This window comes from Urocampus carinirostris, chromosome 17, assembly GCF_059441175.1.
Source record: "Urocampus carinirostris isolate Australia breed hairy pipefish chromosome 17, RoL_Ucar_1.0, whole genome shotgun sequence".
Classification (NCBI taxonomy): Eukaryota; Metazoa; Chordata; class Actinopteri; order Syngnathiformes; family Syngnathidae; genus Urocampus; species Urocampus carinirostris.
This window is the reverse complement of record NC_142365.1, coordinates 24,813,873-24,885,961: the sequence shown is the minus strand read 5'-3', so window position 1 is coordinate 24,885,961 and position 72,089 is coordinate 24,813,873. Positions and strand designations below refer to the sequence as shown.

Below are 72,089 nucleotides of genomic sequence, written 5' to 3'. Positions count from 1 at the left end.
AGTTTTAGGGGATCAGCTTCTACACAAGTACAGAATATATGGTAATTTGTAACCAGACAGTTACTTTCAGAGATATGCGCTACTTTTTGCTGTCGGTTTCCTGAGGAAAAGGGGGACGCTTGGGGAGGAATTGCAACACTTTTCAAATGAAGTAACTAATAAATGTAATTGATTACTTTTTTTAAGTAACATGCCCAACACTGCTAATTTCCTCTTTCAGCTCTTTCTGCTTAGCTCAGGTCTACAGTCCATAATAGAGAGAAAGAGTGGTGTGGACTAACCTTTTTTTCTATTTTAATTTCATTGCCGACAAAAACCAGCAGACCCTTCCTCACCCGCCCAGAGCTGTGCCTCATTGTCATTCTTCATTGCGCTTCATCATCAGAGAGCATGCAATGCTTTGTTTAATCTTTATTTATTTATAGTCCGCTTTCCCTTTCCCGGGCACTTCCTGGGCACCCTTTGCCGGGCATTAAAGTGCTTTTGGGCTGAAACTTCAACTGGAATCTGAGACTTATTTGGCTCCGGGATAGAGCGGGAATGTGTTCGGAATTGAAAGGCTACAAGCTTGGCATGAAAGCCGTCGGCCATCAGATGCTGAATAGCAAATAAGCAAATACAAGCACTTTGTAGATGTAATTTGGAAGGTCTGATTCAAACACTTTGGTTGTACCAGTGTTGAGCATGTTAATGTTAAAATAATAATTAGTTATAGTTATTCACTACTTAAATTGGTAGCTTAATGACTCTATCGTAAAAGTAACTAGCTACCAGGTAAGGTAACTATTTTCGTTACTTTAAAAAGAAGTTGTATGTCAAAGAATTTGAAATTTTCTGAGCAAATACCAAACACTGTGTTGACGTCTTTGATCGGAGTTCACTTAAAGAGAAGGGAAATTAGAAATATTAGAGAACTGTCTTTTTTTTCGGATTGGCTGACCCAAAAAAATGGTCTCTATTGGGTCCCAAACAGCTCTTTTGATTTATTTATTTTTTGCTTTAATCTATGCAATACCAATTATTATGTGCATGGAATGACTTAAAAAGGGGGGGGGGGGTCATTGAAAAAAGACAACAAAAGAAAAAACATGACAACGAAAGGAAAAATTGTCAGAACCAGAACAGGAAAAGGACCCAGATGCGTAACGTTTACTCACAAGTTTATTGAGATATAGAGGAAAAACAAATACCAGCGATCCGGTGCTCGCTGTACGAGGAAAGCAAGCTACTCACAGGATCGGAGCTTGTTCGGAATGCGGGTTCGAGATCGTGGTCAAACAGGAAAAAACGTGTCGATAGCCGGAGCGGGGGATCAGAGCGTGGTCGGTAGTCAAAAACAGGTCGTTAGTCGGGACAGGAGATCAGAACGTGGTCGGTGGTCAAAAACGGGAGATAAACGGGGGAAAAAATGACTAAAAGAAGAAAAATGAATAAACTTTACATTTTAATATAAACACATTGCCACTGAAAAACACAGGAAATATAATTCAAATATGTATTATTCTACAAAAAAAGTAAAATAAAATAAATAACAATTTTAACCTTTTTTATGCTCAACATATTGAGAGTCAACAAAAAAAGAATACCCCAAAAAAGCATATTAATCAATCATTAGAGAAAAAAAGGCGTCTCAGAGGGAACCAGCTGTTGATTGGTGGGGAGCAGGTCCCTTCATTCACTTCTAGGAGCCAGCTCAAAGAGACATTAGGGTCTGGCATACCTCCCTCCATCAGATGGCCCCAACTAGTGTTTTAAACTGAGCACAGTTGTGTCCAATCATCACTCACCTGTGCCCACTCAGCCTGAACCCTTTAAAAGGACTGTTTTGTTCAGCCAACTCTGTCAGGTCATCTTGCGTTCTCCTGTCATCCTCCTTGTGTCATTTTCACATCCGCACCAGTTCCTGCCTCTACCACATGGGTTCATCCACTACCATCAAATCATAACAAAATGAACCGACCATCAAAGGACCCATGGGGAGGCTCCCACGTTCATGTCCCGGCGGTGAGGAGAAATCCCTTTGGCTGTGCTCTGTTACCTGTCCTGGCGGCGTGAAGAAATCTTGGCGGCAAGAAGACTACTTGGCTGTGCCTGGTGTGAGCCTGCAGCTTTAAATCCGGTGTGGCTCGTAAAAAGTGAAAATTGAAATGTAATCATACATTAGCGCCTGCGATTTTTATTCAGGTGCACTCAGTAGTCCAGAATTTACGGTACTCAATAATACTTGGACACTATATTTAATGATCTGTTTTAATAAAGTATATAGCGTAGTAATTAGCACAGTAGTAACAACATTAGAATGACAACATGTTACAATACTCGTTTCAGAGAAAAGTAAATGCATTCCTTTGTAACGTGTTAGTCCCAACCCTGGCAATTTTTAACATTAAAATTGCTTATATTTCAATGACAGTTGACAAATGAGATCCAAGGTAGATTGCCCCTATTACATGCAAAGTGCAAAAAGTCTGTAGATGGGTTAAGTCGCTGCACCAGAACCAATGCGAGAACTGAATTGCCAATTGGGCAAGCCATCCAGATTGTGCCTCTAATGGCATTTTGTGTATTTGAGACCATAACTTTTTTTACTTTAACCAGGGTTTTGGGAACTAATGGCTTGTGAGCCAGATATGACTCTTATGAATAAATATGGCTCGGAGATAAAAATTATTTTGGGGAAAATGTGTTATGCAGCATTATAATTTAGATAACTGCAATGCTGTGTTTGGTGCGTGCATAGCTAAGGCGGCAGCTTTAGTAATATGGTTCTGTCAAGTATATAAAGGGCACCATTTTAGGGTGTCACACCAACAGACCACGTTTTCTGTACATCGGTAAGGAATCCTTCATATGTAAGCTCATTCAAATGCGTTTCGGCCCATGATTCAGTCTCAGACCAGAAAAGATGCCCTTGCAGGCCCTGACAGCCCACCACTGTATTTAGCTGGATACTCTTGATCTGCTGCACCATTTTTATTGTTTTGTTCTCTTGCCCTGGCAGTGCTGGACAAGACCGATGCTTTTTTCCTGCACTTTTCATTTGCCAAGGAGCAGGCACAGGAATAATTATCTGTCTCTATGATCAATTACCTGATTACTCACTGTAGACACACAAGACGTCTGAAGAGGGCAGCATCTTGTGCCATGCACACACACTAACGCAAACACGTTTTCCCCACACCCTACGACCAGAGATGGGTGTGTTACTAAAAAACAAATCGTCGTTACAGAGACTAGTTACTTATTCGAAGAGTAATTCCGTTATCCCCCAGAGAACTGACGCCGAAAAGTAACTATCGATTTACGATTTACCATATCTACTCCCAAAAAGCGAACCCCCTTAAACTGCTTTAAAAATGGCCATAGAATAGAAGAAATAGAATAACCGGACACCAAGTAGGACCATTAATGAACAATGAAGACTGGACTTTGAATAATGACTTGAGCATGGAAGATACTACCCAACACTGCATTGTGCCCTCCCCCCTTCTCTTTGTTTTTTCTAAATTTGTTTTATATGCAAGAAAAAATAAAGAAAAAGACAAGAGTAATTAGGTTACAAAAAAAAGTAATAGAATAAAAAGTGAACATAGTGTCAGGGTTGCCCATTGCCCTCAATTGGCCCGACCTGTTTGGCGCCAGCTGCGCTTCGTTGCCTGATTGGCTTCCCTCCTACTTAAGCTCTGTGCTCTCACTCACCCTTTGTCAGTCTGTCAACGAACCTCTGCACCCGCAAGACGTGCATTTTGACTCTGTCCGGTATCCTGCGCAATGCAATAAAACTTTCTGTTGTAAAATATGCTCAGAATACAAAATAATATATATTTGAAGAGTGGATTAAGAGAGTAACAGAGTGAATCATAAATTGTTCTGTGTGACTTTGTGCTTATGCAACAAGTAAAATAGTGAAAAAAAGCAGGTAAAATAAATTGCTTACTAGTTTTTTGGACAAAGGTGGTTTAATTTTTGCAGAGAATTTCACCTGCATCTGAAAAAAGCTCACATGGTACAGATGAACCAGGGGTGCATAGGTGTGTGATAACAATCTTGTAAAGAATTGGAAGTCCGTATTTCTGTGATGCCCTGAATAAATTACATGGTACAACCGCTTCGCGGGCTTTTAAATGTCACCAACTCACGCCCCAGGAGCACATCACTATGTGTACACCAACCAGAGGAAGCAGTGAAGCATTCATATTTCACAGTTTGAGGTTCTTGGCAACTGATTGACTGATTGGGCAAGCTTGGTGCTTATTAAAACTCTAGTGTGTGTGTGTTTATATATAAGGACATCCTTGGCTGACTTTCTTTGTGGGATCGTCCGGTGTCCATGCCCGTCCACACCGGCTTCCAAAAGCCCTTTACGCTACGCTGCTTAAGTAAGACTTTTGTATTTATTCCAGCCTTGCCTTTTATTGGGTTGTGTTTTTTTTAACTAGTTTTTCTATTCCCTTTTTCTTCTGAGCGCCTTTTGTTACATCCTTAATCCTTATTAAAGACTGATGGATGTGTCTGCACTTGAATCCTTTTGACCTAGACCCAACTCTCAGCTTCTTGAGAACTTGCAAACCACCACTAAGCTCCATTGAAATCAAAGCACTCCAAAGATCTTCTTCTCCATACCTGGCTATTGTCCAAGGCGTTTTATTTTTTTCCTCTTTTGTATACCAAAACTAATTTCACAAAAAAAGACAAATTCAGAACTCTTTTACTGTAAACTCTCTGCCCAGGTTCGCCCCATTGCTTTTCCGTTAGTTAGTAGGAGTCACGCCCCCCCTGATATTTGGGTGGCATATCTTTTTGGAGCAGAGGCAATCACCTTGTCACGGTTGCCAGGGCGTCCAATTGGCCCCGCCCACGGAAACCAGCTGAAAGTTGTTGACCGATTGCTCCCTGTCACTACTTAAACTCTGTCCTGTGAGTCGCCTTTGGTCGTAGCGTCTGGGAAACTCTGTTTTGACACGTCAAGCCCTGAGAATTTCATTTTTTCCTGTGTTTTTGCTCTTGTTTTGCCAAGCCCTGTGAATCTCAGTTTTTCCTGTGTTTTTGCTCCTGTTTTGCTCTCGCCACGATCTGTTTGATTTTGACCACTTACGCGTTCCGAGAAATCTACTCCCGCTACAAAAAGATCTCCGGATCGAGTTTGCGCTCCTTTCTCTTCTCCCCAATAAACTGAGTAACGTTACGCGAGTGGGTTCAGCTTCCTGTCCTGGTCCTGACACACCTGTAGAGTGATCTATCTGATTGCTTGCAAAAGATTGTGAACCTGTTCTGGCCTGGGAGAGTCGAAGGTCTTTGTGGGAAAGCTACGGAGTCAACAAAACCAAAAAGTGCTAAGTCAGCTTTTTGGGACATTTTTCACATCTAGGGTAACCTACTTGACAGCCTGTAAAAAGTGGTGTGATCATCACTTTGCTTGCTTGGTGATAATCTGCATTTAAAGTAGTAACGACTGTAGAGTTATGAAATTGTATTAATAATGCGTTATAGTACTTGTTACAAAAGAAAGGAATCACGTCTCTTTGTAACCTGTTAGTCTCAATCCTGCCTGAGGTCATAAGGAGACAAACATGTATACATATATAAATATACCCGGCCGGCACTCTGTGTCTTGCAAATCAATGCAGACAAAATCGAAAGCGCGAGAGCAAAGTCAAGGACACGCTGACTGGTGAGCCGCTGAAAAACACAAAGATCATTAAGAACAATCCCTGACCTACATGGCTGCAACAAAGTCTCCCTGTACCGGGTAAAAGCATTTCAATTGCCCTGCTAAGATGATAAATGTCATCCTGAGGAGAATGCGTGAGGAGCAAATAAGCTTTGAACAAGAAGAACATGCTGTGATATCCACATATTGTCCCTGAATGAACGTCTCAAATACTCGTCTGAGGCTGAATCTTCAACTAACTCGGACTGCAGAGATTTTGATAAAACATATACAAACGTAAGGTATTAAAAATCATTATTACATTTTTAATTGAGATTTTTTTTTTTAATGTAAATAAAGGTGGGCAATACCAATAATTTTAATATTGACCCAATCCAAGTAAATACAGAGACGTTACCAGGGGTGGCAGTGGTGGGCAGGACCCACCCAAGGACACGCTTTGCCCACCCTATAGAAAGCAGATGTAGTAATGACAGCGTCTGGGAAGCGCATGTGCTATCTCATTCATATCGTGTATGTCAGCGGACACTGGTGTGGACTCTGCTGACCCCTGCAGTGCCCACAGAGTAGCCCCTCCCAGCATATCCCTTAGTCGTAATGATGGGAATTCTGTCTATTTTTCCAGAAGTTACTTTTTTGACTCGGCTGCCCTAAAGACGAACGGCTTTTTCAGCTCCCAAATGGCTCTTCAGATTGTTTTTTGTTGCTTTCATCCACATATTACCAATATTAAATAACATTATGCATAAAATTACTTCAAAAAGGAGGGGAAATAAAACAAAACAGAAAAAATCAAACAATTAAAAGATAAGAAAATAATAAAATGAATAATGAAAAAAAGACAAAAAAGAAGTAAAACATAATAAATCAAGAAAAAAATGAAAAAAGCTAGGGGAAAAAAACAAAAGCTGGACATGGATATGAAATAAAAACTAAGTAAAAAGCTAGAAAAAATAAGCAAAAGACGAAAAAAAGAAAGGAAAAGGAGAAAATAAAGAACAGAATTTCAAGTCAAGTCAAGTCATGTTTATTTGTATAGCCCTTAATCACAAAGAGTCTCAAAGGGCTGCACAGATTAAAGACTATTGTAAACTATTATTACAGACTATTATGACACCATCCCCTCATCTAAAACCTATGTGAGGGCAAATGATACACATAAAATATAGGTTATTCATATACTATAGAGTAGAAGTGTCTTTTAAGCCTAGATTTAAACATTTCCACTAAGGTTGCAGATCGTATCTCAGGGGGAAGAGCATTCCACAGCACCGGGCCCCGGAGGGAGAACGCTCTCGAACCTGCGGATCTCTTCTTGGCTCTTGGGATCACTAGTAGACCAGCATTTTCAGAGCGAAGGCTCCGGACTGGAACATAGGGGGAAATTAAATCTGAAAGATATGAGGGAGCAAGTCCATGCATGATTTTGTATACTACCAACTGTATTTGCTCATTTTTATTTATTCATTTTTCAAGATATTTATCAAATTTCCTGCAAAACATCAGGGCTGGCCCTTTATTTTTTCATTTAGTTATTCATTGCATATTATCTCATTTTGTCATGATTGCCGAAGTGAAGACACCTGTGGCAATCGTTTGGCGCGCTGGAGCGCGCTCTCTGATTGGCTGACGTTTTCTTCTTAAGCGGTCAGCGTCCAGAGAAGGACGTCCGACCGTATATCTGTGTTCCTGTGTGTTTCGCCAGATTACCAAGTACCAAAGACTGCTCTCCTGTTTTGATTTCTGCCTTCGGTTCCGACCTGTTTCTGCCCCGCGTTTACGATCTACTCTCCTGCCCTGGCCATCGACCTGCCCTCTAAGACGTATTGATTCTGCCTACCTGTCACGGAACTGCAATTCCGTCCAAAACCAGCTCTGTCAGCTCAATCCAATAAAGATTCCTTTAAAACGAACGCAATTGAGTCCGAGATTCCATTCTGGGTCGTGACACATTTAATGCTTAAATACATGACTTTTCTTGAATTCTAAGTGCTTCAAAACTAGATTAAATGGTCTAATTATATGAAAATATATAAAATGTCGATGTCTGCATGTTTTTATTTTTAAATTAATACGAATGCGGATATTTTAGATAGACTTATCTCCATTTTTGTCATCTATTTTATGCATGAATATAATGTTTACGCTGAAAGAATTCAAATAGGAAATACCCCCAAAAATGGAGATGTGTCTTTTTGAAAAAGCAGCGACGATATGAGAAAAATTGGATCGGCCAACATGATGTTTATTTTTCATGTACTGCCGAAGTATCAGATCAATATTATGTGTCAGCAGATTTAAAAAAAATCTAATTAATCTTTGTTTCCTCCTGGGCCACACCCTCTGCCAAAAATTTTAAACCCAATGTTGGCCCATGACTAAAAAGGTTTGCACAGCCCTGCTTGTAATGTATGAAGATGTTGGGAAAAACATGGACCAATTCCTCTGGAAGGGCATCATAAATGTTTGTAGGCGTCACCGCGGTGTTATGTATTTAAAGCGCATGGATTGTACAAAAGAGCAACTCGCCGTTTTAACCGCACTGTATTTGAAGCCGCAGTGTTTAAAATTAAGCAAAAAAGTATTAGCAATGACACAGAATATATATATATATATATATATATATATATATATATATATATATATATATATATATATATATATATATATATATATATATATATATATCATATAGGGTTGGGCTGTTTGATCAGATATCAATACTATTAATACTGCACAAGTAATTAACCCCTCCAACAATTTAATCAAAGCTTTTATATATAGATAGTACAGTCCTTTTCTCTCTCACCCAGCACCTTGGCCACTCCTTAGGTTTATGCCTGTTTGCGTGACTGACAGGCTCACTTTTAGCATATCTCCCTACCTGGCCTGCTGCTCCATCTTGCCTGCCAGGCAGAAGAGAGGGCCATTCTACTCTCTTCTTATCTGACGTGCAACAAAAAAAACCATCACCCTACAGAGAGCTACAAACTCCAACCAAAAATGTATACATGTTACTGTTCCTGAACAACAACCTGTGAATTTGTTTTATACTATGGAAACAGAGCCAAATGGCCTTGTTTGTTCTACTGCTGAATTTTTCTTTTCATTCTCTTGATTTTTGCTCTGTAACAGTTGTTGTAGTAGTATTATTTAATTTGATATACTGTTAAAAGTTTTTAAATTGTATTGTTTACACTATTTGCACTTTCTGATTATAAAATATTGTGCAATTGGAGGTGCAGTTGACGTGTTGACATTGTCATATTCTTATTTTCATTGCAACAATGCTCTTTTATTTGACTCTTGGCTTTGGTTCTAAAAGAGTTGTAATAGAAATATTTCTATTTATATTGTCAGAGTGTGAATTTTACCTATTTAATTAAAACCTTTTTACTACATAGTATTTTGTGCTATGTTTATTTTAAGTATAAACTACTCAAGTGGGTGGGTTCAATTATTCAATGATCGTGACATTTCCAAGCAAAAAGTATCGGTATCGAATTGGTTACTATCAAAAATAGCATGTGTTTACTTGGATCGGATCGGATCGATACAGAAATTTTCTGTATTGCCCGTATAGCTTTCATGGACCCCTGTCAATTCTTTGCATTTTAAATCCATACCCTGTACACTCATAGACATAAGCTTTTGGTGCCGGCGACTATTAGATAAAGACTTATTGGCAGAAAAACAACAGTATTACTACATAGTCATTTGGTACCTGAAACATGCATTACCATAATACTGCCAACTCTCTATGTAATTTTAAATCCCCAATTTGGACACAGCCTCAATGTGAATCCATAAATGCACTAAAGCGAGTTAGCGTTGCACTACTAGGCTCTATTTCAAATACACAGAGGTAATGATCTGGAACAGGAGCGGGCAAACTACGGTCCGTGGGCTACTTGTGGCCCTTTTCTTTTGGCCTGCCAAACGAATATGGTCAAAATATCCGTCCATCCATCCATCCATTATCTGCACCGCTTATCCTCAGTAGGGTCGCGGGGGTGCTGGAGCCCATCCCAGCTGTCTTTGGGCAGTGGGCAGGGGACACCCCGAACTGGCTGCCAGCCAGTCGCAGGGCACACAGAGACAGACAACCATTAACTTGCTCATTCACACCTAGGGACAATTTAAACCGGCCAATTAACCTAACCTGCATGTTTTTGGAATGAGGGAGAAAACCGGCGTGCCCGGAGAAAACCCACGCAGGCACAGGGAGAACATGCAAACTCCACACGTGGAGGCTGCGGTAGCTGGACTCAAACCATGAACCTCTGCACCGCGATAACTACCCATCTGATGTGCTGCCCCTGGTCAAAATAAATATATAATAGTAAACAAAGTGCAAGTAATATAAAAGGGTTCCTTTTTTGTCCCTATTATCCCTTTGTGTGAAATGCTACAACTTTAGTACACAATTACTAGAAAATTACTACAAAACTAAATATCAAATTTAGTGCTCTTAACAGGGACAGGAAAAGAAAAGAAAAAACTAAAGAAATACTACAAAAATACGATGAAGAGACTTTTTAAAAATGAATACAAAAATACTATTTCAGTAGTACTATAGTAGAAAAAGCCAGAAATATTAAAACAAATGCTTCAGAAATACTAAATAAATACTTCAAAAATACTACTGTATTATGGAAATACTACTGAAACAATACAAAAATACTACGTAAAGACAAAAATAAATACTACTGTGTAAATACTCAAAACATACATATTCAATAAAAAATACTACCGATGTCAAAAAATACTATGGTAATACTACAAAAATACTTAAATACTACTAGGAAAATACTACAAAAATACTAATGCAGATTACTACAAAATACCACTACAGTACAAAATTACTACTACATAAATATAACGACAGAAATACTACAGAAATATTACTAGAGAAATATTAAGACATCCATCCATCCATTATCTGCAACCCTCCTCCTCAGTAGGGTCGCGGGGGTGCTAGAGGCCATCCCCAGCTATCTTTGGGCAGTGGGCAGGGGACACCCTGAACTGGTTTCCAGCCAGTCGCAAGGCACACAGATACAGACAACTCTCTCGCTCATTCACACCAAGGGACAATTTGGGCCAGCCAATATTAAGACATAAATACAGAAAACTACAGATATATTAGTACAAAAATATCACAGAAAAAATACTACAGATTCAGATTCAGATATACTTTATTGTCATTCTTGTACACGTGTATACAGAACAAAATGTCGATACATCTGACCCGCACAGTTTCCTTTAATGTACAGATGTAAACAAAATGTTGTATTGAGTTGGAGTATTGAAGTACTAATAATATACTTAATAATTATAGCTATGTATAGTATTAGACAGAAATATTACTTTAAAAAATGACAGGAACACTGAAAAAATATTACAAAAACCAGACTGAAGAAATACTACGGAAATACTAAAAAAACATCTTCAGTAATACTACAAAACAAAATATCATATTTAGTGCTTAAAACAGGGACATAAGATATGGATTGGCTTTAAGTGTGAGCATTTCAGAACCAAATTGATGAAACGATCTAAAAAGAAATATAAAGAAATATACCATTTAGATGTCTGCATGTATATTTCATACCTGTCGGTTTTGCCGTACAAAATAGTTTTTTTATGCATTTTAAGACGAGTACGACGTACAAGGAAATCTGTACGGTAAAACGCAAATTTGTCAATGATGGGTACCGTCCGGTATACACCGACTATCACGAAACGGCAAATCAATCAAGTCAAACGAGTTCGCTGTGGTAGCCTCTATCTCGGTATCGTTTTTTGGTTGCAAACTAAGCGAGTGGTCCGATGCTACTGTGCGCATGCGTCTGCCGCCTGGGGATTTCCCATCATGCATCATTCCGGAAAAAAAAATGGTGTACGATTATTTTGTATTTTGTACGGGAAAATACGACAGTTTGTACGGGCATGGAGCCGTGGAGGTTCACAGGAATGATATTTATTCATGGATGAGAAAAATAGTATAGGTCTGTAGGATCGGCCCCTGGTCCAAATTTTGGAACCCAAATGTGGCCTGTTACTCCAAATAGTTGTCCACCCCCGATCTAGGAGTTCTCCTGCTATTGACCTTTTCCAATCCTCACAGGCGTCACTGCAAATAACCACAAAGTGGCGACTCTGCAGGCGGCGTGACAGTCCACTGCGGGCGAGGGAAGGAAGTCCAACTCCCTTGATAAATACAAGCGTGTTTGCTCTATCGAAATCCTATTTTTAAGTATTGTTTTGTGCATAACGTACTGTCAATATTGCATAGCGCATTTTTGACATTCTTTGTGGGGTGACATTTACAGGACACGTATTACAATATAATATGGTCTGTAAATGTCACTCAAGCATTTTCAAAGACAGGGTGTCATGATTGCCGACTGAGCGCAGCTGCGGCGGCTTGATTGGCGCCAACAGCCCGGACAGCTGATTGGCTGTCACTCTCTTTTTAAACCCCGGCCTCCAAGATCCGTCAGATCGTTACGCGAACTGTTGCTTTCAGCTCAGTAAGCCTTTTCGTCCGACTCTTTCTACCTGATCTTTGTTGCCAACCGGTTTCCGGGCCTGGCTATGCCCCGTTCTGCCCGCCTGTTACCTGACCTGTTTTGCCCTGTTACCTGCCTGCCTTCTGCTACCGACCTCGCTTACGAACTTGATACCGCCTTTGATCTCCAGCCCCGGCCAACGACTTGCTATTCCTGCCTGTCTCTGATCCTCCTTGCTCGACACGGAAGTGCCACAACCGCGTTCCCGCCACCTGCTAACCGTGCTCGTTGATCCGCGGATCGTGGATGCAAGCCTTTCTCTCCCTCTTTTATCAATAAAAACTGAGAAAACGAGCGGTATTGGGTCTCGTATCCGTTCATGGTCTGTGACACAGGGATGTCAAACGGAGTTTGACTCTGGGTACCGTATCCAGACTCTCCGTTTCTCAGGTGGGCTAGACCAGTAAAAGAATTTCAATTTAGAATTTTAGTATTGTTTTCCAGTATTATGCTTCATCATTTTGCCTTCTTTAGAAGCCTATCCTACATGATAGTGTGTGTTTTGAGCTTAGATTCAAACATGTCCACTGAGGTTGCAGATCGAATCTCAGGGGCAAGAGCATTCCACAGCACCGGGGCCCGGATGGAGAACGCTTTCGAACCTGCGGATCTCTTCTTGGCTCTTGGGATCACTAGTAGACCAGCATTTTCAGAGCGAATCTTCCTATTAAAGAAGACCATAAAGTAAAGTAAGTAAAGTCAGTAAAGTCAGTAAAGTCAGTAAAGTCAGTAAAGTCAGTAGTCAGTAAAGTCAGTAAAGTCAGTAAAGTCAGTAAAGTCAGTAAAGTCAGTAAAGTAATAAATAATAAATAATAAATAATAAAAAATAAATAATAAATAATAAATAATAAATAATAAATAATAAATAATAAATAATAAATAATAAATAATAAATAATAAATAATAAATAATAAATAATAAATAATAAATAATAAATAATAAATAATAAATAATAAATAATAAATAAGGGCAGCACGGCGACGCAGTGGTTAGCGCGTGTGCGGCACAGTTGTAAGGTCTTGGGAACCTCCTGTGTGGGTTCAAATCCAGCTACCGGACTTCCTGTGCGAGTTTGTATGTTCTCCCCGTGCTTGCGTGGGTTTCCTCCGGGTACTCCGGTTTCCTCCCACATTCCAAAGACATGCATTTCAGGTGGATTGGCCGGTCCAAATTGTCCCTAGGTGTGAATGAGCGAGTGAGTTGTCTGTCCCTGTGTGCCCTGCGATTGGCTGGCAACCAGTTCAGTGTGTCCCCTGCCCACTGCCTGATGATTGCTGGGATGGGCTCTAGCACCCCCTCCACCCTAGTGAGGATAAGCGGTGCAGCTAATGAGATGAGAGGAGATGAGAAATAATAAATAGGTAAAGTAATTCCTTTGCATCAGTCCCAACACTCGTTGCGATGCATCTTAACTAGCAACTTTCTCCCATCACAGTCCACATCCTATCCAATAACCAAGCCCACCCTAAATGGTGGAGCATGTGTGTTACTGTGGCTCATATAATCGTCAGAGTAAGGGCATTATACTAATGGATGCTCTGCACGCCGGCAACGTGAGTCATAGCATTCCCACTGTGGAGGAGGTGATACCTGATTAAACAGAGATCCATGCAGAGGGAAGAGGTGAGGCCATATGTCTTTTCTGGGAGCTTTCAACTCCCTTTGATTACTGACAATGCAAAATGAGTTGAGAAGCAGCCACGGGGATGCGCACGGCAAGGAGGAAAACCAGGAAGCTAAAAGAGGAAAATGTGTAAACGCTCTGACAAATGACCAGGAACGTCAAAGTGAGGTGAGGCGAGGAGAATAGAGAGGAACAGAGAGCAAAACAGTAATGGTCAGGTTGATTGAGGCAGTACAGGGCAGGATAGGACTAGTCGTTAAGTGGAATAGTGAGTGTGGGAGGAAATTACATGTCACAAGGTGCCATAATATACATGAGATTGGAGCAAATTATATGAAAGAGGAAGAGAAAAATTTGAAGAGAAGAGAAGAGAAGAGAAGAGAAGAGAAGAGAAGAGAAGAGAAGAGAAGAGAAGAGAAGAGAAGAGAAGAGAAGAGAAGAGAAGAGGAGAGGAGAGGAGAGGAGAGGAGAGGAGAGGAGAGGATAGGAGATGATTCCAATAAAGCTGGCAACTCACATGTCTGTGTTTGGATTTTCCCAGGAAAACCCTAACCGTGTCACGGTTGCCCATTGCCCTCACTTGGGCCCACCCGTTTGGCGCCAGCTGCTGCTCGTTGCCTGATTGGCTTCCCTCCTATTTAAACTCAGTGCTCTCATTCACTCCTTGTCAGTCCATCAACGAACCTCCGCACTTGCAAGACTTGTATTTTGACTCTGTCCGGTATCCTGCTTGTGTATCCAGTATCCGGTATCGATCCCAACTTTCTCTTCCTGTCCCGGTATCTTGCTCAAGTCTCCACTATCCGGTATCGATCCCACTTGTCTCATCCTGTCCGGTATCTTGATCGCTTATCCGGTATCGATCCTGTCCGTCCCGTCTTTTTCGGTATCTTGCTCGTGTATCTAGTATCTGGTATCGATCCCGTCTGTCCCGTCCTGTCTGACATCTTGCTCCAGTTTCCAGTATCCAGTATCCAGTATTGATCCCGTCTGTCCTGTCCCGTTTCGATCTCTTCTGCCCAGCGATCGCCGAATCGCTGGCATTAGTGTTCCCACGCACGACTGCCCTGTTCCCGTAAAATAAAGCTTGTGTGAAAGTGTTACGCGTCGGGGTCCACCGTCTGTTCGGGTTCTGACAAACAGGTGAGTTGATGACAGGAAAGGATATAATATGGTATGATAGGATAAGATAGAAGAGGATGAGAGAGAAGAAAATCACGGAGAAAAGCATCGACATAAAATACGGTGTCAAGAAAACAAAGGGAAGGAAAGCCGTTTGAAAAGAGAGCAGCTCAGGGAAAGGTGAGGTTAAATGATGCGGGCACAGCATTGGAGAAGAGAACAAGATAAAGGCACGAAAGAAAAGCAAAAAGAGAAAACCGACAAGGACCGGTGTTGCCGAGTGAGCCGAGGACAAGGGAGGATAAAGGAAACGGCACTAGAGACGCAAATGAAGCGAGCTCCCACCTCGTCGGTGGCGAAACGCTAGCTCACAGGGGTGTAATTAATGAAAATCATTTTTTATAAAGATAAACAACTGCAGACGCTGCTTCCTAATTAATGGCGCTTCCAAGACTCGACAACCGAGCTGGCGTTGATCTATCCGGGATGCCGTGACCCGCGTGCCTCCCCTGAGTCCATTTTAAATCAGTGCAATGGCAGACTTGGCAGGGGGCAATTATTGCAACTGGGCCATCGATGTGCCCAAGCGAGCAGCAGACAGTTGATGTGTGATTCTGCATTTGGTTAGGGGCATAGCAGGTCGGCTAAACCATTGCACGAGCCTTGGATACAAACCAGGGGTCTCCAACCGTGCCCCCTAAGGACAGTTAAGGTGCCTGCTGACCTGTTCTGAAAATAGCTCACCGGTGCTGGGTCTATTTAACCCTATTTTTAATCATCAACCTGGTAGTAAAAGTAATAGCATGATCAATTGTTATTTTAGAAATTCAAATAAATAAATTCCAGTTCATGGGCTTCATGTGTCACGGTTGCCATGGCGCCCAATTTAAGCTTCTATCTAAGCTCAGTACTCTCACTCACCTTTTGTCAGTCTGTCAACGAACCTTTGCATCGCAAGACGTGGGTTTTGACCCTGTCTGGTATCCCGTTTGTGTATCCTGTCCGGTATCAATCCCATCTGTTTCGTCCTGTTTTGATTTCGGTCTCCGGTCTCCAGTGTCTAGTAACGTGCCCGTCATTCACGTCCTGTCTGATATCTGTCTCCTGTCTCCTAAATGTGTTATCATCCTTTCAATCCCGTTCTGTCTGATATCTAAATCATCTGTCCAGTATCGGCTCGTGTATCTGGTATCGATCTCGTTGGCCTTTCGCTTCCACGGCAGACTCCTCTCTTTCTTCTTCCGCCCAGCGATCGCAGAATCACTGGCATTTGTGTTAACGTGCATGACTGCCCCATTTCCCGTAAAATAAGAGAAACGTCACGCATTTGGGTTCTCTTACTGTTACGGTTCATGACATCATCGACAAAAACAAAACTATTCAACTATTGTTAATTATCTCCAGCAATATTTAGGAAAATCGAATGAGAATCTATTCATGTATTAAACAAATTGATTTGTTCATCTTTTTACTAATTCATTTTACAGGAAATACAACAAACTTAATTCCAAATTAAGCGTTTTATAGAGCGTATGAGCAAAAAATAAGCAGTTTTTTTATGCTAGCTATTTAGCTTCGTAGCATGCTATCTTCTGTAACATTATTACTTTGTTCATCACAATATTCATGTGGTTGTTATAAATACACTTATGTTCATCCACATATTTACTCGCTGTATTCGTATGATGTTTGAATGCATCATTTCATATCAGTACTTTCCCAGTAATGGTCTTCCGATGCGTCAGCCTTTATCTAATCACACAATCTTCAAAACCCAGCTGCATTCAGTTTTAACAAAAGGCTCTTGAAGAAGATGTGAGTTCCTTTCCTTGAGAGTTTTAGTTTGATGTTCCATTTTGCAAATCCACACACCTTTCCTATAAAACGGTGGTCAGCCATTTTTCCTTACCCTTTTGTGGGAGAACACACTCCTGCTCAAACAGCCCAGAGTATGCTTTGTTTTGTTTTATTTTGTAACTTTATAATAAAAGTCCTCAACTGAAATGCTCTCTTCAACTCATTTTTTCCCATCAAGATACTCTGTCTGGTTCCTGGGAGTTGAACATGCGGTGAGACGCCATTTAGCAAGCTATCTAACTAGCTTTTTACATTTTTTGCATGCCATCGAGCTAACATTTTATCTTTTTGCTAGTTATCAAGCTAAATTTTGGCATCCTTTCTAAATATGAACCTAGTTTTTTTTTTTAGCTTTCCATCTGGTGATTAATGTCATTATTACCGATGTGAATCACCTGTGTCCGCTCTATTGGCGCCAACCCCTGCGGGCTTTGATTGGCTCCCTGTCCCTATTCAAAACCGGTCCTGTCAATCCCCTGTTGTCAGTCCGTCTGCGAGCCTCTGTGTATACAAGGCAAGCCTTTTTCGACCCTGACTCCCGCCTGTCCCGTATATGCTCCCGTTTGTCTCCGGCTACGACCTGTTTTATCCCGACCGCGTCTGCTCTCCCGTCCCGGCTTACCACCCATTTTTGATCCCGACTACGTCTACTCTCCCGTCCTGACTTACGACTCGTTTCCGCCCCCGACTAGGCTTTGCTCTCCCAGCCCCGGCTACCGACCAGTTTTTCAGTCCCTGACACTGCCATTGCTCGCTACGGAAGATCCACTTCCGTGTTGGGATCACAGTCCAAGTCCGAGAACGACTTGTTCCCCAAATCCAGCGAAAACCTTCCTCTTTTTTTCAATAAAAACGTGTAGTTACGTTACACAATTGGGTCCTGTTTCCGTTCTGGTCCTGACAGATTAATTTGGCTTTTTACCCTTTTAGCTAGCTGTCTAACCCCCTTTTAGTTTTCTACCTGTTTACTTTTCTAGCTAACTATCAAGCTACTTTTTAGCGATTTAGCAAGTCATGTCGCTATTTTAGAAATTGATAAAAAACTGTGTGCCCTTCGCGCTAATTTGTAACAGAAAGTAGCTCTACGCTTGAAAAACGTTGGGGACGCCTGATATAAAATATAGCGCGGTTGCTACTGCCTGATTATTTAACATGTACTTGACATGCTTTTAAGCTTTATGTGCAGTGTGAACTTTTCAATTATGGATGGGAAAAATGACAACTGTGACTCTTGTCGGTTTGAAAGGGGTGAAGGAGATAAAGCTAGGGAGTCTCTACTTTTGAGGGGGGACACAAGACAGTTTCCGACACAACTGCTACACACAGCGAAGAAAAAAAACAACCACACGCGCCCTCTCTCTCTTGTTAAATTAAATATGCTCTGAAAATGACAAGAGGGTGGGGGTAATGAGAAAATTATTCAGAATTCTTGACATGCTTTAAATCAGATTATCTTCCTCCCCTGCTTCGCCGGGCCCGGTTTAAAAGACGCAGACTGATTCGCTGCTTGCTTCAGGCGCTGTCTCCTACTCAACTCGCTTACAGAACCAGACAAGGTTTAAAGTGATAGCTACAGGAAGAAAAAAAACATAAGACTTAGGAGACCAAGGAGACTTAAGAGAGGGCCAGAACCAGTTGCCATCTTGGAGAATGCTCATGACAACGCTGGAGGTGTGACTGGAGACCATGAGTCAAAAGAGCCTGTGCCAGATTCACTCCCCAATCAATATCTGTACGGTGGCGGGCAGATATCTGCGAGAGTGATGCATATGATTTAATCCACGGGTCTGGAACATAAGACGCGCAAGCCAAATGTGGCCCTTTTCATGAGTACATTTGGCTCGGAGTCTGTATCATTCCAGTGTATATGAAGCCGAAGAAACACTGTAAATGCATGGCTCAGTCCGGAAAATAAAAGGCAGAGTCCCAATTAGAGTTAGCACAGTGTCCCACCAAGGACCCAATTTTGGCTGTATGTTTTCATGGAATCATGTAGATGGGAGCTAATGAAGCAGTGTATTTTCGCTGTTGAGACACTTTATTATGAAAACCCACAGAACCAACTGTAAACACCTGAATAACACCAGCCAAACACCTAGAGAAATTTGAACGGGTGAGCTGTAGGGGTGGGCAATCAGATAGTTATCACATAGCTTAAGGGAAACTGCAGTATTTTGTGACACTTTTACCAAAGAACTCTGCTCGCACCTAGTGTCAAAATGAGCCTCAACAATCTTAAGTAACTGCAGGAGGGGGACCAATTTTTAAGTGGGATATTTCTTTATACGGGTCGCAGGCTCTGGCATGAATATTATTTTATCATCCCCAAACATCACACATTAAAATAAAAGCTTTTGTCGGGAGAGCTGGTTTGGCAGTTTTGTGGAATTTGTCTTATAATACAGTATCTATTATCCGAATAAACCTAATCTAACTTGGTCTCACAATTTACTAGAGCTTTGTCCTACTGACAATAGTTTCGTGATTCTTGGTGAAATCTTGCTCAAGCCGCTCAACCTTTTCCTGAGGAAATCAATTGTATTTTGTTAACAGGAATGATAACTGATGACATGTCTTCAAGAGCTGAAAGTGATATATCCTGTCCCTCATTTTGTATTCCAAGGTGATAGACCTAACAATGGCATTTAAGGCATTTCCTGGCTACAAAATAAAACACAACTGAAATTACATAATTACGACGAAATAAACGCAGAAGTGTGCAGTGACATATAAGAAATGGTGATTTGGCTGATTATTTTTTTTTATGAATTCAATAAAAAACATTGACAATAATTATTTGAAATAATCTGTGAATATAATCATTTGGATGATTATTTCAATAACACTTAATTATTTGTTAACGCACCTACATTATTTAATAGTTGAAGTCCGAGTGTTTCAAGTACCGTATTTTGCACACTGTACAGCGCACAATAGGATTTGGTGATATTTTGTTCATATATAAGGTGCACCGGAGTATAAGGCGTACCAAAATCAAACAATTGTAAGAGCTAGGGTTGCACAAAAAAAATTAAAGTTTGCACACAATTAGGCAACAGTTTAGAGTCAAGGTGTCACACCAAGAGACCCTGTTGTGGCTGTAAATTACTAATTAATCCTCTTTATGGAATCTCATTAAACCATCTATATTTATAGTTGAGACATTTTCTGATGAAAAGCCACAGGACAAACCTGAACCCCAAACATAATTTTACCCCGAAGCTCTAGCAAAGAATGTAGAGCAATTTGATTGGGTGAGCGGTAGGAATAGGCACAGCTATACACAGGACTCTTTCTCCTATGCCGACTGCCTTCTGCACTGCAGATCAATATGTTTTGTAGGAACTTTGCTTGCACCATGTTTTGAAACTATTATTGAGGACAAAAAAGAGACAGAATGAGCTATAACACTCTTTAGTAACTGCGGGAGGGAGACAAATTTAAAGTGGTATATTTGTTCATATGGGACACTGGCTCTGGCATTATTATCTTTTCATAGATTTCATGAAACCATCAAACGTCACACAGTGAAATTAAATGCGCTGAAGAATTCGCTTTTGTCTGGAGAATGGTTTTGGCGTTTTTGTTGTATTTTGTCTTAAAATACATGGTGTGGCTCTCTAAAAAAACATCTAAATAGTTTTGCTTTTATGGCTCTTTGGGTCAAAAAGGTTCAAAAACTGTAGTCACGACTGTGCCCTTAATATACTGGACCGAACAGTCTGTATGTCAGCCTCGCTTTGACTAAACATTCAGAAAATTCAACTTTGGGCTTGTCAGATTTGGAACACAGTAGAGGAAATTTGCACACGTGGAATTTTATCTCCGAGCCATATGTTCACATAAAAAGAGCCATATCTGGCTCGCGAGCCATAGGTTCCCGACCCCTGTTTTAGCAGGTGATTAAAATGGTTTAGATCATTTGTCGTGCTGCCTGTTTTTGTTGGGACAAGTTGTCGGCAATGTTTGCAATACACGCTGCCGCTGTCTTTTATTGGGCTCTAGGTAGCCAAATTACCTCTAAACAATTGAGACTGTGCGAGCCACTCTATGGATATTCCTGTGAAATGATTGGCTGGTCCCTGTCGTCCCCATTTTCTCCGGTGTAATAACAGTTTAAATATATCTACTTTTATCAAACGTTTTCATTGTTTATGTTGGCAGATAATTATCTGATGATAATTACCATTATCATTTTACCGCTGAGGGCTAGTTCCTTTCATGTGATGTTATCAGACGGCTTTGTCTCCTTTTGTCTATTTCATGCAGCCGCAGGTGTAGCTGGAGGTCGTTCATCATATTAACATTTTTGTGATCCTGCAAGAACGGGCTGGAGGAGCAAGGGCACAGACGTATTTTTTATGTCTCGGCTCCACGTGAGGCGTAAAGGGGCTTTTGGCGAAGAACCGACGGCTTTGCAAGGTTATCGCCTCAACCTTTAGAATACAACAGAACAAGTACGCTCTTGTTATTGCGTTTACAGGCAATGAAAAGGAAGTAACAGAGATATCATACGACAAAAATGCTGTTATACATGAGACATGATTAATGGGGTAGATGTCAGTTTTACTGGCAAAAAGGGGAGAGGAGGATACGGGCCTCAAAAGCCGACTACTTTAACTGTATGGAGGACCAACCGTGCCATATGTAGAAATGAATAAAGAAACGGATTCCTACTAAATATATGCCGTACAAATAAAGGAAAGCATAAATAGATCACTTGATACCAAAAGTTATGACACAAATTCAATGTATTCATTTATTCATGCATTTTGTCATTTATTTGTTTCGGTATGTATTTTGTCATGTATCTTTTAGTGTATTGTCAAATGTTTATGACGCATATTTATAATGTTCTTATTTGGGATCTAAGTATGTATATCTGTTTACCCTAGATGTGAAAAATACCCAAAAGCGGACTCAGCACTTTTGGTTTTGTTAACTCAGCAACCTTTCCCTGAAAGACATTTAACTCTGCCAGGCTCAAACAATATTTAATATCAACGCCAATTTTACAAGCAGTCAAGTAGGTTATCCTGGTTGTGAAAAATGCACCAAAAAAGCTGACTCAGCACTTTTAGTTTTATTGACTCCGTGATTTTCCGATAAAAACATTCCACTCTCCCAGGCCTGAAAGTTATTGAATATCCACACTATCTTTTACAGGCTGTCAGGTAGGTTCCCCTAGATATGAAAAATGCAACAACAACAAAAAGCTGACTCTACAATGTTGGTTTTGTTTTCCCCAAAAATATTCCATTCTCCCAGGCCAGAACAACATTGAATATCAACACTCTCTATCATAAGTTGTCAGGCAGGTTACCCCGGATGTGGAACTTACCCATTCTTTTAAATTCTCGCCTTCTAGGAACACCACTTACGTTATTTTAGATAATTGTATCGTGAAAACAAATAAAAAACCTGAAAAATGAGTTGGGATCTTGGCTGGCACTATTAGGATACAAAAACACTGTGGGTCCTAACTGAAAGAACAATATCCTGGACACAAGTGGCTGAAATTAGTTTCCTTGGCAGGGTGGCTGGCCTCTCCCTTAGATATAGGATGAGAATCTCTGTCATCCAGGAGGGACACAGAGTAGAGTCATTGCTGCTCCGCATTGAGAGGAGCCGGTTAAGGTGGCTCGGGCATCTGATAAGGATGCCTTCTGGACGCCTCCCTCTTTGTTCAAGGCATGTCCCACCAGCAAGAGGCCCCAGGGACGACCCAGGACACAGAATCCCCTTGGATGAGCTGGATGAAGTGGCTGGGAATAGGAAGGTCTGGCCTACCCTGCTGAGACTACTGCCTCTGCAACCTGACCCTGAATAAGCAGAAGAAAATGGATGAATAGATGGATGGATGGATAAATGGATGGATGAATGGATGGATTGAGGTATTTTCAAAATATTTTTAGTTGAAGGTATAGTTTCCATGGTGTCATAGTTATATTTGCTTCTCATTGCATTACTCCTTTTTTGGTGTGAATCCCTTGACTTTGGTTCTGAAACGGTTGTAATAGAAATATCTAAAATCATTTTTTTGTACTGTTAAAGTTATTATTGTAGTTATTATAAAAAACATTTGCGATGTTTATTGTAAATATAAACTGACTCAAGTACAAACTCAAGGTTTGGTTCAATTATTCAATGATCATTCAATTTCTGAGCAAGATATTTATGTATCGTATCGGTATCGATCGATACGGTCCCATTATTACTTGGATCAGACCGATACCAATATTGCCAGTGTTGCCCACTGCTATCAGCAAATTTAAGGAAAAAATTTTATTTTGGAAAAGAATAAATCTTTGTCCTTGTGGTATCAAACACCTCATCTAAAAAGAAGCATAAATCTTTTGATCCTTGGACGTAATGAAGTTGGGCTCTATTGAATGGAAATGATTCACGGAATATGTATTATCACAAATAATGAAACACAAATTTTCTCTCACATTTGGAGCATGAATGATCCCCAAGTCATACGTATGTGGTAATAAAGCCGCTGGCTTGCCGCACCGCTTGACAGTTGGGTGCTAAATGTGCCTTGTTACCATGATTTAAGGCTAAGGTGCAGGATGGCGTGCGCCCATCAGGACGCTGCTATAAGATGGGACAGCGAAGGAGAGAGGACACGCACATAAACACAGCAAACGCACTCGTGATACAGAAAGTGTATATCAGACAAGAGCTTGCAGGCTCATTTCCATTCCCCACAGACTGAAAGCAGCAACCGCATCAATCGCGGCCGCCATGATCGTCGCTGCCATGGTGCCTCCAGGGATACTGCTCTTGCCCTCCAAGAAGAGACACCAAAGCTGCTCTGCTGCTAAGTGTTAGATCATTAAAAGGTGTCACTGAGTATGTTGTCACTATCACATGAGTTTTCAGCTATATTAGCTTTATTATTTAATCAGCACATCATTACTTTGATAATCACATGATCAATTTAGTTGTTGTAAATACACCTTATGCTTATCCACATATTTAAATGAAGTATTTACCTTCTGTCAGTACTTTCCCAGTAATGTTTCCAAGTAGTAGTAGTAGTAAGTGAGTCTTCCATACTCTTATCATGCAACCTTGAATATCCAGATGTGTTGTCTTAACAAACATGTTTGTGAAGATGTGACTTCCTCACTTTGACTGGGAAATTATAGCAAGCTAAGTTTCATTTTCCATTTTTAAAATCAATGCTCCTTTCCTATACGACAGGGGGAGAGCCATTTGTCGATGCCTTTTTTGGGAGAACATTCTCCTAATCAACTGGCCTGGAGTGTACTCTGTTTTGTTTTATTTTGTAACTTTGTAATAAAAGTTCTCAACTGAAATGCTCTCTTCAGCTCTTTATACTTCATCCAAGTACTCGGTCTGGTCTTAGGAGTTGAACATGCATCGAGACACAGAATGTCTACGCCAACATGAGCAAGAACAATGGGACTCAATGTAAACACAAAAAGAAGCAAAATAAGGACATTTGTCTCAAAGTCGAGAAAATACCGGTGATTCCGGCGACAGTGAACACATGATTAAAAATTGCATGTTCAATTCTAAGAACGGAACTCAATGTCTTATTTATAAGCTGAATTGGATTTAAAGCCCCGGCTTAAACAGCCATAAAAATAGACTTATTATGCATCCATTTCTTACATTTTAAGCCTGGTGCACATTTGGCACCAACCGCCTGGGTAACATTTAGTGTAGAAACCTTTTGCTACAATAAGCCAAAGGCGGCGTGCCTCCTGAAGCGCCATTTTCAGTTCTCAAAGATGCTTGTTTTATGTGTTTTTGGATCATGTGGCTATTTAAGATGGTGATTACAAAGACAAGTACAAATTTTCTCCTGTGCTGAAAGAAAACACGAATGATGGCTGCGTTGTGTAAAATTAAACCCTTTACTTCAAGACGACAGCACCTGAGCAACTATACTGTGGAGAATAGTGCCAGATTACAACCCAGACGTGAAAGTCTTCTTTGTGTTGTCACTGGTGGTTGCCGCAGCAATGTACCAAATCGCAATCGCTTGTTATTGTTCCTCGAGGATTAGAGGGCACTCCAGTGACCTGACGTTGAGATGAATGATACGGAAAGAGAACTGTAGCGTTTTAGATAGATAATTTCAAGTGCTCTTAGATTTGGATGCACTGTAGTTGATTTGTTGGTGAAAAAGTTAAATAACCATGAGTACATTATAAATATTCAATAATGTACGGTTAAACCTCTTGTTTTGCTCCTGTTATGAATACTGCTGGCAAGATGACATTGGAATTGGCATTTCATTTTGTCTCTTGAACATACTATTTTTACCCACAGTACCATGTTGCGCAATGTTGTTTTGGCTGAACTCTTTCCCATAATGCTCTATTTCAATGTTATACAATGTTGCAACGTTGAATAAAAATAGTGTGATGAAGAGATCAAATATAATGCATTTCCCTATGTTACATACTTAGCTATCAACCGAGTGGTGAGGATTCAGCGCTCTTACTGCCGCGATCTATGTTCAATTCCTGTTTCATCTTTTGCTGAGCAAATGTGTTCAGCAATTGATCATTCACGAAGATCTCGTATCGTAAAACCTCGTGTATAACATGCGCATAAACCTTTGAGTTTTCTCAAAAACGCATGAGTAAAAGAATAAACATAGTGTAACCAAAAAATATAAACTTTTTTTTCCCCTTCTGTGTGGCGGTCTACAGTTCAATGGTTAAAGAGGATGATTTTGATTGAAAAAAAAAGTAAAAGGTAAAAAAAAAAGATGAGAAGAATCCCTTGCCATCTGCAACCTCAGATATTTTTTCCAATTTTACTGATTGTTTTCTTATGTAAATATTAAAAATATGTTAGGTAAAATAAGAAAAATGGTTCTTGAAATGAACAAAATATTCCATCCAATGAAGCAACTTATTATTTTTTATGCCAGGATGCTGTTTGTGGATTTTAGTTCAGCTTTTATCACCATCATTCTATACATAATGATCACAAAACTGGACACACCAGGTCTCCCCTGCCTCACGCGCAGCAGGATCAATTAATTTTTGACCAGAAGGCCTCAGACTGTGAGATTGGCCTCCACTTCTCTTCTTCCTGCACTCTGAGCCCTGGGTCAACACAGGGCTGTGTGCTAAGCCCTCTCCTATACTGCCCATACACCTATGACCGCAGTGAGACTCATAAGAACAACCTCATTGTCAGGGTCGCTGATAACACCACAGTGGTCGGGCTGATCTCACAAAGCGACGAGGCAATCTACAGAGCCGTAGAGAGGAGGCTGACAACCTTGCGCTCTGAAAAAAACTGGCCTTGAACACACAAGACAAGGAGATCATTGTGGACTTTAGAAACAACAGGAGTGACCCGCTCCATCCTCTACATCCATGGCGAGTGTAAGGAAAGGCTCCACACATTCATATTCCTGGGGGTCCTAATCTTGATTACCTCTGCTGGACAGCAAACACCACAGCCATCATAAACATGGTCCACCAGCGTCTACACTTCATGAGTTCCCTCAGGAGGAAGAACCTAGTCAAGTCAAGTCACATTTATTTATATAGTCCTTAATCACAAAAATGTCTCAAAGGACTGCACAGGATTACAATTACAAAATTACCCAATTACCTGATCTTAAACCAGCATGCGGGCAAGGACAACTCAAAAACCTCAGTGTGAGGAGAAAAGAGAAACCTTGAGAAAGGACCTCACATGTGGTAATCCCCCTTCCAGGATTGACCAGGGTGAATTACAATTAGCATTTCTGTACACGTAATGGTAAACATTAGGTAAGATGTTGAAAATGTCCGGAAAGTGCATGACATCAACGACGCCCCCAGCCTGCAAACCAGTCCAGAAAGTCTATGACGGCCACGACGCTGCCTCCCGTCTCTGCCAGCTGGTAAATGCAGGGGTTGACATGCTGCAGGTCAGACGCTGGTCCGCTGACCCATCCCAAATCATCCTTCTCCTTCGTATCAGCCAGGCAGGCATCGGAAAAAGACAGGACAAAACAGAATATGAGGTGGGCATCAATCATATGCTTTGGAATAGAAGTGTGTCTTAAGCCTCGATTTAAAAACTTCCGTTGAGGTTGCAGATCTTATCTCCAGAGGCAGGGCGTTCCATAACACCGGGGCCCGGATGGAGAACGCTCTCGAGCCTGCAGACTTATTGGCTCTCGGATTCACAAGTAGACCGGCATTTTCCGAGCGCAGACTCCGTGCAGAAACATAGGGGGAAATCAAATCGGAGAGACAAGAGGGTGCAAGCCCATGCAAACATTTATATGTTAATAAGAGAACCTTAAAGTCAAGTGGACTGGGAGCCAGTGCAAGTTGGCCAATACAGGAGTAATATGCTCAAACTTTTTGGTCTTAGTCAAAAGTCTAGCTGCCGCATTCTGAACCAGCTGCAAACTTTTAATGCTAGACATCGGGAGACCAGAAAGCAATACATTACAGTAATCAAGCCGAGAAGTAATAAACGCATGAATTAAAATCTCTGCATCTGATTGGGACAGCATCGAACGAATCTTCGCAATATTACGGAGGTGGTAGAAAGCTATTCTAGTAATATTTTTCACGTGTAACTGAAACGACAGATTAGGATCAAATATAACACCTACATTTTTGACCGAGTCACTATGGGTGATATTACATTTGTCTAGGTTCAGGGTAGTGTTTGAAAACAACTGACGACAGTGAGCTGGACCATAATCAACATTTCAGTTTTTTCTGGGTTAAGGCGTAAAAAATTATTTGACATCCATCTTTGAATCTCAGTAAGGCAAGCATCCAGATTTCTACAACTTAAATGTCCAGTTTTTTCCAGTGGCACATAAAGTTGAGTGTCATCTGCATAGCAATGGAAACTAATATTATACTTGCGGATAATGTCACCAAGCGGGATCATTTATATACTAAAAAGTAGGGGGCCAAACCTAGACAGGGAACTTCTGCTGGCCTTCCACAGCTCATTTATCGAGTACCAACTGACATAATGCGTTTCTGTTTGATACGGCAGCTGCATTGAGGTGGACAGAGGGAGGCTGCAGAGGGCAGTGAAACCAGCCTGCCCTCTTCCTTCCCTGATAGACATCTTCTTCACTTGGTGCCTTAGCAGAGCCCAAAACATCATCAAGGACAGGTTACATCTAGGTGTCCAGCTCTTTGACCTGCTGCCCTCTGGAAGGCGCTACAGAGTAAGAACTATCAGACTGAGGAACCGCTTCTACTCAAAAGCCACTGCTCCCCTGAACTCCCATCTACAGCGTTCATGAGCAATATATTCTGTACAACTGCCACTGTGAATATGCGCATATTTATAATATATCATTAATATATTGTTTTTTAAGGTTTTTATCAATTTTCCACGGTTTCATTTTTAATTCTGTTTTATTTGCACTGAAAGGAGAAGCCCTCCAATTCAGTTATACTTGTACAATGACCATAAAGGCCATTCATTCACTTATTCTTTTTCATTTTTTACAGTGTACATATTCCTCTCTTGGGTTTATTCAAGCTATGAAACCAAATATTTGCCTTAGGTTCCTTCAAATGACAGTGTATTTGACACAAGGTCAAACAGTAAAACAAAATCCAGTGTGTTGAGGTGAAAACAGTGCGTAGCAGCCTGTGGCCAGGAAAGGATCAGGTTGAATCCTGGCATTGGTGCACACTAGCCCGATGTGTAAGATGCCAAGCGCAATGTGAGTGTTCCCTTTTTAGCAGACTCCCGCTGGGCTGCACATTATGCTTGTACCCCTGTAATTAAACACAGACCACCGGTATTGCACATATTGTTTATGTGCAGACCCGCTAATTGCAGGCGGGGGGCATTCTAATCATTATAGGCTAAATTAAACACAATCAGTTGAAACAGGAATCTGTTTTCCGGTCCATGCAACAGATTGTCTACATTTGTCTGTTCATACCTGGTTTAATGTTTGACTCGCAGCCTGGCCCAATAACTACAATAATAGGCCCAAATCTACTGTTTAATCCCCAGGTCACCTATTCCTATGTCAGATGATGACAGACATTAACATTTTACTCATCATCACATTATTTTTTCTCATGGTACCACGTTATAAACTTTGTTCTGGCGGAACTGTTTCCTATAATGTTTCATTACAATGATGTATGAGTAAAAAAAGTGTGAGGATGCGATAAAATTGAATGCCTTTTCCTTGGTCATCTTCAATCCAAGTGGCCTAGTGATAGGCATTCAGCATGATCACAACACTTGTATCTACTACCTATGATCGATTCCCGTTGTTCAATTACTGTGATATACTACTGTAAAACGTTGGTTTAATGCACACCCTAACTTGTTTTTTTTTCTGTGGGTTAAAAAAATATATATAGTAAAGGCAAAATTGAGGCAGCTGTCTGTTGGTTGTCCACTACTGGTTTAGGGCACAAAATGAATGGCATAAAAAAAGTGTGCCTTAGCTGAAGGGCTGGAGACAATTAAATTACGAATGTGATTCAGTGGTGTAAGAATCGATGATAAAACGATTTTTTTCACTAAAATGTAAACTCTGGAAAACTGGAAAGTGACAAAAATAGCACACAAACGCTAATTTTAGTGCAAATGATTGAAATGATTTATTTAAAGGTTTCAAAGTCTATCTGTTTTTGAAAAATGTTTACCTTAATTTGGGAATTTTGTTGTTAAAAACTGCATGATGGAACTATTTGTCTTCACATTTAATACCTAGAACACACATTTTAACTCTCATCTATCATGATCGCCAGGTTTGATAAGTTGATAGCATTACTTAACTCTTGTTCAGGTCCAAAATGAGCGTTTGTAAACAATTTTGAACCTCTTCAAGGTTCTGTTTACCGTCAGCTGGTTAGCTGTGTCCTTGCCTTAGTATATGGCGCTATCTGCTGGACAGTTAAAATAGTGTTCAAATAACAGGATTTAAATGATTAAAAAAAAAAATCGCCCAATTTCATTTTTGCAGAAAAAAAAGAATGTTGTAGTTCGGTATATTTGCTTTCTTCCAGTGATCAGCCAAGTAACAGAAACATTCGTCCATAACAGTAGGCGATACTGTTTATCTTTTTATTTGCAAATTATCTGCTCAAAAGGTGTCAGGAACCAGAACAGGATCAGGACCCAAACGCGTGACGTTACTCACACAAGCCTTTTATTTTACGGGAAATTGGCAGTCATGCATGTTAGGCAGCAGTCTGGCGTGAAATGATAGGAAGCCAGAGGCCGACGAGATTGATACCAATTGCCTGAGTTGATATCGGACAGATGGGTTCGATACCGGACAGGACGGGACAGACAGGATAGATAATGAAACAGGATATGGAAAATAAACAGGACAAACTAGACGGGAACAAAAACTGGAGACAATAATAAACAGGAAAAATAGACGTGAACGAAAATAGAAACCGATATTAAACAGGACAAAAATAAACGGGAATAATACCGGACAGGGAATACCAACAGGAAACAGGACCGAGTCAAAACCCATGTATTGCGGGGCAGAGGTTCGTTGACGGACTGACAAAGAATGAGAGCACTGAGCTTAAATAGACAGAAAGCCAATCTGTCAATAAGCCGCAGCTGGCACCACACAGGCGGGGCCAATTGAATGAATAACTTATCTTATTTGATGAATGTATTGAAAGATTATGTAACCCCCGTTACAAAACGAGTTAGAAAAAAAGAGAATAATTCGTTATTTAAATAATGATTAATAATATTTAATTAGGGCAGCACGGCAGCGCAGTGGTTAGCGCATGTGCGGCACAGTTCATATCTTGGGAACCTCCTGCGTGGGTTCAAATCCAGCTCCAGACTTCCTGTGCAGAGTTTGCATGTTCTCCCCCTGCTTGCGTGGGTTTCCTCCGGGCACTCCGGTTTCCTCCCACGTTCCCAAAACATGCATTTCAGGTGAATTGGTCGGTCCAAATTGTCCCTAGGTGTAAATGAGTGAGTGAGTTGTCTGTCCCCGTGTGCCCTGCGATTGGCTGGCAACCAGTTCAGGGTGTCCTCTGCCCACTGCCCGATGATTGCTGGGATGGGCTCCAGCACCCCCGCGACCCTACTGAGGATAAACGGTGTAGCTAATGAGATGAGATGAGATGAATATTTAATCACATTACTGAATTGATTGAATTGAACTTTCTCGAATTTATCTTTCTCACTCTTTTTCGTTACTTTTGTCTCTCGCTCTGTCTCTCCTTCTGTCGCTTACTGTACACATACAGTGCCCACAAAGTAACCACTAGATGGCGCTAGTGGAGCATCTGACAACAAAACTCCACAGATGAAGTTAACAGTGACGTCATCTGCAGAATACAGTATTATTTCTGAGCTGGAAAGTTAGCAGCCCAAGTGTCTTTGTTTTCGTTTTATTTTCGCTTTTTTTCTTTTCGTTTGGCGTCTCCAAAGTTCGGCGTTAAATGGCGACTGAGGGCTTACCATGAAACTCCGGCTGCAAAATGACTGCAGGTGAGCGGACTATAACGTGTTAGCTCCAGTGGCCTAAAAGAAAACATACGCGAGCTAATGCTAACTTTGTTTAAAATAAATTATCAAAATAACCTAATAAATAATATCCAGAAGGACGAAGTGTGTCCTCTTGGCTTATTATCCAAAATAGGTTTTTTTCTGCATGAATATTTGTAGGAGATCATCGTCAATTAGCTAGATTATATGTGTTTATTAATCTCTTATGTCATAACCAAGGCTGCTTTTAAACTCTGTCTGCAACTTACTGCTCTTTTAGTAGTCGATTAGTCATCGAGTTTTGAAACGATTTGTCGATTAATCGCGTAATTATTCTTTTAAAAAGCATCACGTTTATTTGAATGAGATAAGAAGTAAATGGTCTGCATTTATATAGCGCTTTTCAAGTCAATGAAGACCTCCCAAAGCGCTTGACAATGTGCTTCACATTTACCCATTCACACACACACTCACACACCAATAGCGGCCATGCAAGGCGCCGACCTGCTTATTGGGGGCATTAGGGATTCAGTGTCTTGCCCAAGGACACTTATAACCCCCAGACGAGCGCTCTACCTCCTGAGCTAATGCTGCCCACAAAGTGAAAATGGGTACAACAAGAACATACATTTTTCAATAAGCTTCTCTGTAGGAAAGACATGTCTGGCTAAGAGCAATTGTTGACAATCAATTCCATTGTCGACTACAGTGGGACCTCGATTATCGCGGTTAATGGGGACCAAAACCACCCGCGATAAGTGAAAATCCGCTAAGTAGCGGCGCACCTTTAAAAAAAAAATATATTTTTATTTTATTTTATTATTATTCCTTTTTTTTAGACCCGGTAAATGGGGACCAAAACCACCCGCGAAAAGTGGAAAATCTGCAAAGTAGCGACGCCCCTTCAAAAATGCGAAAAAAAAAAGAATTTATTTTTTTAATTATTTTATTTAATTATTATATTTTAGGCCCGCGAAGCTCTGAATCCGCGAACGTCGAAGCGCGAAGTAGCGAGGTCCCACTGTATTTCTATTATAAATTTTTGTCAACTAAACCTTGTTACTCTACTTTCCGAGGGATAAAGTTGACACCTGGCCTTCATGATAAAAAACGTTTCTCTCCTGTGTCCAGTAAAGCTGTGAAACCGAGGCAGTCTCCTACTGCCATGCAGCCGACTTCCAGCCAGGAGGGCACACAGGCGAGAAATGGTTTGTCACTTACTCTGCAAACCGAGCTTCCCAGTCGAACGGCGATCCCGGGTTCCGCGGGACACGCCCACTCGGACACAGACCATGTGCGCTTATCCATGAGCGGCCGTGCATCAAGCGATTCCGGTGGGACCAGGAGATCCAGGATCAACCCTCACGGGCATGCTCACGGGCAGACCCAGTCCGTTTTGGATTCCGACTTGAGCGACGCCGGAGACCCGGACTCCGGAGAGCCCAGCACCTCGCTTTCAGAGTTACGCTGCCTGTTTCGCTGGTTCCAAAAGAGTCTTCCTTTTCTTGTCATATTGAGCGCCAAACTTGTCATCCAGCATGTGTTAGGTGAGTGCAAGTACCAAATGAATGGTTATTTTTTTAAACTTAAAAAAGAACTGAGTTACGGTGCTCGTAATACATGAGGTCTTACAGTATTTACCATATATTACTGTAGTTGCACAATGTTGAAAATATTGTTGACCACAATTGCAAAACATTGAATGCAACCACATCTTTCCACCCACTAGACAACTAAGGTCTGTTTTTCTTAACAATATTTAAATCACTTGCATTGACGATCAATAATAAATATGTTAATGCTCTATCCCAGAGGCGGGATGCTTCTTCGTTTATGTCCTTGCCTCGCCCTCACTGAAACGTGACATAAGCATTGTTGTTTTGCACAATTAACAATATCTAGATTTATAAAGTTTAAATTTAGTCCTCCTTATATTTTTGATGATATGTTGGTACACGTTAGAAAAGGAAACATTGTGCTGGTTGTCTTCCAAGCTCAAAGTTGTCGATCAAGCTGAAATTCAGGGAAATCGAGCAGCTAGCCAAAATTTACTGTACCAGAGACAAAGAATTAAGAAACAAGGTTGTCTTGAAAGATATAAATTAACCCAAGGAGGGAACCAACTCTTTGGTGTGTGTGATAATGAATTGGACGTTGAGGGACATTAGATAAACAATAAACTGAATAAACAACAATTTTGAATTTTGTTTCTTTACTTTAACCTTTTAAGTAGCACACTGAAGGAGTGTCTTCCCTATTTTTTGTTAATATTTTTAATGACCGGCTTCTCCTTTGCAAGGACTCGCAGTGGGTGTCGGCCTCTTCACGACCTTCCTCTATGTCAATAAAAGTATCCAGGCTCAAGTGTTTCTTCAGGTAAGAGCTGGAATTTAAAAAAAAATAAATACAAATTATATATTTTGGAAGCAATGATGTAAACCAAGTGCTTGTACCGTGTTGTGTGTGTAATCAGAGTCGCCATGGCAAGCTGCACTGCATCTGGCTCCTCCTGCTGCTGCTTTCCTCCACTGTCATGCTCTACTACACCTTCCAGGCCCAGTCACTATACAACTGGTAATGACCACACCACGTCTGCAAATAACAACCATTGTAATAGTCTTCTAGTCGCCAACTATTGAAAAGCTCACATACATTTTGGACCACAAGCTGCTGCTTTTTTTTTCTACATTCCGAAAACTGCGGCTTGCAATACGGTGCAGCTTCTTTAAAGTCTTTGAACACGTGACTTGCCCTTCCCGCGGATGCCGGCCGCTGCTTAGCAGCTGGCTTAAAACCGGTGCGGACAAAGGTGATTAGACTGTTTTATCAAATAAAAAAAAACCTTCTGATAATTTCCCAAGGAGGGTTGTAAACGCGATTTGATTTCTGCGCATTGCTCTGAATGTCTAAGTTAAGAAATTAAATGAAGCATTGGTAAACAGCAGGACTAACTATGACTTAGGTAGAGAAGATGCTTTGTCATCCAATTAGTGATGTGCATGAACGGATAAACAATATTCCCACTTTCCGTATAGAGCGAGGTCGGCAACTTTCGGCTCTGGAACAAAAAAAACATTTTTGTTTTGCTCTCTCTCTGGTATCCGGTGGTAAATGCAGCAAAGTCATATACTGAGAGGTGAAGTTGTGGCTCTCGGGCTTGAACTCCTGCCTGGAAAACTGTAATGCCAATGTCCAGTGGATCACTCCTCCGCTTGTTGTTTTATTCTCTCTCTTGTGTCCACTGTGTTAGAGCAGGGATGTGGACCATTTTAAAGCGGCAGCGCCACAATTTAACAAAGCCTCTCGCTACTGCCCTAATTTTAACACAGAGGTTATATTAAACTTGTAAGAACAGATTTCTGTCACCGGCACTTTTTTTTTACAACGGAGTAGCTTTTTCAGGCATGAAAATGCGTCAGGTGATAGAAAGGTGAAAAGCAATGCCGGAGTGACTAATCGGGAAGTACAAAAAAAATTCAGAAGGTTCGGCTTTTGGCAAGGTCAAGTTTGGGCTGGCTGGATGGGAAAAATAATTTCAACATGTATCTGTCACTCAAACCTTACTCAGGCATTCATTCTCTAGTGAGCCTTTTTGCCACATTCAGCACAACAGATGAGGTGAGTTTTACCATCTGGGGGAATTCGCCCCACCCACATTTCATGTTGATTTGGCCACGACTCCTAATTTGTGTACCGGTTGAAATAACACAGAATAGTGCAAAATTAACACAGAGCAGTGCGAATGATATCAGTCAGGTACGATGGAAGAGAGAAAGGTGCTAAATGGGATCGAAAAAGACAGGAAAACAAAAAGAAACTCGTTAAAAGGACTGTTATCATTCATTTCACTCATCTTGCACATTTGTGTGTCCCCGGTTGTGTGCTGTGCTACGTGTTTGCAGAATGTAGCAGTTTATTGCGTATATCTGGTACGTGGCTCTTCTCACTCAAATAAACTCGTAGTGATTGGAATTCCGTTTTTTATTGAGAAGCGTCTTAACCTTTGGATGCATGGCCTACCAGTACATACTTTACACTCTTCCATGAGTGGGTTTGGAAATTAATGGGGGGGAACAAAAATCCTAAAGGCATCATAAACATGTTTTATGAGGAATATGACATTATTAAAGCCTTTTGATTTTAAAAGATTTTGAAGAATAACCCATGGTGTCATTTTTCCACTTATGCATCCAAGGGTTAATACTAGTGACAGGGCCATCAGACTTTTGAGAAGCAAAGACGTGTCTGTATGTCACCAATCACGCCAAGACATACCCTCAGAAAATGTATAAAATCTTTTTTTTTTTTTTTTTAGTTTTTCAGATGGTAATCAACGGGTAGGGCTTTATGGTATTGTCCGAGCTGTTTTCCAGCTAAGATGCCCTGCTTTGAGACTGTTTGATTAAGGGCAATACAAATAAAAATGACTTGACTTGCTACACTCATCTTGCATGTGAGTGCAAAAAAACATCGGGCCAGAATAAAACCCTACTATTTTGTGTTCTAATTTAGATTTACAAATGTAAGTAGCACTTGCAGTGATTATTTCAGTTGGGGAAACAACTTGAGAGTGTTTCCTGTCAAAAGAGACCAAAACCGTCCAGATTCTCCAAACGCTTCAACAACACCATTCGATTTACATTGAGTACGTTTTAGATTGCGATTTTATGTGAAGTGTACAGGATTGTTAAGAGGTTAAACATAAGTAAACAGCGCCTTCTTCTGGGAAGTTAGGGTTTTTGTCTAAGAACCCTTGAAATAACCAAGGTGTCCTACAATTACACAATCGCATTACATCCATTGGATTTCATGTAATTGTGCAGGCGGCATTAGCTCAGGAGGTAGAGCGCTTGTCTTGGGATCAAAAGATCGCATGTTCAATTCCCAGCTCCTCCGTCGTATATGTCGAAGTGTCCTTGGGCAAGACACTGAATCCCTAATGCCTTCAATAAGCAGGTCGGCAGCCCTGCATGGCTGCAATTGGTGTGTGAGTGTGTGTGAATGGGTAAGTGTGAAGCACATTTGGGAGGTCTTCATTGACTTGAAAAGCTATATTAAAATGCAGACCATTTATCATTTACTTTTGGGAGGTCTTCATTGACTTGAAAAGCTATATAAATGCAGACCATTTACTATTTTATTTACCCTACTGAATAGATTTATGAAATTCTGTTGACCCACTTCAGTGATTCGCGCACACAAACACCTTGGGGGTATTGCACGAAACCAAGATATGTTGGAAAAACTTGTTTGGTGAGAATAGTTGACAATTAATTCTATTGTCAAGTATTTCCATGATCTATTTTCTGCGACAACATTGACTAATGGTTGCAGCCCTAGTCCTGCGCATTCTAATAACATGACCTCTCCCGCCCCCAGCCTGGTGTTCTTGAGTCCAACTGTGGAGCCGCTGGGATTCTGGGAGGTCCTGTGGGCGGTGGGCATCACCAACTTCGTCATCAAGTTCCTCTTCATGGGGATTAAGTGCCTTCTCCTGTTGATGCCGGCCTGGCTGCTCAGCTACAGGGCGCTGGGCTGCTGGCTGCTCCTGAGCGAAGAACTGGCTCAGGTTCATCAGGCCCTGGCCCCGGCGCCGCTCTGGTTCCGCTACCTGCTCAGCCATCAGGAAGCTGACGGCGCCGCAGCGTTCACTCTGGGCATTCTGCTGGCTCTGCTCTACCTCATACTTAAGGTATTAGGCTCTTCCAATGAAATGTATCGACCAGATACTTACTTTACGTGCAGTGTAATTTTAATTCAACTCCATTTATTATTTTTTCCTATTTTGCTCGAATGAATAACAGTTAAGTCCCGTTAAGACATTAAATGTCAATTTTTTTCCCCCTTTGCTTATCAAATCACGTTACCATGAATTAACAAGGAGTCAGACGTAAAATGTAAGAAATCGACAATGAGTCCATTTCTATGGCTGTTTAAGCCTGCTGCTTTAAATCTATGGTTTGTACAGGTGCTTGAATTTTGCCTGAAGGGCCATGTTTCTCAGCAGTCTGACTTGATAGACCACGGATTAAATCAATGGTTCTTAACCTGGGTCCGGTCGAACCCCAGGGTTTCGGTGGAGCCTGTGCCGTGGAGGTCAAGACACACCTACTCAACATGTCTATACGCAATGATATGACCCGGTTTGTACGGATACTTGCCTGCACCAGATTCATATCCAGCGTGTGTGAGACAGACGTTCATGTTTGATTTTGTGGCAGCAGAAGTCAACGATGAATTAATACATGGACAAAATCATTGAAGAAAGGAACAGATTTTTCTGTGAAAATGACATGAGAGTAAAACTTGTCAAGGTGAAGCTATGCAAATCTGAATTGGTCTTTAAATGGCAACAGCAGCGCACGAACACATTTTCAGTTCTTTCTTTCAGTTCAATTTGTGTGTCCATGCACTATGTTGGTTTTGTTCTTCACAGTTTATTTTGTGCACCAGTAGAAAAACAATTTGTCTTGAATCTGAAAAAAATAATAATAACATTTTATTTCACACCAAAGTAGGGTTTGGTGAATGCGCTTATAAAACTGGTGGGGTTCAGTAGCTCCAACCACTGCATTAAATGAAGAAAAACAAGTCCGCGCAGCATGGCAGAACAGTGGTTAGTGTGTCCGGGGCACAGTTCTGAGTTCATGGGTTCAAAACCAGCACCCCTGCGACCCTACTGAGGATAACGCTGCAGATAATGGATGGATGGATGGATGGATAGAAAACAAGTTTGCTTAGAAATGATGCCGACACTGCTCTCTGGTGGCTTTTCTTTTTTTGCCATTTCCTGTGCGTCATTGCCCTTTACTAGAAGGATTATTGGGCCTGACAAATTCAGCCCAACCCTACCCGCAAGTCTTGACACCCGACCCAACCAATTAATTTGATTCTGCAGGACCAGCCCTATAACCCCCGAAATTGTATATTTGTGAAGACTCGGGACGTATATGTTTTAACACTTATTTAATTAAAATGTTATTTCCTGCATTTTTAGCGTCATTTCTTCCTGTTATAGTTAGGGCAGAAAAACGTATGTTAAAATGATGTACATATTTGTATGTACGCAATAAATGCATTTCAACCACGAAATAACACTGGGACACAGAATAAGAGGCCAGACACTAACGTGAAAGAAAGATCTTTTCTAATTCTAATTTCTAATTCCGCAGAGAATTACTGCAGCCCACTAGGCTTTAAATAGTTTTGTGCATATGAAATTGTTATTGTCTATAGTCTGAAAATGTAAAATCTAAGGAAACTTTTGAAGATCGTGAGCACAAACTAGATCCATCCATCCATTATCTGCACCGCTTATCCTCAGTAGGGTCGCGGGGGTGCAGGAGCCCATCCCAGCAATCTTCGGGCAGTGGGCAGGGGACACCCTGCACTGGTTGCTCGGCAGTCGAACGGCACACAGGGACAGACAACTCACCTGCTCATTTACACCTAGGGACAATTTGAACCGGCCAATTAACCTGACATGCATGTTTTTGGAATGTGGGAGGAAACTGGAGTGCCCAGAGGAAACCCACGCAAGTACGGGGAGAACATGCAAACTCCACACAGGTGGTTTGATCTCATGACCTCATAACTGTGCTGCACACACGCTAACCACTGCGCCGCCATGCTGCCACAAACTAGATAATATACATAATGACATTCTAACTTCACTCTTACTTTTCAGTTCACCTGTTTTAGTTTAGCTTTTACTTCTCACGGCTCCATTTCGGCAGTCAAAATAGATGTACGCTAATTTGTGCAGGGAGAGAATATTAAATGAATAATAGCGTTATTTATTTTCTTTAGTAATTTAATGTTGAAGGTTTCCCTTTAAATTGTGCTATTAACTACAGCAGCACAAATTTCTGAAGAGAGAGGGACAGAGAGACAATGAAGAACAATAACGGGTGGATTTTTTTTTTAAAAAAGGCAGTGGCTTAGCGTGAGGAACGGAGGGGTGATCTAAAAAAAAGGCAGCTTCCAGCCTGCCAGCAACCCCGGCAAGAGGAAAGTGGTGGATAAAAAAAAGGAGCTCAGCAGCGAGGGACCCCCAGCCCGAAGCCCTAACTAATGATTGACATTTGGTTCCAAGTTTAAGATCTTACCTATTCCCTCAACCTGCCCATCCCCCTACCATTGTTGGGGCAGAATGGCGGAATTGATGTCATTTTATACCAGCCAATTGGTAGAAAAAGATTGTTCAATATCGGTCAGGGGTGGGCAACTATTTGGAGTCAGAGGCCGCATTAGGCTAAAAATTGTGGCCAAGGGGCCGATCCGGGAGACCAATCGAATTTTCTCATTTAAAAAAAAAACATTTACATGCAGACATCTAAACATATTTCTTTGTTTTTAAATAGATTTATAAATTAATTTCACATTTCTATTTGCAGGATACATTACAATTGCCACTAGGAAACACTACCTTCATTTTTTGCATAGCTCATAATAAATGCCCATAATTGATTGACACTTAATCGTTGCACTATTACACATTTAGGTGTCACATGCACTTTTCCCGTTGGGCGCGACCCACAGGGGCTGATGACTCTTCATAGGACAACACTGTACAAACTAATGCCAGCTGCAGTTAATCACGAGGGAAGAAGAAATGTATTTGAAACGCAAAGCCTCTAGAGAGCAGTGTTGGGGTCATTTAAAGCAGAATTGTTGTGAAACATGGCAGAAATTGCAAGCATTTACATGCACTTTACCCAAAATTCAAGCTTTTTTTGATCCTTGAAAGTACAACATTAAAATAGTTGAAACAGTTTCAAGGATTTCAAGCACCCGTACGAACCCCATCTTAAATCTGACTTGTGGCACCTTAATAAGGTGCGCTTTGTTGTCCGGAATTGACTGCATTCGCATGTGTTGCCTTTTCCAATGTGTCTTCGTTTCTTCTGTCAGCTTTTGGGATTGTACGGGCAGTGGACGTCACTACTAAAAACTGTGAGGATCCTCCTGAAGAGCGAGGTCAGTCGAAGGTGCACCCAAAACCTTTGCTTGGGTCCACAAAAGAAAATGTTTTTGTTGCTGTTTTAGTTGACGGGCACGGCGGCTACGAGGAGTCAATGCACAGAGGCCGGAGACGTTTGTCCGATCTGCCAGGGAGAGTACAGGGAGCCCCAAGCTCTTATCTGTCAGGTAACAAATGACTGTAATAGAGGTCAACCGATTATCGGGCGGGTGAATTATCAGCACTGATATTTGGGAATTTGGCACATGTGGGCATTGGCCTTTTTTTTTTTTTTTTTTAATATTCAACGAGCCCGATTATGCAGTCGAGACTCTCTCTCTTGCGCCTACTCCTTCTCTCCCTCCTTCTATCCCCACATGCCTTCTGATTGGATAAGCGACCAGGGGCGAAGCCACTGAAGCAGGTAAAACAACTTAAGAGCGGCAGCTCTGATAAATTATCCAGACATGCCTGACAAACTGTTATGTTAAAAGCTAATACATCAGTTCCCACCTAAACTTGCTTCCATAAAAACAAGTAAACTACACTTTTTATGCTCTCTCTTAACCGTATACACGCGTTTCTATCACGGATACAGGCATGTTGAGACAAGTTGGTGAGCTGCTGCTCTCTCTTGCTTCAGTGGCTCCACCCCAAGTCGCTTATCCATTCAGTGGGCGCAGGGTGGATAGCAGGAGAGAGGAGGAAGGGGAGAGGTAAAGCAAGAGCGTCTCGGCTGCATAGTAAACAGTTCGTCGAATGAAAAAAATGCAGATACCGATATCAGTCAAATTCCCCAAAATCGTCCCGCCTGATAATCGTCCGGCCTCTAGTTTGTAACTGATAATGTGGCGCTAACACTCCCGCTAACTGCTCAGCACATCTTCTGCGACGAGTGCATCGCTCTTTGGTTCAACCGCGAGAAGACTTGCCCCCTGTGCCGCACCGTCATCACCGACAAGGTCTACAAGTGGAGGGACGGAGCCACATCGCCGCACTTGCAGATTTACTGATCGACAATTCGCATTTGGGCAGAATTTAAAGGGGCAGCGTGTACTAGTGTCTCTTTAACAAATGCGATTTTTCTGTGATTGTAAGAACACTGGTTAATGCATTGTATATTATCATTTTCCCATCCTTAGTTATTTTTGTTTTCCCTTTTCGTCGCTTTTTAAGTTTTCACTTCCAGGTGTGCATGTTGCCCACGCTATAAACAATGGATCTTATAGTATACACAAAAGAAATATTTTCCTTGTGGGTAAAGTCTTTCTACAGTTCTACATTTGACGCATTGGCGTCAACGTGGGGTTAACTCCGAGCTGGAGTATTTCAAAGTTGATTTGGGGAATTGCAAACTCTTGAGCCATTTGAAAGGTTTTTCAGTCACAGGAGCCTGTATCAGGCTGTGAAGATGGACTGTTGCTCTGTCTCTATTTTTCTAGAATATTTTTTTGGGGAAAAAAAAGAAATTCCACAGTATTTTTACAGAAGCCGTGTAGCTTCCTTATAAAACACCAAAGAGATGGAGAAATATATTTTATAAATGAAAAGTATATCATGTTCTTGTACGTTTCACTCCATGGACTGCCCAAATAAAAGTTTGCATTTCCAGTGAGTGTGGCTTTAAATTGTATGTTGGAACATTTAAATGCTGTACCAAAAGCTACCACAAGGCGGCGTTGGGATTCACGCGTTACTAAGGAAGGTATTTCTGTAACGCAATTGCTTTTCTAAGTAGCGTCTATACATTTGTAACTCGACTGTCCTTTACAATGTGGTTCGTTACTCCCGCTACTTAATTAAAGCACATCATAAAATACTACCTCTTCATCTGTTACTCCTTCACTAAAGATTTAACAAAGAACTATTTTGCCTTTGAGTTCAATAGCACTGAATTTCTCGCCATGAAGATATTCTCTCTACCCAATATACTTATATAAGCCGCATCTACAACTATTAGAATACTGTATGTTTTGATGTGCCTGTTTGGTAAGCAGTGCTTGGGGATGGGGCGTGGCTTTTACTGGAACAACAAAATTATTGGGGCAAAAGGAACACAGGATTTACTGTAAAATTGAAGGATTTTGATCATTTCAGTTGTAATATTTTGCAATACACCATGCCTGGATAAAACCCATGGAGGGTCTAAAATGGATGTCGTTAATTTCAATAGCTCCCTTCTTCCAGTAAATGTTTCATACAGGTGTTTGAAATCCTTGAAGATGCTTACTATTTAAAGTTGTTTTCTAGGTTTGAAAGTTGCCTGATTTTTTTAAATACATGACTCATACCGAATTTATTATTTTAATGGTACTCATGTGTGGTCCCTTCTCAAGGTTTCATTTTCCTCATGTTGAGGTTTTTGAGTTTTTCCTTGCCCTCATGTAGGTTTTAGATCAGGGGGTGGTGCCGTGATAGTCTGTGGTTTGCAATAATCTGTGGTCTGTGCAGCCCTTTGAGACTCCTTGTGATTGAGGGCTAAACAAATTGTCCAGAGACAAAATGGACATGGAGTGTCTCGGCTAAGAGTTATTTTGCGAGCGCCCAAGATTGCGCAAGCCAAGAAATATGAAGGCCTATGCTTCCTCAGGTTGGTGTTCACCAGTGTTTTTCAACCCTTTTTCAACCAAGGTACACTTTTGTTTATAAAAAAGTTCTGTCGAAAATGTTTGAAAATAAAGTTATGTCAAATATTTTCACTGTACTACCCCGTAAGCAAATAGATATATAAAAAGAAGAAAATACTTAAAAAAAGAATGATGTACTTTGTTTTTATTTTTTACAGTGCAATCTTAAACCGCTTTGTTAAACAAAGTTATTAAATGTACTGTGCTACCTCAAGAGTAGATAATTAGTACATAAAAAGTATATTAAAAAAAATCTACTGCCACCTACTGATATGGATGCCTATTACAGTTCCCTCCTATCAAGATAGCAAAAATACTGAATAATGGCCCGATTTTTTGGAAAGATAAAATTGGGTAAATTCCAGCGGCACACTAGACAAGGTCTCCTGGCACATTGTTTGAAAAACACTGGTGTACACATTTTCTTCTAATTCTATGATTAGGTGGCTCTTTTCAAGAGTATAAATGGTCATTTGAAACCAGATTGTTACTTTAAGAGTAACACGGGTGTCAGTAATCTGGGAGGGAGGGGGGGGGGGGGATTACCTGAATGACTTTTTAAATGAAGTAACTTTCCTGTTTGTTAGTAACGCGCCCAACACTGCCGCAAGGTGATGACAAACCCGACAAAATGTGCTCGGAATCCAAAAGCATTTCACTTTCATTTTATTTCATCCAAAGTATCGAAAACCATCTTCAAAAGCAGATGTGACATTCCCTCCTTGTACAAATTCAACACTGATCACTGCTCAACAGCGAGTAAAAAATTCATAAAGATTTTCTAGTTCGTTTCGCTCGACATCTTCGCCTCAAACGTTGCATATAAATAAAGGAGTCATTTTGAGCGCTAAAAAAACAAAAATCCCACCGATCGCAAAGTAAACCATTTGAATAACAATATCATTCACACTATTTCCATTTCGTCAATATTGCCCTTTTGCTTTTAAACTAAAAAGATTCCAGTTTTGATTACCGTAATTTGCAGACTAAAAGGAACATCAAAAATAAAAATTAGCCTCGAGTTTGGAAAGTGCGCCTTATAACCCAGGGCACCTAACAGACCAAATATAGAGTAAATAAGATCCTAACTAAATGCTTCAAAATGTGGAAACCATTTGTCAATGAATCAATTCATTTAAGCTGTGAAACCATGATTTCCTAATATTTGTTTTATGAAATATGGATTCTTTTCTCATGCAAACCTGCTTTTACTGGAGATTTCACAACCTTAAAGTCGCAAAGAAATGTTTTTGAAGGTGCGCCTTATAAAATACGGTAAGCTAATAGACATTGGAAAAACAAAAATGTCATGAATGCGAAAAGAAGTTCACAGAGCCGCATGTGCGGTTGCTGTCGGGAACTTGTACGAATTAAGACAACAAAATAAATAGCTATTTAGCTAACATAGTGCAAGGCCTTAAAAACAATACAGTACTCAAAACAAATTCACAGTTGACATGCAAAGAACGCAGTCATCTTTTAAAAGAAATAAAGTAGCCCAGGGGTCGGCAACCACCGGGCCATGGATCGGTATTGGACCGTGAGGTGATTGGTACCAGGCCACACACAAAGAAGAAAAAAAACGTCTTCATTTTTTATAATACTGAGTGCAATATTTTTTGGTCTACCCCTTACACCGAGGTTTTACGGTATTATATCACCATAATTGAGTCAACAAATATCGCTGACCTCATTTGCTCAGCATTGGATTCAACGGGGATCAAACCCGGAGAGCACAATTTTAACCACTAGGATTGTTGATGACAAGGGAAAACCATCCAATTTGATCTCATCATCACACCATTTGTAATCAGGGTGGCAGATTGTACAGCGTTGTAATGGCGCATTATGGGAAAGAGTTCAGCCAAAACCAAGGTACAGCATGGTATCGTAAGTAAAAATAGTGCGGTGATGAGATAAATGCCTGAGTAATCAATCTCCCTAGTGGTTAGTGATTACACGGTGAATTTGGGGTTTGATCTAAGTATGTTAACGAATATTGTTATTGGGACGAGCCGCGAGAATAGATGGTCAGACATTAAACCGGTCATTGGTACAGAATAGGTTGCTGACCACTAGGTTAGCGGGATTTGGTTCAGTAAAAAAAAATGTGGTCCTCACTTTTAAGTGGAACTATTTTAAAACATTCAAAACCCGAATAAAACAAATTAAACAACAATTTAAAAAAAAAATAATAAATATAACATGTCTTTTTCCGGCAGCAGTTCATAGTCAATGAAAAAAATAGAAAGGCATAGGAGGTGTAGTGCAGACCACTCAAAATGCATCCAAAAAATTTCAACAGGGAATTTTTGTGGAAGCCAAACAGTTTGGTGACAAGTGTAATAACGTTTTGGACAAAAAAACAACCTTGCCCAGGAAAAAAGGAGCATCATAAATTTGGCCTGGTGATATGGTTAAAATCATCCTTGGTAACCAGCACTTTTTAGGTTGACTTAGTTCCTCTTTGTTTCACAATGTTTTATGGTGTTCCACATGGTTCAATTTCAGGTCCCGTGCGGTTTTGAGTTTTCTGTTCCAAGCTGTGCTTTTATAAGCTTTTTTTTTTTTTTTTTGAAAAGTGGATTTGAAATCAGGGTTCAAAAGATTGATAGGGAGTAAATCATCTAAAAAAACTTGCATCACATCTGTGGATAAAAAAAGAGCTACAAGGAAATATATCTAGTTTTGCCCCTGTGAGACATGTTTCTCTGCTTAAACCTGCCTCGTTTTAAAATCGACTGTATATCTCAGTAGTTGCACTTTTTTATTTACGTTTGTTGAGCCACCCGGGTAGCTACACGTTAGCGTCCGGAATGTCAAACGTGAGCCAAACTACCTTTTATTCGATAGATTTAAGAAGTAAAATTATTTTCTTTGATTTGAGTGGGATTATGGCTTGTCAGGACAGATTAGTTAAGAATCACTGTATTACACCCTACGCGAGTCTTTTGAACCCAATTTTCAAATACATTTTTAATATAAATCCCAATAGCACAGCTCTGATTGCCTTAATTCCTAGGCTGAATTGGCTTTGGGGCACCCCTTAAATAGGTTTGATCGAGGTAAAACCTCACAGGAAGAGTTTTATCACCATATTCAGGCCTTCGTAGATAAAAAAAATAATCCAAAGTCCGTAAAAAGGGACCACCCTGAGCATCACCGAATATGTTGGAACAAGGCCAAGAGACGGAAAGGCAAAAGAGCGACCGCCGATTCCTTGAAAAACAGAAAGTGGCCGTGCCGTTGGTCATATGTGCATCCGGAGTCGTTCCGCTCGTTTGGAATTCAAACCGTGTCTCTTGTAGAGCGGTGCAGCGTTGCTGGACGGACGCCTGATGGGAAGCGGCGCCGAAGCTTCCGAGGCGCCGCTGCTGCCGCTACTGGTTTCCAGTTGCTCCATTGTGGACTCCTCCATGGGTTGTTCCGAGCACGATTCCTGCAGCCAGGAAACTCCTCGGCCAAAGATCGGGCTGCGTTCAGGAGCAGAAAACATCCGTTTAGAGCAGGGTGGGCTAAACTATTTCCCATGGGCCACATGTGGCCCCATCAGGGTTTTCATCCAGACCAGCAAATAAATATGGTGAAAATATCTTGATACTATATCATATATAAAAGAGTAAATAAGGTACTACTAATTTTATTTTTCATTTTAGCCAGCTTTGTCTCCATTCTCTATTTGTGTGACTACAATACACAACAGAAATACTACAAAATGACTACACAACACATGTCTAAGTGCTTAAAAATAGGCAGCTAATGTTCAATTTTGATTTCATTCTGATAAGGAAAAAAAAAACTACAGAAACTATGTAAAATAATAATACACCAATACTCAAAAGACTACCACGGAAATACTACAAAATAACCACACGCTTAAAAACAGGGACCAAATATATTATTTTGCTGAAAATAAAAATACAGAAATTCTTCAAAAATACAACTACAGTAATACTACACATATACGACAGAAAAACTACAAAAATCTAGCAAAAACCTACAGTTCTAAGGGTTCGTACACCTTTCTATTGGTTAATTCTGAGCACTTTAAGGACTTTAAACGACTATTTTCCAATTTCTCCAGTACCATTAAATGAAAAATCTAATGTAGTGTATTTTCTTTTGCACATCTGTTCTCCTCTGCACTACCGTACTCCATTGTTATTGTATAGTGACTTGTTTACCTGACTGCCCATTTTGCACATCTGTTCAGCTGCTCCTCTTGCACTCTTTGCACTACTGTACAGTACTCATAGCTATGGTTATTTACCTACCATTGCACATCCATATTTTTTTTGTACATTATATGACCCCCCACTTGCGTGTTTCACTCTACAAATTTTTTATTTTTTTGCACTGTTGTACATAAAATCCCTTTTCAATACTCCAACTCAATACTACATATTTATATCTGTATATCTAAGGAAACTGTGGGGGTCAGATGTGTCAACATTTCGTTCTGTATACATGTGTACAAGATTGACAATAAAGTATATCTGAATCTGAATCTTTTGCAGGGACACAAATATATCAGCAATTTTTAATCTTGCATGTGCATTTATCAAGAAAAAACATTTTTAGATCTTGTTACAAATACAGAAATAGCTCTAAAGGTGTTGGGTATTTGATTCAAATACGGAAGATAAAGAAAGGAAGTACTGTATGTACAAAAAATAGAAAAATAAACCAAATTTGGACTCATGTTAATGATATTGATTGCTCTACGTAGCAAAATGCATTCAATCTTTTAATCTTAGAGACCACTTATCTTTTGCTTTTTGTTTTTACTTGTTTTAATTTATGTTTTATGGAATGCTTTTCAAAAGATCTTTGTCTACATTGGTTAAAATCGATTGTAAATAGTCATTTTTTTTGCATTTTATCATTTCTTTATAGCACTGAAGAGTTCTTTTTTTGTTTTGCGTTTTATGGGATTTTGTGTAGTTGTTCTACATTAAATCTGTTTAGTGTGTAAAGAGCTCAAATATTTTTGTATCTTACAGTTTATTTTTATCTGTGAATATCTTAATTTAGATTTCATGTGTTTTTTCAGGGATCTCCTGCAATTCATACCAAATTACTAATTTCGCAATAATTTTGTGCATTTTTTATATCATTAAATAGAAACACTGAGGAGCTGTTTTGTGAGCCGAATGAGAGGGCTCTTCTCGGTGAGCAGAGCCTAAAGAGCTCTGCTCACCGAGCAGCGGTTCTGCTGAATAGAGCTGTCCTCTTGGGTGCGACCAATATGGGGCGGTGACGCTTCACATGACAACGCCATCAAGAAAAGCCAGCAGAGCAGCCGTGTCGGCATCATTTTCACACCCTTTTTAAAAAATGTATCATTATTTATTGCGTGGTCTTTAGTCAGAGTGCCGAGAAAAATGGCAATGGCAACAATTTTAAGTATTTTCAAGCACTTCACGCAAGATTCAAGCCTCTTCCTAACCTTGAAAATTCAAAATTTTAATTCAAGGATTTTCAAAGATTTCAAGCACCCGTAGGAACCCTGGTTATTTGTCCTCACCTGACGGGTGTCCTCAAGCTTGGGATGAATTTGGGAGGTGAGCAGACATCCGGCTGGATTGCAAAATAGTCCTTGGCGTTCTCCAACACGGACGGAGCCTCGTATGTAAAACCCTGACACAGGAAACAAACAGTCAGCTCCATAACGCCCTTAGACACAATCCATCCAACACTAACTTTATCTCCATCCCTTGTTGCTTTTGCTGTGAGACCATTTCACAAATTTTAGGTTTTATATGGCTCGTGAACTTGAATTACAACAAGTTAAAATACAGTATCGAGTAATCCTTTGATTACTGGTCGGGTTGTGTTCCGAAAGTTGGATAGTTATGGAAAACTGCTTTACTTTTCGATCAGCATTCCAAAACATCTATACAGCCATTTTTGACGAAATATGTCTAGAGCCGCAAAAAAAGAAAGGAAGGAAACACATAATATAGCGATAATTTATTGGAATACGTTAAGATTGTTCTGTTTTCCCTTTTTATAGAAACCATACATTTTTGAAAAAGCACCAAGGAGAGACCAGAAACGCCAAAGAGCCACATGAGACCCACAGTGTAGCGGGCCTGGGAGTCCAAGTTTGTTAGCAATAGAAAGCATCTTTCTCTGCCTTTTGTGGGTCCAGAACTTTTTGTTGACATGATGGCTTTTAGAGAAACATAAGGTTGAAAAAGATTTGTGCATACATAATATCCGTTTGTCAGTTGGTTATGTGTACAACTAAGACTGCAATGTCATTGACAAGCAGACAGACACTAGTAGAAAAGGCGCAGAGCTACTGTTTAGTCAATTGCTCGGTGAACAAGATATATACTGTATGACTATTTTCATGAGTACATGTGGCTTGATAAAAATATGCTACTTGTACAAATTCCTACGTAACATTCCAATTCTGTTGAGCCCTATATTTTCTGCATGCATAGCTAAAGCAACTCTTACGGTCCATTATATAAAGGGCACAGTTTTACCTACAGTATACAGTCAAGGTGTCACACCAACAGACCCAATTTCGACTGTACATCGCAAAAGAGTCCTTTATATGGACACTTATTATATAATGTATATTCCTTTTTGAAACACTTTATAATAAAAACCCACACAACAAACTGTAATTACCCGAAAACGCTAGTCTGGTAGACAGAACAATTTGAATGGGCAAGAGGTAGGGGTAAGCTAAACTATGCACACACAGCACGCTCCCCTCACACTGCCCCACTGCGCTGAAGGGAAATACATCCATAAACTTTTCGTTTGCAGTTTTTTGTCACATACTTAACTCTGATTGCATCTTGTTTTAAAACCACTATTTAGAAAAGAATAAGGTCAAAATGAGTCTCAATGATCTAAAGTAGCTGTGGGAAAGCAAAAAAGTTGAATGTGGTATATTTGTTGATATGAGACACGGGCTTTGGCATTATTACCATTTCATACATTTGATCAAATCATTTAATGTCACACAGGGAAATAAAATGAGTTGAAAAATTAGCTTTTGTCTGCAGAACAGGCTTGGCGGTTCTGCTGAATTATATCTTAAAATTTACGGTATGGCTCTCTCAAAAAATAAAAAAAGGTATTAAAATTATATTCTGCTATTATAGCTTTTTGGGTTAAATAGGTTCCCGACTGTAAGGTATATTAAATCTAGTTATTTGTAATTTTCTCTATTATCTCTATTATTCACGTCACAAATGGCTCTGATGGAATGTACTTGAGTTCATACTATTTTTATTACTTATTCTCTATTTTTCTACTCTTTTATATGATTCTGTTTAAAATATATGCACACTTTCAGTCTTTATTTTGAAGGATACAGGAAAGTCATCTTGGTATGTTTTTACAACTGCTTGACTTCTTCCAAATAAAAACATTCAGGTCACTGGGCCACGGTGAGAGAAAGGGAGTCATTCAATGGAGTGGGTCCGTTTTTCTCCCCGCGGTTACTGGAGGCCTCCTGTTGATATCAAACCTGCATCTTCCTTGACTCTCATATCAGCCAAAGATTAATATCCCAAATTAATCTGACACCGACCCCTGCCCTAGAACAATTCTTTTAGAACATGGGATGTTTTTTGATGTATTACTGGAATTCTGATCATTCAGTAGCTAAACCTTTTCATTTTAGTGCAGTGATGTTATACTTCAGGAACCTGTTTCCACCCTACACAATTCTATTAGAGAAAACCCACGAGTATAACATAAAATTCCAATCACATGCCTTGATGTACAATCTCTTAAATCAACGAGGTTTTACGCCTTTTGGGCATGAAAACCCATAATCGAGATTCCCACATCATCTAATTCCGATTTTAACGACAGCAAAGATGAAACAAGAAAAGCGCACCAGGAAAAGTTGATTGGCACTTTCGCTGAGCGTGGAATCGTCCGGGCTATCCACCGGAGGCTGGCTGGTGAACTTGGAGTCAAACTGGCTTACGTCGTCAGCTGATCGCTGCCCCCCCAAAAAAGGAAGCTTGCTCCGGTTAATTGTTTCGGGGCTTTGGCGCTGTACGCACGCCGGATGAACTCACCAGGCTAGGTTTGAATGGAGGTTCCACTCGACGTGCTAGCAGCTCCTCCCAGTTAGTGTGGCGGAAGAAAGTGTGGGCCTGGAGGGGAAATGTAGAGTAGCGAACCTCACTATGGTGGCCGACAAATAAGTATTTGGTAACCAAATGAGAAAAAAACGTGAAAATGAATATTAACTACACACCATTTTATTAATGTACGGTGTAACAATGTACATGGAGTATAAAAATGATATTTTGTTTTGGATTTAAAACTTCAAAAGAATAAATTACGACGGAAGCCTTTTTTTATATATTTTCCAGAAACAGCATGACAAAAGTACTGAAAATTGGTACAGCAAAGCACCAGTGTCTATTTACAGGTATAGAGAATGCGAAGTCTCAGTTCAAACACCAAAAATAACAATGCCGAATTACCATTGATGGGACTGAAAATTTGTGGAATCATATTGGTATTGATTCGAAAAAAAAAGTGGTATTGATCTTTGATAGTGTCTATTGTAAAGCAGATAAATATTTGCTTGTTCGGAAGGACTTTGGTGGAAGAAGAACATTTTGAAATTACTGTAAATTCCGATCCACAGAGCACACATGATTATAAATGTAAATGGTTGACCTCCCAAAGCGCTTTACAATGTGCTTCACACTTACCCATTCACACACACTCACACACCAATAGGGAGTCAGCCATGTAGTGTCTTCCCCGAGGATACTTCAACATATTACACGGAGGAGCCAAGAATCTAACCTGCGACTTCTTGATCCCAAGACAAGCACTTTACCTCCTGAGCTACCGCTGCCCCCGAATTATAAGGCGCATGCTCAAATTTAAGAACGAAATGCATTTTTGTCTTTGTATAAGACGCACCGGATTTAAAGCTGCAGCTATAAAATGATCAAATTAATGTCCATTGATTACATTTTCAAGCTGGCGCACACCAGGTGCCAACCGCCTAAAGGGCGTATTTAGCATAGAACGCTAACGTTTACTCTCAGTTGCGTTGGGGTGTCGAAAAAGACAAAAGTTTGTTGGAGCATGTGCATCTTTTTTTCAGACTTTTCTCTTATTTTGATTTAGTTGAATATTTCCAGTCTGTATACTGATTACAAAGTTCCCTGGGGCAGGATTTTTGCATAAAATGCTAATGCATGCTGCCAGAAAGCAAAATAGGGACCACAAAAGGGACCGCCATTGCTATTGTCCAGCAGGCCACGGCATTGCGCTGCTAATCTGTGCCAGCGACTCCGTGGAACTCATTGATTGCTACCCACAATCTTATGCTCAGAAAATGGATCAGCTATCTAGCTTGAAACTCCTGTCTCCTGTTCTCTATTTTTTGGTTGGCTTATTCTATTTTTTTCCTGACCCATCTCTGTTGACTGGTTCTACTTTCTGATCAAGAAGTGACATGAAATTATTGGTTAGTTGATCAGATTACGACATCGTGGAAATATTTATCTGGTTAGGAATAGATACTCCACTTGCTTGTTACGCTAAACGTTCCCTACACAAGTTTAGGCAAAACTTGCTTTTCTCCCTCTTTATTGGATATTTCATGTACCTATCTTTCCGTCCCATTACTCTGTAATTTAGTCCCAAATTTTGTGTTTTGTTCAATTTTCTTCTGTAGATTTGTAGTAAAAATATTCCAATGAATATTCGAGCAAGTGCGTCTTAATTAAAATATACAGAAATTTGCCGTGTAAAATTAAATTGGCAACACGTGAGACTCCGAGATTGTTTTTTTTAGACGTTTTCCCGATAAAATATCTCAAAACTGCTGCGTTGCTCCAAAAAGGTTATTCATTGAGCTCCTAAATACGCTTCAAAATAGAGGACTTGATTTGTAGATGAAAAAGATGAAAGATTGTGAGTACATTGTAAATATTGAATAAATGACTGTCAAACATCCTGTTTTGGCCCTGTAATGTATTAAATGAATAATATTGTTTAAAATATGAACTCATTTTCTAAAGTGCATCATAATTGTTTACAGACGTAACCACAGTGTTTTGTATTTAGAGCGTATGTTTTGTGATAAAGAGCAGCTTGCCTTTTTCCTCGGTGTCGCAACGAATAAAAGGCACACAATATTTAAAACTGCAGTGTTTAAAATGTGGCAAAAAGTAGCGGAATTTACAGTACTGTAAATTTGCCATTGCAATTTGGAGTGGGGAGGGATATCAAATAATTGAGTCCTCTCGCCATCACATCACCCCTGTCCTTCAGCAACTCCATTGGCTTCCAATCAACAACTACAAAATCCTGCTCTACACCTACAAGGCCATGCATAACCTTCCCCTTCCCTACCCTACCTCTCCAACCTCCTTCACATTGCCACGCCATCCCGCACCCTCAGATCATCTTCCTCCCTCCATCTCACTATACCCCCTGCCCGCCTCAGCTCCATGGGGAGCAGAGCTTTCAGCCGTTCTGGCCCCAGCTCTGGAACTCATTGCCACCTGACCTCCGAAATTCTGCGACCCTGTCCACCTTCAAATCCGGACTCAAAACTCACCTTTCCAGACTTGCCTATCCTTAACCATATGCCACCGCCCCTTTTAACTTTAATGTGTTTTATTGGCTATTCATTACTTGCTTATATTATTCTTGTTTTTACTCATTTATTGTTGTGTCCTACTCATATGTACAGTGACCTTGGGTGTCCTAAAAGCTTCAAAAAAACAATGTATTATCATTATTATCATTATTATTATTATTCCTTCTTAATGACACTGAGCGTTGTCTAGAATTTTAAAGCTTACCTGCACCTCTGCAGCATCGTTTGGCCCCGCCCCTAGGCGCAATGAAGCGTTTCGTTTCAAAAGCTGAGGGCAAAAATGAATGAAGTGACGATGATGTGTCTGTCAATACAAGCAACATGCAAAGGTTTCACCTTTTTGATGAGGTCTTTGGCTTCTGCAGTTAGGTAAGGTGGGAAGCCGAGTTTGCATTTCAAAATCTTGTCTATGGTCCTCTTGCGGCTGTCGCTGGTGAAAGGAGGCTGCGGGAGCAAACGTCATCAGCCCATTTGCTAACTGGGCAGAAAGCAGAAACGACGGCTGTGCACTCACGGCTCCTGTCAGCATGTCGTACATGAGAGCCCCCAGACTCCACCAGTCCACCGCCCGGTTATGGCCGGTCCTCATGAGGATCTCCGGAGCCCTTGGAAAAGAGCCACACACGTACAAACCTCGATAGCACTCCGCGGTCTACTCGGCTTGAGAATGTAACCCTCACATGTACTCGATGGTTCCGCAGAAGGTGTGGGTGAGCGTCCCCTCGTGTATGGACTCTTTACACAAGCCAAAGTCGGTCAGCTTCACGTGGCCTGAGGACACGAGCCGTTGCAAACGAATTTCAATATTTGACATGAATCTGCAGTTGCGCCAAGATGTGTGTACCGTTCTTGTTGAGCATGATGTTCTCCGGCTTCAGGTCTCGGTAGATGACGCCTTTCTGGTGCAGGTGACCCAATGCCATTGAAATCTCGGCCAAGTAAAAACTATCAACAGACAAAGAATGCATTGTATTTTTCTGCTGAGTATTTAATGTAGGGAGGTTTGAAAGATCTCTTTGATAAAATTTAAAAGCTAATATTCAACAAGTACCGGGAAATTTGAACTACCTTATCACTATCTGGTACAGGGTTGGGCAAAGCTTTTGCGTAGCAGACTTCATTGGGTGATAATATTATCAGAGGGCCATGGCCAGGATAATATCAACAGGCCCGCAGGGGGATTCAATCTAGCCCGCAAGACAAGGCTGAGGGAAGCGCATTAGAAAAATGAACTGCAGGTTGAAATGTCCACTTTATGTTGCCAAAGCTAGGTGCCGCTCACAAAGACACTGTAGTTGTATTTCTTTCTCTCTCTGTCTTCCTCCCTTTTTCTCTCACTCCCTATCTCTCTCTCTGACTATCTTTTTCTTTCTTTGTTCCTCTTTGTCTCTTTCCGTCTCTGTGTCTTTTTACCTTCTGTGGCTCACTCTTTCTTTTCTCTTTTATTTCTCTCTCTTGCTTTACCCTTCTGTCTTTTTACCATTCTCTCTTTCTCTCCTCTTTTCTCTCCTTCTATATTTCTATTTCTCTTTGGATTTAATTCTTTCTCTCTCTTTATTTCCCCTCTCTCACTATTTATCTCTTTTGTTTCTCAAGTTCTCTCTGTCTCTCTCTCTCTCCTTCTCCCTTTCTCTCTTTCCTTGTCCCAAACTCACTCTTTTTCTCTCGCTCTTTTTCTCTTATTTCTTTCTCTCTTTTCTTTTTCCTCAATCTACTAGTCCGGTCCCCGAGAGAATGTTTGTTCTATTGTGTGGTCCCCCGAGTTAAAAAGAGTTTGACACCCCTGCTATGGATACATGTTTCAAGGCTAAAAGATGACATTAGTTTTTCACGCATTTCTAGAAGTAATGGCCCAATTGGGACCAACGGTGTTTCCACAAACCGCATGTTGCCAGGGACAAAACGGTGGCCAAGGCAACAACATCATAGTTCCAGCATGTCGTTAATTGAAATCTTTCCAAAACCAGTATAATCTGGTTTAAAAGAGGCAACATTTTCCTCCTTTAAATCAACACATTTGAGAGTTCTTTTTTTCCTGGCCAAGTAATATAGCCAAGTTATTACCATGCTGTGTCCTCCATGAAGATCCCCTCTCTCTGCAGCTGCATAAAAAGCTCTCCACCTGAATCACATAAAAAAACCAAAGCCACGAAAAATAAGGAACTGAAATGATTCCACCTTCATCACATGTGAACCGCATCACAATGCTCACCACTGAGATACTCCAGGATTAAGTACAACTTTCCTCCTGTTTGGAAGGCATACATAAGATCCACTATAAATGGATGCTTGATTTCTTCCAGAATGTTCCTCTCGGCTTTGGTGTGCGCCGTGTCCTTTGCGTTGTGGACGATCGCGGCCTGACAAAAGGATTGGGGGCAAATGAAGAAAAAAAACACAAGAGGTAATATTAGTATCCAGGTGATGTCCCAAACCCCTGTTAGAATTGCTTTCGGTTTCGGTTTGGGTGACAGCGGCCGAATTAGACACCCAGTTTGAGACTTGGGAGTGAGGGAAAAGACTCATTAAGCTAACAAACACATTTTTATCTAAAACCTCAAGCTTCAGGGAGTGCAGGGAGGCAGGCGATCGTTTAGTATCAGCCGAAGAGGCCAATCAGAGCGTGAAAGCCATTATGAGGTTTCATGAAATGAAAGATAATGAAGCCTCTGGCTTTTCTAGAGGTAGTCTGCACCTTTCATGTGGCTTCACAAGTGAAATCCATCAGCCTGTCACTTGGGCAGGAAAACGGGCATATTGTGTTATATGCAAAACACTAAACATGATTAAATAGCTTTAGACTGTGAATCAGGGGTGTCAAAGTCATTTTAGCCCAAAGGCCACAAAGTAGAATAGCAAAACGCTCTCGGCGGCTGGAATAAAAGATGTGTGAGTGAGTGAGTGTGCAAGAGAAAAAAAGGAGAAAGAAAGTGAAAGAGAAAAAAAGAAGGCAAGAGAGAGAGAGCGTGAAAGAGAGAAAAAAAGAGATGAATGATTAAGAGAGAGGCAGAGAGAGACAGAGAGAAAGAAAGAGAGCGAGAACTCCAGTCCCAGCATCTTTGCCAGTGGCACCTGGCTTTGGCGAATTTCAGTGGGCGTACTTAAAAGAAAAAAGAAAGGAAAAGAAAGAAAAAGAAAAAGGGAAAGTGAGAGAATGAGAGAGTCACAGCTAGAAAGAAAGAAGCGAAAGAGATAGAGAGAATGCAAGAGAAAGAGAGAGCAGAAAGAGAAATGGTTGGAGAGAGAGAGAAAAGAGGTAGAAAAAAAGAAGCTAAAGAAAGAGGCAGAGGGAACATGAGAAAAAGAGGAAAAAGAAAAAGACAAAAAAGAGATAACGAAAGAGAGCAAAAGAGTTAGAAAGAAAGAAAAGACAGATTGAGGCAGAGAGAGAAAGAGGTAGAGAGAAAGCAAGTAAATAGAAAGGGTGAAAGGAGAAAGAGACAGGGAGAAAGAGAAAAATAAAGAGAAAGGTAGAGAGCGAGAAATACAGCTACACTGTCTGCGAGTGGCACCTGGTATTGGCGACATCCAGTGGAAATATTTATAAGAGAAAGAGAAGGAAAAAAGAAGAAAAGCAGAGGGAGAAACAGAGAGAGAAAGATAAAAGAAAGAGACAGAAGAAATTGAGATTGAAAAAAAGACAAAAAGAGAAGGAGATAAAAGACTGATAGAGAGGAGAAAAAACAATTTTTAAAGGTCAAATCAAGTCATGTTTATTTGTAAAGCCCTTAATCCCAGACTACAATTACTCCATCCCCTGTTTTAAAACCTACATGAGGGCCTTGGCTTTTATCTTTTACCTTAAGTATTAAGTATGTCAGATTTTTGTGCCTCTCATTTTATTTATTTTGTTATTTTTAATTCATGAATGATAATTATCGGTGAAGTATTTAAGGGCCATAGTGTCATGATTGATCATTACATGTTGCAGTCTTGAATAGTGCAACAAAAAAACAAGTGCTTAAAAGCAAGGGGGAAAATACAAACTACAGAGACTCAAAGTCACAAAACTGCACCATTTAAGTCTCAGTTCTTTGGCCAGCCCTTCACAAGGTTTCAGGGCTACCTGTTGAGTTGCACGATTTTGGGGAAAAAAAAAACTAATTTTCAGACCACTATTGCAATTTCGACTCCAGAGTTTGTATTGTTCCTTGCACTACACAATACAGCAACATCTAGTGGTCAAACAATACACATAGTCCCTTTAATATAAGTAAAGGCCATGTAAATTACGTATTCATTTATACTTTCACATTAATTTATTTATAGTTTCACATTAATTCTTAATCTTTTTTAGATCTTATTTGTGTAGCAATTTAATAAATATATAATAGACCACTGGAATGTTTAAAAATCAGAAGTCTTTTTCTGGAAAACCTGATTAGGCCAAGTTCCATCTGGACCCTAGCTCCAGAGCAGTGCTAGGAATTAAACGACCGCTGCAGTGTCCAAATTTTTGTTTCGTTTTACTTTTGTTTTTTGAAGCATTTTTCATCATATTTAGGCTTATCCTTTTCTTTATCAAGGATTTTTTTAAATGCCATATTTTTGGGGAGGTGCTTGGGTTGAATTTGGGGGATGCCCAAGAACCCCCAAATTCAACCATGCTGTTTGCGTCCTGTGGGTAAAGGTTTACTATGGATAGAATGATAACGCCGAGCGGAATGGCACATTCAACTACTGCCCCCATTCCTCCAGGGAACACAGGAGCGCAGTGGCGAGAGAAAACCATGTTTATCGTCTAATCAACTATACATAAACACGTTAATTAACCAATAAACCCAAAACAGCAAGCACTTAAAAAGCCAGCAGGTGAAAACACCAGCGTGTTGGCTCTATTATATAGCACCGTTCAAGTTGGCCAAACACTCCATTAATCAAACAACAAACTATAAAAACGCCGTGTTTGAGGATTACACAGTCGCACTACGTCACAACATTCGATTCATTTATATATTTATATCATACTTCATGTTATGTTTGCCTAATATTCAAACCAATACTTCTAATGATGTTTTACTACTAGGGGGAGTACATACACAATGTCACTTTAAGAAAACTTTGACCTTGGTAAAAGTAATTTTCCACAAATGCAGTTCTATAAATTGATATTAGGAATGAAGTGAATCAAATTGAATTTTAAAAATGCAATCAAATTAAACTGTTGTGAATTCAAATGTGTCGACAACCTGCCTATACTGTATTTTCAGTCACACCGTATTAATCCGTTTATATTGTATTTTGCGATTATTGTGGATTACAAAACAAACAAGAAATGGGAACCCAAAAGTGGCCATACACACCTTTTTCAAAACTTTCATTGCAAATATCTTTCCGGAGGTGGAACCTGTAGTCTTCCGAACTTGAAATACCTACAAAACAAAATAATTAAATTTTCTGTAACAAAACAATTTGCAGATGTCTTCATTATGCATTGCATAATTGAGCATGCACAAGAGTAGGGATGTAACTAACGACTATTGTATGTAGGTTCAATGAAAAATGTATCTTTGTTGCACCCATTTTTTTGTGTTCATTATCATTTTCCACATAATTAAATCAACTTCATGCCAAGATTAAGAAAAATAATCGTCATCTGATTGTTCGACTAATTGTTTCAATAGACGGCAACTAATGAATAATAAAATTGCGGCCCTACATTACTATTTCTATTATCGATTTCTGTCGACAACGTCGGCTAATCGTTATTGACTAAAGTATTAATGTCAGTGCATGTAAATCGAGGTATGTGTTATTTTCTTACTCATGCAATGAAATGAGGTTAACGTAATACTGCCGTCACCCTCCTTGTGAAAGTGATGAACGGTATAGCTCACCTTTCCATAGCCACCCTTTCCCAGAACTTTCAGCAGCTCGAAGCTCTCCGGTCGGAGTTCTTCGGTCCCCTTGTTCACACTGTTTTCGGAAATTTCAAACTTCTCACAGTCGTCCATGTCACTTGTGGAGGAAAAAATGTTTTTTTTTTTAATCTTTGGCTAAATCATCCTGGTAAGGATAGCATTTACAGTGCGGTTGTCAGGCGTAGGGTAGAACAGAATACATGAGACTGTGTTACGTAATCAGGATACATAAAAAATATAATCGTATTCCGTTGGTTACATTAAAAAAAAAAGAAGTAACCAAATTACAGGCATTTTTTTAAAATAAGGATTACTTTGCAGGATTACAATGTTATTTTAAAGCCTTTTACATTGCACAATATCAAATATAAAATATAAAAGGGCTCAGGAGGTAGAGCGCTCGTCTTGAGATCAAGAGATCGCAGGTTCGATTCCCGGCTCCTCCGTGTTATATGTCGAAGTGTCCTTGGGCAAGACACTGAATCCCTAATGCCCCCAATAAGCAGGTCGGCGCCTTGCCCCCAATAAGCAGGTCGGCCCCTTGCATGGCTGCATGGCCGCTATTGGTGTGTGAGTGTGTGTGTAAATGGGTAAGTGTGAAGCACATTGAAAAGCGCTTTGGGAGGTCTTAATTTACTTGAAAAAGCGCTATATAAATGCAGACCATTTACCATTTACAATACAGGGGACATTATTAAAGTCTGGTCTGCTTTAGTTTTAACTCTTTTTATACTTTTCCTCGTTCGCATTAGCTTTGTCTACATTCGCTCCTCTCTCTCTGTCGGCAGTCTCATGCACACTCAGGACCCGGGTGGGGTGCCTGACTACAAAACATATGACAAAAAAGGCTGCAAGACTAACAGAAAAGCGTCATGTAATTAAAGTGCAACTAACGAGACAACATCAACAAACAAGTAAGAACAAATGAAATAACATTAATTGAATGCAATATAATGCCAAGGAGCATGTGCTCTTCTTAATGTGAATTAAAACAAAGCATACGAAGAAGAACATTTTAAATTTGCTCAATGGTGGCTAAAATGTCAGCACTTCTTTGTTGGACTCCAAGCAACTACCTGATCTTAGTTTGTTCCATTTCTTTTTTAAGATTGCATCGTTTATCTTAAAAACATTTTAAGTAATTTAATTTATATTTAGTTTATTGTGTCTTTTATTGGCATATTTGGTATTGCAGTAAGATAGCACGGTGGATGGGTGGTTAGCGCACAGCCCCACGGTGCAGAGGTTCAGGGTTCAAGTCCAGCTATCGCAGCTTCCCCGCGTTGAGTTTGCATGTTCTCCCCATGCCTGCGCGGGTTTCCTCCGGGCACTCAGGTTTCCTCCCGCATTCCGAAAACATGCGTTAATTTGCCGGTCCCTAGGTCTGAATGTATCTCCTACCCACTGCCCGAAGATGACTGGGATGGGCTCCAGCACCCCCCTGCGACACTACTGAGGATAAGCCCTGCAGGTAATGAATGGATGGATGGATTGATGGTATTGGAGTAATCCAAAGTAATAGTTACTACCCTTTAATATTACATTGTGTATTTGGATTACATCATACATTATTTTTTTAAAACACACTTCTACTCTATAGCATATGAATAACCTATATTTTTTGTTAACAATATCTCTGTACTATTTGTACTTGCAACATCCATTGCAGCCTGGTGAAAGGGGGATTGCCACATGTGCGGTCCATTCTCAAAGTTTTTTCATTTTCCTCATGTTGAGGTTTTTGAGTTTTTCCTTGCCCTCATGTTGGTTTCAGATCAGGGGATGGTGTAATAATAGTCTTAAATAATAGTCTGTACAATAACCTGTGCAGCCCTTTGAGACTCTTTGTGATTAAGGGCTATACAAATAAAAATGACTTGACTTATAGATGAAATTTTTCAACAGGTAATTAGTAACTGTATCGGATTACATTTTAAAGTAATCCTCTTAAACCTGGTGGTTGTTGAGATTCAAGTACAGTACTACCTTGCTAAGATGCAGTTTACTTTCACGATTTCGACAAAAAATGTCATATTGACCAAATGTAATTATCTAGCTTGAAGGGTTTCTTTTACTCACTATTCAAAGTCACTGCATGCGTCCATGTAGTCGCTGATCTGGTCCTGAAAGCAAACAAAATAGAAAACAGGAGAGTCATAAATGATCACACAACATTTTGAGGTAGGATGGAGAGCAGCAAATACGCTATGAGATTAGCTTGAGCACATTTTGCTTTTGTCTTTTTGGGCGATAACAGTCACGCACTGATCTGTTGTTCAACAGTTTACAGTGATGAATATTGTGTTCATGCAATCCATTTTGTGTCAAATGAAACAGAAAATCTAACAACAGTATGGCCAAGAAATAATTTTAATAATTAATCATTTTCTAAACTATTATGATTTATTAAAAAAAATAGAAATAAAACCCATAAACCATTGCAATTTTTAAGATATAAAATAGCCTCTTCTAAAACACTTTAATGTGTACAAGAGTAAACATGAGACATTTTTAAGGTATTGTTCGAGTGGAAGTAGGCGATATTAATATCATTTAAAGGTGCTGTCCAGAATTAAAACTTTGTTACTCTCTGCCGTCATCTCCTGGGTTAAAGTCATAATCGCAGCCTCAGTCCGCTCAGTCATCGAGTACATGGATTTCTTAGGGGCGCTCAAATAAACTCTTCTTTTTTCATCTTTTTTGGGGTTTGGGTCGGCGTCTGGACTGTCTTGAAAAAAGGCCTTTTATTACTCTTACCATTTTCATTCTTTACTAACAAAAAACTGCAAAGACAGGCATAAAGTCATTCTCCAAACTCATCGCCCTTTCCTTTTACCTAATGTGTTGCGTGCCCTGAACAGCGTTGCTAAAAAGTAAGATATAAGCAGATGGGGGGGAAAAAAGCAAGGCTCTTTGAACTCAGTTGGACTTTGGAAAAACATACTTAAAAAGAGTAAATATTTTACTTTGAACTTTTTCGGACACCTCAAACCCCACCTTAAACAATCAGGAAAATTACAATCATATTGTCTTGAAAACTAGGTGAACGTTGTTTACAAAGAGATTGGACATGGCACTAAACAGTAAACACGTCATAAAGACTTAAAAGATGAATTGGATAAAAGGATAAATACAAGGTAGTGCTTAAAGATTTGAAGTTGTAATAATTGTGCAATAAAAAATAGTGCATCTTTACAATAGTGCAATGAAAAGTGATGAAAAAGTAAACTACGGTAAAATAAATACAATACAAAATAAATATTCTGATATTCATTTTAAACATTGAAAATTAAAAATATTTGTTGGGATTTTTTTCACAAATTGTTTTCAACGAAAAGGGAATTTAAGTTACTAGTGTTCTATTTAGCGATAACACAAGATCATGGTACCGATATTGGTCGGGGAAAAAAATAATGTTTGGAACATCTTTGTTTTTTGGGTGTTTCATGCTGTGGGTGATGACTTTTAACCTGACCTTGAACTCAAAGTAAATAAATAAAAGTCAAAGTTAGGATCAAAGTCAAAAACTTCTCCTAGAAAACTTTGATATCAGTATCGGCCGTCTTCAAGATCAGTGTTATTCTATCAGTATGCCGTGAAACACAGTTTCTCAACTGGTGGGTTAGGGATTCAAAAGTGACCTGTTTTCAGTGGGTCGCGGGACTTTGCCATGACAAAATAAAGCTAAAAAAATGGAGGATCAATTACAACCCTTAACAGTAGATGCCGATAATGGTAGATGATAGAACACTAACAGAATTTTCTAAAATTTTAAAACAGTAAAAAAAATCCAAGTGTTTGTCAATTAGCCTAGCAATATACATAAATACATACAAATGTATGTTATACACCTGCAAGTATGCATGTAAATATGTAGTAATATATATATATATATATATATATATATATATATATATATATATATATATATATATATATTTATTTTTAATAAAAATGGTCTTGACCAAAGTGCTACTACAAGTTCATTGCTCGATCAATTCAACACACTCTCTAATTTGCGTCAAAATTACCACACAACGAATCAGTGTTGATGAAATTTGGTGCCAACACTTAATAATCCACTTGAATCAATTTTATCGAGTCGTTGTTGCAGGCCTACGGGAAATATTTGAACTAACATTATTGGTATCGGGTATCGATAATTACCCGGGATTTAAAATGTGTAATCAAACAGCAGTAATTATTACGTTTTTCATGTTTTTACTTGATGACTTTTGACCTTACTTCACCTAAAAGAGAAAAAAAACATCAAAATTCAAAGATAAAAGCTTATTTTCATATACTTTGATGTGTGAGAGTAAACATAAAGACAATACATGAAATGGGATGCCATGGATTGATCTAAATATAGATATTATTAATACTAAGCAAATACTTTGATCTGATCGACACTATTGTCATTGGATCGATTCTGTGCTACCCCACTAAGGCTTAGAATGAGACATTTGAGACTTTATGAAAAGAGCCACGAGTTCCTGACCCCTACGTTGTAAGATACAAGCAGATAGGCACAGTGGATATTAAAGCACAAGGGCTCTTTGAACTAGTCGGACATTCATACATGAAAGAGAAAATATTTAACTTTCAACTTATGGACACAGCAATCGAGACACACCCCACCATTAGGTTAATATTGTTGTTCTTTTGTGCTGTGCCTTAAATAGCCACAAACTAACTGAATTGATTTTCTTCAATTTGTTGAAGATGTTTTATTCTGAAAACCGAAGGTTCTTGATTTACAACCATGGGCGATTTTAGGTTCAGAGTTTTGAGGGTACTGAGCACCCAGTGATTTGAATTAGGGCACTCTTGGGCTTCTGTAATAACATACCCTCACCGTAATACACTGGAGGCGCCACAGACTCCGCTGCTGTGCCGCAATTGACACTAGAAAGGAGAGCGGGGAGATGGGCGAAAGCAGTGATAGGAAATAAATGGACTGAACCATTCCGAGGCAGTGGAGTCAAGTCAAGTCATGTTTGTTTGTATAACCCTTAATCACAAGGAGTCTCAAAAGGCTGTACAGACCACAGATTATTGCAAACCACAGACTATGATTACACCATCCTCTGATCTGAAACTTAAATGAAGGCAAAGGAAAAATATTTCCGACGTTGTGTTTAGGGTTCATACACTTTTTCATGGCCAAATTCGAGCACTTTTTAAAAGACTTTCAAAGCAGATTTGCCTTTTTGTCCAGTACTGTTAAAGAAGAAATAATACACTATTATATTGTTAATAATAATTACGGTTTGTCATTATCATTATTGATCCAACCCACACTGCCTATTTTAGGTGGGTGCAAAACAAAGAAAGTGAATTATTTGAAAAAGTACATTTTTTTCATTTAATGTCTTTCGAGTCAGACTGACAAGAAACATGCCAACAAATTAGAATTAGAATTTTCTTTACTGTCATTGTACTGTCATTGATATCAACATCGAGAAACACAAGGGGATGGTGTAATAATAGTCCATAGTCTGTAACAGTCTATGGTCTGTGCAGTCCTTTGAGACTTCTTGAGATTAATGGCTATATAAAAAAAAACATGACTTGACATGACACTTCAGGGTAAAACATGTAATATAAAGACTTTGAAGAGAAAATAGATAAAAGACTATCAGGGTGAAGAGGCCCAAAAGTAATAATCCCAATTTAGTGCTTAAAAAAACTGAACTAGGTTATAATAACAATAATAATGCAATAAAGAATAGTACATTGCAACAGCAGTGCAATGAAAATAAGTGCAATCACATTTTGCAGCAGCAATTTAAAAAAAAAAATGTAACCCACAAGGTGATTATATATATGTACACGTTTTTGCACTTTCGAGTATGCAAGAGAATGAAAGAGAGAAATATATATATATATACCCGATACCAATATATATGTATATTTTTGTTCAGTTTAATTTGGAAACATCAAAAAGGAAAATAAACCTAAAATTTATGTTTTCACAGTTCTTTCAAGTGTTTACATGTAATTCACCCAAAATGTAGGCACTTTTCAAACCTTGAAAACACATCAAATTCAAGCATTTTTAGGGATTTCAAGTACCTGTAAGAACCCTGTGTATTGTTTACATTTTTGTTTTGTTTCACTTTTTATATTGAAGCGTTTTTCATTAATTTGAGCATATCTTGGGTAGCACTCCCAAAACAAGCCGGTTACGCCCGTGCCCCAAACAAACAATACATTTGAAATACTGTGTTTTAGAGTGTTTTTCACTCACAAGGGTATCAGCTTGTTAAATCAAATCATACAGAGACAACCCAAGGAGGTACAAAATGCAGTTTTAAAATTTTGATTCAATTTATAAAGACACAAAGAATCTAGGCCTATCTGGCCCTATGTTAAAAAGTCATTGCTTCCCTCAAACTCAAGCGCTCTTGGATCATGCAGGAGGACTGAATAGCTAAAAAATGGTTCTGGAGTGGCAAAGTCAAAGTCTGGATTTAAATCCCTTTAAGATGATGTGATGTGACCTTAAATAGTCATAGAAAACCCTCCAATATGGCAGATTTGAAACAATTGTAAAAAAAAAAAAAAAAAGAGTTGGTCAAAATTCCTCTAGCGTTTTGAAAGACTCTTTACCAATTGTCCGAAACGTTTGATTTCTGTTATTGTTGTCAAAAAATGCCCAGCTCAATTTTAGGTGCAGGGAGAATTACTTTTTCACATGTTTTTTTTTGTGACTTAATAAATTAAATCAACATTTCATCTATGGCTAACTATTCCTGAGAGGTGTTTTTGTTTCATCATTTTTCTCATTTGCCTTGCTGTCAAATTTGAGTTTGAACGCGTTCTAAGGGATGGGCAGGGCACCCGTATGATGGGCAGGGGTGAACCAGTAAAAGCTGTCGGGCCCTGTTGTTGAACAAGAGTGTGTTGTGTCACCCTGACAAGTGACATGGCCGCTTTCTTGTATCCCGTTTCATCTGGAGGGATGAAAGCTTGACCAACTGAGGTGCCGAGGTGCCTAATTTGTTTGGGTGTTTAGGCATTTGGGTTGGCCATGGTCAAAAATGTTTGTGTGTGTTTTTTGTTATTTCAGATTCAGATTCAAATTTACTTTATTGTCAATTGTGTACACGCGTATACAGAACGAAATGTCGATACACCTGACCCGCAGTTTCCTTGAGCGTCAGCCGGGATGGATAAGATTAACCACGTCTTCGTCAGAATTTTAGCGCAGCAGTTCGTCATCTCGCGGTTCTATGCCACTTCCATTTGTTAAATGGTCCAGTTTATTGTCCAGAGAGCGAACGTTTATTTTTTTCCCCTTTTTAAATTCATTTTTTATTGTCTGTGTTTGCCTTGCTGTCGGTCACCCCTCTTGAGGGATATGACCAAGGTAAATAGATAGATTTTTTTCATGCTGAGATTTTTGAGTTTTTCCTTGCCCTCATGTAGGTTTTAGATCAGGGGATGGTGTAATAACAGTCTGTAGTTTGCAATAATATGTGATCTGTGCAGCCCTTGGAGACTCCTTGTGATTCAGGGCGTCACAAATAAACATGAATTGACTTGAAACAAATGACAAAATTTGTTGAAATGGTCATTATGTAACTATTGCTGATTGTCGAGCCATTAATGAAACTAAACTAAAATTGGCAATCAGATTTCCATCCCTGTATTTTAAAACAGGATAATAATTCAAATTCAATTTTGGAATACACAAATTCATCTTGCGTCGAAGAGTCCTGGGGCAAGACAATGAATCCCTAAAGCCCCCGATGAGCGCCTTGCATGGCTGACTCCCTATCGGTGAGTGAGAAAGGGTAAGTGTGAAGCACATTGTAAAGTGCTTCGAGAGGTCTTCAGTGACTTGAAAAGCCCTTGTACAATAAAGTCCATTCCAGTTCCATTTGTCGAAGACATTTCTTCCCGTGTGCCGAGAACAGAACGTTCTGGATTTACAACTAAAAGATGCGCTCAGTGTCCGACAGACACGCGTCGAAAACTCCCAAACGTAAAGATGTGGCGTCACCAAATAAAGCAAAAGTAAGTTTAAACGTCACTTAAAATGGAGGAATTTCCGAACAATGACGTCTATAGTGTGTCTTGTTGAAATGAAGGAATAAGCGGGAAAATTGTCCGATAATGGATGCATCAAGAATTTCAAGACAAAACACAGAAGCGAGCGAGGAGGCGCTATTAGCATGCAGGCTAACAAACGTGAGCTGAAAATACCTCGAATTCCAGGTCGTCGTCCGACACATTCTCCACCGGTTGGTCCAAGTCGATGTGGAAGACCCCTGCCATGGTGTAAAAATGCTCGGCTGGGTGTTTAAAGGGAAAACGCGGGGCTTCTTCCCGGCCTCATGAGGCAGACATTACCGGCAAAACTACAAGACACGAAGCCGCCGCTGGTCCCGCTAACAAAACCACAACAAAACTCCATCCAATGGCTGGGAAGCCGGCAAAGCCTCTCTCCTCGTAGTGTGCCGTTCGCGAACGAAAGGACTCTATGAGCCTGGCTCTTTGAAGTAGAACGGGAGCTGGCTCTTTGAAGTAAACGAGACGTGTGATTGGTCAATATCAGAGGTGGGTTGAGTAACCAAAAACGTTACTCAAGTAAAAGTACCGTTACTTCAGAATAATATTTCTCAAGTAGAAATAAATGTAGTCATCCAGATACTTCCTTGAGTAAAAGTAAAAAAGTACTTGGTGAAAGAAATTCTGAGTAACTGTAGCAACGTATTTATTAATTAAAAAAAAATAATCAGATCTTTAAATGATCTAATAAACCAAAAAATACATTTAATCCAAAATTAGATAGTTACATAATGACAATTTCAACAAATGTTGTCATTTGTTTCAAGTCAAGTCATGTTTTTTTATATAGCCTTTAATCACAAAGAGTCTCAAAGCGCTGCACAGACTAAAGATTATTGAAAACTACAGACTATTATGACACCATCCCCTGATCTAAAACCTACATGAGGGCAAAGAAAAACTCAAAAACCTCAACATGAGGAAAATGAAGAAACCTTGAGAAGGGATCGCACATGAAGTAATCCTCCTTCCAGGATGACCCAGCCAAAATGGATGTTGCAATAACAAATAATAAACAGACATTGTCAACATAAAATATAGGTTATTCATGCTATAAAATAAAAGTGACAGAGGACAAATAGGAAACTTAAAAAAAGGAGTCAATGCAGGAAGATGATCCCAATTTCATTTTGATGACATTAATAGCTCCAAAGCAGAGTGAATTGTCCATCACTGTTAGTAAGGGTAAAAGTGTTCATCCAGATACTTCCTTGAAGAAAAGTAAAAAAAAGTACTTGGTGAAAGAAATACTCAAGTACTGAGTAACTGTAGCAACGTCGTATTTATTGATTAAAAAAAAACAATCAGATCTTTAAATTATCAAAGTCTATCCAATAAACCAAAAAATACATTTAATTTTAATTTAAATTATGTCAAGTCAAGTCATCTTTATTTGTGACGCCCTTTATCTCAAGGAGTCTCAAAGGGCTGTACGGACCACAGATTTTCACAAACTACAGACTATTATTACACGATGCCCTGATCTTAAACCTACACGAGGGCACGAAGGAAAAACCTCAACATGAGGACAATGAAGAAACCTTGAGAAGGGACCACACATGAGGTAATTCCCCTTCCAGGATGACCAGGCTGCAATGGATGTTGCAATAACAAATAATACACGGATATTGTCAACGTAAAATATAGGTCATTCGTAAGCTATAGAAAAGAAATGTGTTTTAAGCTTAGATTCAAACAGTTCTACTGAGGTTGCAGATCGAATCTCAGAGGGCAGAGAATGCTCTCGAACCTACAGATTTCTTCTTGGCTCTTGGGATCACTAGTAGACCAGCATTTTCAGAGCGAAGGCTCCAGACTGGAACATAGGGGGAAATTAAATCTGAAAGATATGAGGGAGCAAGTCCGTGAATGATTTTGTATACGACCAACAGAACCTTAAAATCACATCTTAAGCTAACAGGGAGCCCATGCAGGTTAGCTAAAACCGGGGTAATGTGATCAAACTTTACTTAAGTAAAACTAAAAGTAGTCATGTAGATACTTCCTTGAGTAAAAGTAAAAAAGTACTTGGTGAAAGAAATACTCAAGAACTGAGTACCGGAAGTAACATCGTATTTATTGATTAAAAAAAAAAAAAAAAACAATCACATCATCAAATTATCAAAGTCCTTCCAATAAACCAAAAAATACATTCAATTTGGAAGCAGATTAAAATAATAAACGTAAATTCAAGAGCTTAATTTGACAATACAATATAAAAAGTATCAGCCAAATAAATAAATGAAGCACATGTAGCATATTTAAAGCCCCAATATTTATCTTAACAGGCTCTGCAAGCAGAACAACAAACTATCCCATGAACTCGAAGCAAAGGAGACACTGCATATTGTAGCGTACTTATGAGGAGGGGATATATTAAGTAACGATTTAACAACTTCAATGTTGCCTAATGTAGCGGAGTAAAAGTACTGTTTTTCTTCACAAATGTACTCATGCAGAAGTATAGGGATATAAAAATACTCATATAAGTACAAAATCTCCCAAAACGTACTCAAGTAAATGTAACGGAGTAAATGTACTTGGTTACTACCGTCCTCTGGTCAATATACATCAGAGGTGGGCAAATTACAGCCCATGAGCCACATGGGCGCCCCCAGGCTTTTTTAACCCGGCCCGCCAAACGAAAATGCTCAAAAAATAAGGACCATGATAATAGTAAATAATGAAAAATAAAGAAAAATGTTTTTTTTTTTGTTGCGCTAACTTTGTCCCCATTGTCCCTTTGTGTGTCTACAACAAAAATACGACCAGAGAAATGCAACAAAAACCTACAAAAATGCTCCAAAACTATACATCAAATTTAGGTCTTGAACAGGGACCTAATGTATTATTTTTCTTCCATTCTGAAGAGAACAAAATACCATAGAAATACTACAAAAATACAACTATAGAAATACAAAAAAATTACAGCAGAAATTGTCACGAAACGGAACGGGAGGAAATAGGAACTCATTTGCGTAGACGATCTGTCACTTTGATTGAGAAAAAAAAGTTGTCCAACACACAAACGGACCAAAAACAAAACCAAACAGGATCAAACGCAGGCAAATTTACAGACTAGGCATTTAACAGGATTAAACAGAACTTGCCGGAATCACACAGAATGTTACACCGAAGTGCAACAAAGTCCAACAAGCACAACAAGCACAAACAGGTTCAAACAAGTATAAACAATGTTCTGGCAAAGGGCAGTTTCAAAAGGCACGTTTAAGTACCCATAGGAGTAATCAGGAAAATGCAGGTCAGCCGGTGTCAAGGGGCGGGGCCAGCTGGGCCCCATGACAACCGTGCAGGACATGACAGAAATACTCATATGGAAATACTTTATAAATACTACTACAGAAATTCTACCCAAAAGAAACACTACAGATATACTACAATACAAAAATTATAAGAAATACTACAACAAAATAAATTACAAGAATACAACTACAGTAATATTACAAAAATACTACAGATATAATCAACAAATTGCCCTATAGAATTACTTCCAAAAAAGTACTGCAGAAATACCACAGAAATACTACAAATATACTACAAAGGATATGCTACAAAAATACTAGTGCAGATATACTATAAAATAAAACAACAGTATTACAACAGAGATACGACAGAAATACAAAAAAATACTAAAAAAAATACAGCTGCATATTAAAAAAACTAAATATCAAAAAAGGTGCTTGAAACAGGTTCTTGAAATGACTTTGCTTTAAGTGTAAACATTTCAAAACCAATTTAATGAAACTCATCTTATTCAAAGAAACTATAACATGTAGATGTCTGCATGTATATTTTTTCACAAATGAAAAAAATGGGGGATCGGCCCCATTTTTGAACCCAGTGAAGCCCCCGACTCCAAATAGTTGCCAACCCCTGATAAACATTTTCTTCTATGATTCTAGATTGTTGACTTCAAATTTGCTGTTTAAATTGACAAAGAAATGACTACAACAAACCAAACACAAAAAAAACAAAAACAAAAAAATAAGAACCCCCCAAAAAAACGATCATAAACATATCAAGAAAGGAACAAAAGTAGACCAAAATACAAACACAAAAAAACAAAAAAAGATAGAAAAAAACTTAACAAATATTAACCAGGAAGCAACCAAAATTGGACAGGAAACAACCCCAAAAACACGAATCGTCCCCCATAAAATAAACAGAATTGACAAATAAAACAAACATAAATTGACCAGGAAATGGCCAAAATACGACAAAAAATGGAAAAAAAAGTGACCAAAAATGACCAAAAACATTTCAATAAACGAACAAAATTAGTCCAAAATACAAAAAAAAAAAAAAAACGAACAAATATTAACCAGGAAACAACCAAAATAGGACAGGAAACCCCAAAAAACACAAAATATCCCCCCAAAAATAGACAGAATTAACAAATAAAACGAACATAAATTGACCAGGAAATGCCCAAAGTATGACAAGAAATGACCCCCAAAATTGTTCTTTTTAAAAATGACCCAAAAACAACCAAACTTACCAAAAATAAAAACTAACAAAAAATGTCCAAAATACAAAAGAAATCGACCAACATAAGATTTTTTTTTACCAAAATAGTAAAAGAAACTACCAAACAAACGAACAAGAATGG

General features: G+C 39.6%; 2 protein-coding genes across 3 annotated transcripts; one reads left to right on the top strand and one right to left on the bottom strand.

Annotated features, from left to right (window-relative positions):
- Positions 1 to 31,144: 31,144 nt before the first annotated feature.
- On the top strand, positions 31,145 to 41,888 carry rnft1 (ring finger protein, transmembrane 1). 2 transcript variants are annotated; one of them, XM_088320958.1, is made up of 8 exons: positions 31,145 to 31,318; positions 32,447 to 32,862; positions 33,615 to 33,691; positions 33,789 to 33,889; positions 36,695 to 37,007; positions 40,229 to 40,294; positions 40,364 to 40,465; positions 41,156 to 41,888. In XM_088320958.1, exons 1-8 carry the CDS (start codon positions 31,290 to 31,292, stop codon positions 41,288 to 41,290), a joined length of 1,239 nt encoding a protein of 412 aa, XP_088177084.1. In that variant the 5' UTR covers positions 31,145 to 31,289; the 3' UTR covers positions 41,291 to 41,888. The 2 variants fall into 2 exon arrangements, with proteins under 2 accessions (XP_088177084.1, XP_088177085.1); XM_088320959.1 differs by having other exon boundaries at positions 31,155 to 31,318; positions 32,452 to 32,862.
- A 4,137-nt stretch (positions 41,889 to 46,025) lies between these two features.
- rps6kb1a (ribosomal protein S6 kinase B1a) lies at positions 46,026 to 67,855 on the bottom strand. The gene is made up of 15 exons (XM_088320663.1): positions 67,595 to 67,855; positions 61,460 to 61,503; positions 59,357 to 59,477; positions 58,823 to 58,891; positions 55,732 to 55,879; positions 55,584 to 55,641; positions 54,364 to 54,464; positions 54,200 to 54,290; positions 54,034 to 54,124; positions 53,856 to 53,963; positions 53,725 to 53,787; positions 50,962 to 51,039; positions 50,775 to 50,882; positions 48,432 to 48,544; positions 46,026 to 46,377 (listed from the first exon to the last, which is right to left on the bottom strand). The coding sequence occupies exons 1-15, from the start codon at positions 67,664 to 67,666 to the stop codon at positions 46,155 to 46,157; spliced, it is 1,488 nt and encodes a 495-aa protein (XP_088176789.1). The 5' UTR covers positions 67,667 to 67,855; the 3' UTR covers positions 46,026 to 46,154.
- Between the last annotated feature and the right edge of the window lie 4,234 nt (positions 67,856 to 72,089).

What these genes read in the sequence shown, in the direction of transcription:
- rnft1 (XM_088320958.1), top strand. Translation starts at nt 31,290, where the DNA reads ATGAAACTCCGGCTGCAAAATGACTGCAG. An exon ending in CGGCTGCAAAATGACTGCAG is followed by an intron (nt 31,319 to 32,446) that starts GTGAGCGGACTA and finishes TCCTGTGTCCAG; the next exon opens with TAAAGCTGTGAAACCGAGGC. An exon ending in CCCAAGCTCTTATCTGTCAG is followed by an intron (nt 40,466 to 41,155) that starts GTAACAAATGAC and finishes CTAACTGCTCAG; the next exon opens with CACATCTTCTGCGACGAGTG.
- rps6kb1a (XM_088320663.1), bottom strand. Translation starts at nt 67,666, where the DNA reads ATGGCAGGGGTCTTCCACATCGACTTGGACCAACCGGTGGAGAATGTG. An exon ending in ACGACGACCTGGAATTCGAG is followed by an intron (nt 61,504 to 67,594) that starts GTATTTTCAGCT and finishes GTTTGCTTTCAG; the next exon opens with GACCAGATCAGCGACTACAT. An exon ending in CAATGAAAGTTTTGAAAAAG is followed by an intron (nt 55,880 to 58,822) that starts GTGTGTATGGCC and finishes TCCTTTTGTCAG; the next exon opens with GCCGCGATCGTCCACAACGC.